At 35.0% G+C, this 72,089-nt stretch overlaps 1 long non-coding RNA gene across 1 annotated transcript; it reads right to left on the minus strand.

The window, feature by feature from the left end:
• Positions 1 to 32,957: 32,957 nt before the first annotated feature.
• Positions 32,958 to 49,927, minus strand: LOC116873328. The gene is made up of 3 exons (XR_004383794.1): positions 49,915 to 49,927; positions 35,722 to 35,726; positions 32,958 to 33,048 (listed from the first exon to the last, which is right to left on the minus strand). It is a non-coding gene; the product is annotated as an uncharacterized LOC116873328 (long non-coding RNA).
• Between the last annotated feature and the right edge of the window lie 22,162 nt (positions 49,928 to 72,089).

The following is a 72,089-nucleotide window of genomic DNA, read 5'->3' on the forward strand; positions in this document are numbered from 1 at the left end:
GTATACATATACCAAATCATCACTATGTATACCTTAAAAATCCTATAATTTTGTCACTTACCTTAACAAAACTGAAAAAAAAAAATCCTTTCTCCATATTGGACTATTTTAGAAAAAATACATGTTTTATCTTGGCTTGTCAACAAAAGCAACATTATAGGTTGAACTGATTTATAAACTTACTTTTAAAATCTCACATTTTCCCTTAAATTAACATTGTTATCTCTCTGGACAATTTCCTTTAGAAAGGAATTCATGTGCTCCTTTTAATTTCTCCAAGATTTTTGCTCCAGTGAACTCAAGGAACATTTTTGCTATTATTATTCATAAGGGAACAATTTATAAAGTAGGAGAAGCCCAAATGACTTTTTCTTAACTTAGACAAGAATGCATTGTTTTGGAAGAAATTGTTGCTGATCTGTCTCCAAAATGATTGCCTCTTTGTCATAGACAACTAAGATACTGTCTTCTCTCATATATTTCTGTTAGAGTTATAAAGAATGTGTCAGTAAGTAGAAACTGTATGTTCTTGAAACACGGATGTCAATATCTGTCAGATTTGAATGATGATGATTACAATCAGATGACACTCTGGAGACTGTCAAAAACTCCACACTTTCATCAAACAAGATGAGTAATGTTTTACCATAAATAGTGTTAATATGATTAATAGCATTTCTCTAGTAGTTAGGCTTTAAGTAGTAAAAATATTTGTTAAACATTAGCAACATTTTTACAACAAGGGTTCTGACTAGGTAAATAGATTATTCTCTTTGCATATATAATTGCATTTATGAATTTATATAACTACATCTAGAGTTTTCTCTACTGTTTAAAATTCTAACTTGAATGTCAACATATTTTTAAACTAAAATGTATATACTTTAATTTTACCAAACTCCTAACAAAGTAACAAAATTTTCATGGAGTGGTACAATGTATAAAATAGTATGGGAATCCAGACAGTAGCTGTACATTAACATTATATGTTGATATAATGCTGTGTGATCATCATACTCAAGGATTTCAGGGTTTAGTCTATTAAGAAAGGTTCTTATTTAAGTTCACAACAAGGGTAGAAATTGAAAGGAATTTTTATCACTTACCAGAAAACAATAATAGACATTTTTATATTCTGGAAATTAAGGTCAATAAAATGTTGGATTAAAATTTACTTCTGGTTTCATGAAATTGTAATATTGACCTCACTTACCCCAAAAAACCATACGAGGTAGCTAATTGCAAAAGTGAAATATGGTGAAGAGCTAGTTTATAGTTCATGCAAAAAGGTCTGGGAAATTTAATAATATTCAAATCAATGACTTAAAATTGTTGGGATCTTTGTAAGATGTCTTTCTCTGGTCACAGAGAATGGATTCTTTGAAACCAATTGAATGGTGAAATCTGTAAATATTAAAAAAAGAAGGCAGAACCTCTCAATAGAATATCAAATTGTAGAATGTTAAAAAGAAAGCCTAGGGGCACCTGGGTGGCTCAGTGGGTTAAAGCCTCTGCCTTCAGCTCAGGACATGATCCCAGCGTCCTGGGATTGAGCCCTGCATCGGGCTATCTGCTCAGGGATCCTGCTTCTTCCTCTCTCTCTGTCTGCCTCTCTGTCTACTTGTGATCTCTGTCTGTCAAATAAATAAATAAAATCTTTAAAATAAATAAATAAATAAATAAATAAATAAATAAATAGAAAAAGAAAGCCTAATAGTTGTGAAGTGTGTATGGTATGATATTTGTATATTAACTGTTCATAGCTTTGACTGGAGGATGGTTGAGGTCAATAGCAATTATTTCAAATCTAGATTTGCCTTAGCAAATATCCCTGAGATGTCAGAAAGTGATTTTGGAACATGAAGCATATAATATATGCCATATTATATATACAGATTTATATATTATATAATATAAAATATATCACTACATATAATTCATAGTACATGGTATGTATACCTATAATACATAGAATATTATATCTTACATATTATGTTACCTATTATACAAATTCTACATAATATATATAACAGATTATATTAATTTATATTAATAAATAACAATATATCATAACTATATAAAATTATAACCAATATAATATATATTATAATTATAATTAACATAATATATTATAATTAATAAATAATAATATATAACAAATATATAAAAATAATAATCAGAAGATGGCAGAGAAGTAGCAGGCTGAGATGACATCAGGTAGCGGGAGATCAATGAGACAGTTTATGAAACCATTCCTAACACCTACAAATCCAACAGGAGATCGAAGAGAAGAAGAGCAGTAATTCTAGAAACAGAAAATCAACCACTTTCTGAAAGGTAGGACCTGCAGAGAAGTGAATCCAAAGTGACGGGAAGATAGACCATGGGGGGAGGGGACAGCTCCCAGCAAGTGGAGGAGCGACGGAGCACAAAATCCAGAACTTTTAAAAGTCTGCTCCAATGGGGGACATCACTCCAGAGGTTAAGCCAGGGTAAAGCCCACATGGGGACAGTGTGGTCTCAGGTCCTGCGGGGTCACAGAAGTATCAGGGGTGCCTGAGTGTTGCATTGCTCACAGGCATTAGAGCAGGAAAGCTGGCTACAGAGACAGAGCTGAGGAGTGAGCTCTCAACTTGGGCTTAACTTAAACTGTGATCTGCGGAACCATCAGACCACTGGTCTCTGAGCAGGGATCCCACAAGATTTGGGAGAGACCCCCTGGAAGAGCACAGGGATCTGCTGGGTTTGGAGACTCCAGGCAGGGCCGTGTGCCAGAGATGCTTGGTCACAGGCTGGGTGAGCTTGGAGAACAGCCCAGAGGCCAGGGAAACGGGAGTGATTGAGCACTTTTCTCTGAGGGTGCACTGAGGAGTGGGGTCCTCAGCTCTCAGGTCCTCTGGGCCAGAGATTGGGAGGCCTCCATTTTCATTCCATCCTCCAGAACTCTACAGTAAGCATTCAGGGAACAAAAGCTCCGGAAAGTGAACCTGAGTGGATTACTTAGCCTGCCCCTGGTAAGGGCTGTGCAATTCCACTTCTGGCAAAACACTTGAGAATCACTACAACAGGCCCCTACCCCAGAAGATCAGCAAGAAATCAAGCCATGACCAAGTTCACTTACTAAGGAGAACAGTGGAATTCCAGAGGAGGAGAAAGCAAAGCATGGAATTCATGATTTCTCCCCATGACTCTTTAGTCTTGCAAAGTTAATTATTTTATTTTTAATTTTATTTTTTCTTAAGCTAAGTTTTTCTTTTTAACTTTTACTCTTTCTCTTTTAACCTTTTTTTAACTAGTTTGTGTTAACAATACCTTTCATTAAAAAATCTATTTTGAGCATTCATTATTATAGTCATATTTATCCTTCATTGTATCCAACTTTATTTTTTGTATACACATAGGGTTTTTTCCTCTAGAAAAATCTGGGATACAATGTCTTCTAATAGATCAAACTATTCTCTAAATCTAGCACAGGTCTTTGTTCTGGTCTCAAGCTTGAGCAAATTCTCTCCAAGGACCTAATCAATATGTACGTTGGTAATATGTCAGATCTTGAATTCAGAATGACGATTCTCAAGGTGCTAGCCGGGCTCAAAAAGGGCATGGACAATATTAGAGAAACCCTACCTAGAGAAATAAAAGCCCTTTCTGGAGAAATAAAACAACTAAAAATCTAACCAAGTTGAAAAAAAAATAAAAAAGATATTAATGAGTTGCAATAAAAAATGGAGGCTCTTACTGCTAGCATAAATAAGGCAGAAGAGAGAATTAGTGATAAAGAAGATCAAATGACAGAGAATAAAGAAGGTGAGCAAAAGAGAAACAAACAACTACTGGACCATGAGGGGAGAATTTGAGAGATAAGTGATAGCATAAGACAAAACAACATTAGAATAATCGGGATTCCAGAAGAATCCCAATATAACAGAAGTTATATTGGAGTGAATTATTGTGGAGAATTTCCCTAATATGGCAAAGGGAACAGCATCAAAATCCAGGAGGCACAGAGAACCCCCCTCAAAGTCAATAGGAATAGGTCCACACCCCATCATCTAATAGTAAAATTTACAAGTCTTAGTGACAAAGAGAAAATCCTGAAAGCAGCCTGAGACAAGAAGTTTATAACATATAATGGTAAAAATATTAGATTGGGTGCAGACTTATCCACAGAGACCTGGCAGGCCAGAAAGAACTGGCATGATATATTCAGAGCACCAAACAAGAAAAAACATGCAGCTAAGAATACTATATCCACTAGGCTATCATTGAAAATAGAAGGAGACAAAAAGCTTCTCCAGGAAATATTGAAAGAGGTCCTCTAAGCAAAGAGAGAGCCTAAAAGTAGTAGATCAGAAAGGAACAGAGACAATATGCAGTAACAGTCACCTTACAGGCAATACAATGGAACTAAATTCATATCTCTCAATAGTTACCTTGCATGTAAATGGGCTAAATGCCCCAATCAAAAGACATAGGGTATCAGAATGGATTAAAACAAAACAAAACAAAACAAAAAAAACAAACAAAAAACATCAATATACTGTCTACAAGAAACTCATTTTAGACCCAAAGACACCTCCAGATTTAAAGTGAGGGGATGGAAAACAATTTACCATGTTAATGGACATCAAAAGAAAGCTGGGGTGGCAATCCTTATATCAGATCAATTAGATTTTAAGCCAAAGACTATATAATAAGAGATGAGGGAGGACACTATATCATACTCAAAGTGTCTGTCCAACAAGAAGATCTAACGATTTTAAATATCTATGCCCCTAACATGGGAGCTGCCAACTATATAAACCAATTAATAACAAAATCAAAGAAACACATTGACAATAACACAATAATAGTAGGGGACTTTAACACTCCCCTCACTGAAATGGACAGATCATCCAAGCAAATGATCAACAAGGAAATAAAGGTCTTAAAGGACCAGATGGACATCACAGATATATTCAGAACATTCCATCCCAAGGCAAGAGAATACACATTCTTCTCTAGTGCACGTGGAACATTCTCCAGAATAGATTACATCCTAGGTAATAAATCAGGTCTCAACCAGTATCAAAAGATTGGGATTTCCCTATATATTTTCAGACCACAATGCTCTGAAGCTAGAACTCAATCACAACTGGAAATTTGGAAAGAACCTAAATGCATGGAGACTAAAGAGAATCCTTCTAAAGAATGAATGGGTCAACCAGGAAATTAAAGAAGAATTAAAAAAAAAATCATGGAAACAAATGATAATGAAAACACAACAGTTCAAAATCTGTGGCACACAGCAAAGGCAATACTGAGAGGAAACCATATAGCAATGCAAGCATTTCTCAAGAAAGAAGAAAGGTCTCAAGTACACAACCTAACCCTACACCTAAAGGAGCTGGAGAAAGAACAACAAAGAAAGCCTAAACCCAACAGGAGAAGAGAAATAATAAAGGTCAGAGCAAAAATCAATGAAATAGAAACCGAAAAAACAATAGAACAAATCAATGAAACTAGCAGCTTGTTCTTTGAAAGAATTAATAAGATTGATAAACCCCTGGTCAGACTTATCAAAAAGAAAAGAGAAAGGACCCAAATCAATAAAATCATGAGTGAAAGAGAAGAGATCACAACCATCATCAAAGAAATACAAACAATCATAAGAATACATTATGAGTAATTATATGCCAGCAAATTTGGCAATTTGGGAGAAATGGAAGCATTCCTAGAGACATAAAAACTACCACAACTGAACCAGGATGAAATAGAAAACCTGAACAGACCCATAACCAGTAAAGAAATTGAAGCAGTCATCAAAAATCTCCCAACAAACAAGAGCCCAGGGCCAGGTGGCTTCCCATGGAATTCTACCAACATTTAAAGAAGAATTAATTCCTATTCTCCTGAAACTGTTCCAGAAAATAGAAGTGGAAGGAAATCTTCCAAACTCATTTTATGAGGCCAGCATCACCTTGATCCCAAAACCAGACAAGGATCCCACCAAAAAAGAGAACTACAGACCAATATCCTTGATGAACACAGATGCGAAAATTCTCACCAAAATACTAGCCAATAGGATCCAACAGTACATTAAAAGGATTATTCACCATGACCAAGTAGGATTTATTCCAAGGCTGCAAGGTTGTTTCAACATCTGCAAATCAATCAATGTGATACAATACATTAATGTTCCATATGATACTCTCAATAGATGCTGAAAAAGCATTTGACAAAGTACATCATCCTTTCTTGATCAAAAGTCTTCAAAGTGTAGGGATAGAAGCTATATACCTCCATATCCTCAAAGCCATCTATGAAAAACCCACAGCAAATATCATTCTCAATGGGGAAAAACTGAGAGCTTTTCTGCTAATGTCAGGAACATGGCAGGGATGTCCACTATCACCACTGCTATTCAACATAGTACTAGAAGTCCTAGCCTCAACAATCAGACAACAAAAAGAAATAAATAGAATCTGAACTGGCAAAGAAGAAGTCAAACTCTCACTCTTTGCAGATTATATGATACTTTATGTGGAAAACCCAAAAGACTCCACTCCAAATCTGCTAGAACTTGTACAGGAATTCAGTATAGTGTCAGGATATAAAATCAATGCACAGAAGTCAGTTGCATTTCTCTACACCAACAAGACAGTAGAATGAGAAATTAAGGAGTCCATCCCATTTACAGTTGCACCCAAAACCATAAGATACCTAGGAATAAACCTAACTAAAGAGGCAAAGAATCTGTACTCAGAAAACTATGGAATACTCATGAAAGTAATTGAGGTAGACACAAAGAAATGAAAAAATGTTCCATGCTCATGGATTGGAAGAACAAATATTATGAAAATGTCTATGCTACCTAAAGCAATCTACACATTTAATGCAATCCCTATCAAAATCCCATCCTTTTTTTTTTTTTTCAAAGAAATGCAACAAATAATCCTAAAATTCATATGGAACCAGAAGAGGCCTCAAATAGCCAGAGGAATATTGAAAAAAAGAAAGTGAAAGTTGGTGGCATCACAATTCCAGACTTCAAGCTCTATTACAAAGCTGTCATCATCAAGACATTATGGTACTGGCACAAAAACAGACACATAGATAAATGGAACAGAAAAAGACCCTCAACTCTATGGTCAACTAATCTTTGACAACGTAGGAAAGAATGTCCAATGGAAAAAAAACAGCCTCTTGGGAAAATTGGACAGCCACATGCAGAAAAATGATATTGGACCATTTCCTTACACCACACATGAAAATAGACTCAAAATGGATGAAGGACCTCAATGTGAGAAAGGAATCCATCAAAATTCTTGAGGAGAACACAGGCAGCAACCTCTTCGACCTCAGCTGCAGTAATTTCTTCCTAGGAAAATTGCTGAAGGCAAGGGAAGCAAGGGTGAAAATGAACTATTGGGACTTCATCAAAATCAAAAGCTTTTACACAGCAAAGGAAACAATTAAGAAAACCAAAAGACAACTGACAGAATGGGAGAAGACATTTGCAAGCAACATATCAGATATAGGACTAATATCCAACATCTATGAAGAACTTTTCAAACTCAGCACCCAAAGAACAAATAATCCAATCAAGAAATGGGCAGAGGACATGAACAGACATTTCTGCAAAGAAGACATCCAGATGGCCAACAGACACATCAAAAAGTGCTCCCCATCACTCAGCATCAGGGAAATACAAATCAAAACCACAATGAGTACTACCTCACACCAGTCAGAATGGCTGAAATTAACAAGTCAGGAAATGACAGATGCTGGCGAGGATGAAGAGAAAGGTGAACCCTCCTACATTGTTGTTGGGAATGCAAGCTGGTGCAACCACTCTGGAAAACAGCATGGAGGTTCTTCAAAATGTTGAAAGTAGAGCTACCCTATGATCCAGCAATTGCACTACTGTGTATTTACCCTAAAGATACAAATGTAGTGATCTGAAGGGGCATGTGCACCCGAATGTTTATAGCAGCAATGTCCACAATAGCCGAACTATTTAAAGAACCTAGATGTCCATCAACAGATGAATGGATAAAGAAGTGGTATATATATATATATATATATAATGGAATACTATGAATACTATGCAGCCATCAAAAGAAATGAAATCTTGGCATTTGTGATGACATGGATGGAACTAGAAGGTATTATGTTTAGCGAAATAAGTCAATCAGAGAAAGACAATTATCATATGATCTCCTTGATTTGAGGAAGTTGAGAGGCAACATGGGGGGTTTGAGGGTAGGAAAAGAATAACTGAAACAAGATGGGATCAGGAGAGAGACAAACCATAAGAGACTCTTAATCTCACAAAACAAACTGAGGGTTGCTGGGGGGAAGGGGATAGGGAGAGTGAGATGGGGTTATGGACATTGGGGAGGGTATGTGAGTGCTTTGAAGTGTGTAAACCTGGCGATTCACAGACCTGTACCCCTGGGGCTAATAATACATTATATGTTAATCTAAAAAAAAAAAAAAGAAAGAAAAGAAAAAAAATTCAGTTCATTTTTACCATGTAGGCCCAGAAAACCATACTCAATAGCTATAAAACAAACTAAGTGAGAGATCCATTCTTATGTTCTATGGGATACAGCAAACCAGACAGGAAACTATGCTTTCCACAGTTCTTACATACCAGTGAAATCTTGAGTTTACCCAGAACTTGTTCTTCCTCCTTTTCTTTAAAATAGTTTTCAGTTCATCAGTTCTAGTACTTATACACCAAATCAATGAAATCAACATAGATCTGTGTGTGTTTGTGTGTGCGTGTGTGTGTTAATAATACTAATTCTCTGCAATAATTAAAACACTAATTTCTAAAGGGTAGAAAGTGACTTCATTTCATTTTTTAATTGTCTGAGACTTCCCACATATACAGTTACCTCTACTGTTAACATCTTACAGTAGTGTAAGAAAAGTATTACAATTAAAGAGGCAATGTTAGTACATTATTATTAACTAAACTCTATAGTTAACTTTAGACCTCAGTCTTTGTGTTACACAATCATTAGATTTTTTATAAATGTACAATGGCTTGTATCTACCATTACAATGCCATACAGAGTAGTTTTACCACCTTAAAAATCTCCTGAGCTCGGGCTACCTGGGTGGCTCAGTGGGTTAAAGCCTCTGCCTTCGGCTCAGATCATGATCCCAGGATCCTGGGATCGAGCCCTACATTGGGCTCTCTCCTCGGTGGGGAGCCTGCTTCCTCCTCTCTCTCTCTCTCTGCCTGCCTCTCTGCCTACTTGTGATCTCTGTCTGTCAAATAGATAAATAAAATCTTAAAAAAAAAAAATCTCCTGAGCTCTACCTATCCTTCTTCCCCCCACTCCCCACCCATCACTGAGCCCCAAGAAAGCACAGGTCCTTTTCCCCTATCTTCACAGATTTTCCTTTTTTAAAATATTGCAGAGTTGGAATTATACAGTATGTTATCTTTTCAGATTGGCTTCTTTCAGTTAGCAACATTAATGTAAATTTCTTTCTCCTTGCTTGATAGTTTCTTTCTTTCTTTCTTTCTTTCTTTCTTTCTTTCTTTCTTTCTTTCATTCTTTCTTCCTTCTTTTTCTTTCTTTCTTTTTCTCTCTCTCTCTTTCCCTTTCCCTCCTTCCTTCCTTTTCTTTTTTTCTTTTTCTTTTCTTTTCTTTTCTTTCTTTTCTTTTCTTTTCTTTTCTTTTCTTTTCTTTCTTTCTTTCTTTTCTTTTCTCTTCTTTCTTTTTCTTCTCCCTTCCTTCATTCCTCCCTCTCTCTCCCTTCTGCCCTCCCTCCCTCCCTTCTTACCTTCCTCTCCCTCTCCTTCTCTCTCTCTCCCTTTCTTTTTTTTTTTTTTTTCCCCCGGACTAGCCTCCAGATATGTACACACCACAATTTAAGCATTCACTTTTTAAGGACATCTTTCGCTTCCAACTTTTAGCAATTATAAATAATGCTTCAATAAACATTTGTGCGCAGATTTTCCTGTTCACACCAGCAATGAATGAGAGTTTCTACTGTTCCACATTCTTGCTAAAATTTAGTGTTGCCAATGTTTGGAATTTCAGCTACTCTAATAGGTACATAGGTATCTCCTTTTTTTAATGTGCAGTTCCTTAATGACCTATGATGTGGAACATCTTTTCATATGCTTATTTGCCATCTTTATATCTTCTTTGGTGAAGTTGGTTTTTGCTCATTATTTAAGTAGGCTGTTTTCTTTTTGTTGAGTTTTAAGAATATTTCATTAACTTTGGATAGTCATAAATCCTATTACTTTATTGAAAGCTTCAATGATCCATTTAACAATTATAATAAAAAAAATAAAATAATACTAGGAGAACTTCAGAAGCAATGTATTCATGTAATTTCTTAAAAAAAAAAATGGCTAACCTGCTGGGCATAAATCTTCCTACCTTTCAAGTTAGAGTACCAAGTTACAGGTTGTAACAAAATTAAAATGTTTCTTTTTTATGCACCCAGAAATCTACCTATTTATTATTTTGTGAATTCAGTTATGAATTAATTGCTTGGGAAATCTTATTCTGACACAACATGTATCTACTTCTGTAACTCAGTAATAGAGCCATATTCTGGGTGGAAGCCTGAGTGTGAGAATCAAGACAGCTATAATCTTTGAACCCATTCAACAAATGATAATTAATTACCTTGTAGGTGTTTGATATTGTATGATATACAAAGGACCCAACATTGAATAAACAATGGAGACTCTCCAAGTAGAAAGATAAAACACATAAGCAACTCAAGAGAGATTTTAAAATAATAAATTGATGAGTTTTTAAGTACTATACTTAAATTTGAACTGTGCCATGTAATCAGCATAGCAGTTAGTTACATCTCTTTAATCACTTGTTTTCAATTGGCCACAGGGATTTAAAAAAGACTGTGTTACTATTGTCTTGTTCTAAAAATCATTTTGAATTATCCAAGAAACCCAGATTCATGTTTACACCAAATATATGGAGGCAAGGAAAGTCTGTCATCTTGAGGAGAGCTATTTCCCAGCAGGGAGGAATCCTCTTCCATAGACTATGCATCTGTTCTGCTCTTACACAGTGTTAGGGGTCCTCAGCAGCCATGCCAAATCCAGTTCTGTGTATTGCTACCCTGAGCAGTATGACACACTCAGGCTCCAAAGTTATTAGACCAGTAGACCCTATCATATTACACTATAAAATGATGTCTGGGTCTTAAGGGCATTCCACAGGTTAGCAGTAAACTCTGATGGTATCAGCCCTTACCAAGAACCTTCATGCCTTACTTACCTGAAGCCATGTCATCACCACACAACTCTCCTCCTCTTAGAGTCATTTTATTTTCTCTTCCTGCCATGATATTTAGGATAGAGCAACATCTAACCATTCCATCCTGTCTCCTTGACTTGAAACTCAGGTAACACTTAGGGTTATCATGTCCCTTTCTTTCCAGAAGAATCTTAGGCTCCTTACACAAAGGTTCTCATTGACTACTGGCTCTGTATCCTTAGGACATAGGAGATTTTGACTGAAGAATTCAAGGAAATCCTAATTCCAGGTCAATATATGCTTCTTTACCCTTGCATAGAAGAAGGAAAGGGGAGGAAGGGATAGGAGAAGGGGAAGAAAGAAAAGGAGAGAGAGGGGAGGGAAGGGAAGAGTGGAGAGAAAGAGAAGGGAAGCAATGCACTGACTCTTCAGAAAAAAAAAAAAAAGAATTCCATACACAGGAGGAGAAGGAGATAGTTTAAATTATGCACTAATACTAACCCCATGATCAATGGCTATCTGTGATGTCTCCCTGGAGAGCTACATTTTTACACTTAGGAGAAGTAAAATGAAATCTTCACAAAAAAAAAAAAATTCTGACTGCAATATTTCAAGAAATATTTAATTTCAAAGAGCCTAAGCCTTAGTCAGGATGTGAGTTTGGGCTCTGGGACTAAAGGTCATACCTCCCACTTAGGGCTTCTTCCCTCATCATCAGTGATGAAGTGGGGGACTTGCAGTATAGCACACTGGCCCCAGAAGTCTCAACTCTTCCAAGAGTCAGAGTCTAATAGCACACTTGACCTAAAAAATGCTTTCTAAACCTTTTAATCTGATTATCAAGGATGAAGAGAACGAATTAAAAAAACCTGCTGCTCCTTGTCATTCCGTACACCCTTACCATCACTACTTACCTTGAATTCATACAACTAATCTCATTAAGTCCTTTATTCCTCCTTTTAAAAAATTTTTATTTATTTATTTATTTTTTAAAATTTCTTTTCAGTGTTCCAGAATTCATTGTTTATGCACCACATGCAGTGCTCCATGCAATACATGCCCTCCACAATACTCACCACCAGAAGGCTGATACTGGTCCACAGAAGAACACTCCAGATCAGTTGCCAAATCCCCACTCTTAGAAACATGTCTCTATAATTCTTCCATTGTAATTCCTCAAAATCTTGCTTGAGACCCTTGAAATTTAAGAGACATTATCAGAACAATCTCTAATATCCTGCTTTTTTCCTCTCAACTTCCACTTCACATTAATGCTGTGGTAAAAATTTGATTTACTTCCACAAAGTCCCACTTCCCATGTAGTCTTCTCAATGAGGGTATTTTTTTTTTTTTCCCATAGTTCTACCACAGAACCTGGAGACAGGATTGCTCCGGTAGCCACTTTCAGACCATTCTCCTTTTCTTATCCCCAACACTCCTGGGTTTGTACCAAATTTCACCTTAGTATAGGACATACTATTCCTCAATGTTATTATCTGACAACTGACTTGTCACACCCTATCATTTCTAGCTGTTTTTAGCTTGTGGCTCTTGGTTACTTTCTCTAGTCTGTCTCAATTTTTCATTATTTCAATTTACACATACAGAATACTTAGAATATTCAAATTACACATACTAATACTTTGGATTCTTGATTATTTATACTTATTTTCTCTTATTTGCTTATCTTCAACTTAGTTCAAGATTTGTGGGGAGCCTGGGTGGCTCAGTCATTAAGCATGTGCCTTCACCTCAGGTCATGATCCCAGGATTCTGAGATTGAGCCCCACATCAGAATCCCTGCTTAAGGGGAAGCCTGCTTCTCCCTCTCCTACTCTTCCTGCTTGTATTCCCTCTCTTGCTGTCTCTCTCTCTCTCTGTCAAGTAAATAAATAAAATATTTAAAACAAAACACACATTCTAAAAGTTATACCCTAGACATTACAGTGATAAATATATGAATATATGTGAAATATCAATAAACCAACTCTGAGGGATAAAAAGATTTGGTTTGTACGAGCTTTTATATTTCCATATAAATTATCCAACCATGGCTGATTTTAAGGACTGGTAATTTTATATTCAGCCTACAGAATCCCTGAAAATTTAAGAATTGGCTATTACCAGCAAGTCTTATATTACATAAGACACACCTGTAGCCACCTTTAATGTTAAATTCATCTATCCTATTTCCTAATCACTCCTCCTAACTCTCTAACTTTTGCTTCTCCAAACCCAACAATTTCTTAGGGTCTTCAATATATTTGGGTCACCATTATTTCACTGCTGTCTACCTCATAACATATATCTATTTAATGTGTCAATTATTGATCCTTATGTCATTTACCTAGTCAGCATTTGACATTGTCATTTGATTATTCCCACTCTTGCTTTATGAACTCCCTTCTATAGGCTTCCAAGACAATACAATCTTATGATATTTCTTTTTCTTTTCTATTATTCTGGTTCTTCTTCTCCTTAGCTAACTTTATGTGTATATCCTCTTCTGAATTTTGGAATGCCGCAGGGATTAGTCCTTGGTTCTCTTCTCTATAGTTTCACTTCCTTGTTGATATCAACTATTTTTAATGATTTAAATATGCTGTATAGATCAAACTTTCATAAGTTTCTCTGTATAGACTACTTACTTCTTCCCAAATCTAACCTTTTAGATTAGAGTTCACTGCCTACTCAAAATAGTGTACAGGATATGAAAATATATCTCAACTTAACATTTCAAAAACTAAATTTCTGACTTCAGTTGAAGACTATCTTTGTTGTGTAGCTCAAAACCCTTGCATCCATGACTCCATTCATTTTTATCCCGTATCCAATGCATCAGGAAAGCATATCTGTTCTATCTTCAATACATATTTATACTCATTCTTCTTTTCAGCACTGACATGACTTCCTCCCAGGTCTGAGGTACCATCATCACTTACTTGCCTATGGATATATACATCTTTTTATCTTCATGCTTTGTACCATCATCACTTACTTGGCTATGGAAGTATACATCTTTTTTATCTTCATGTTTTGTACAGTGCCTAATATAAATAGTACATATTCACTGAATGAATAAACAATGAATAGAAATGTGAGTATATAGTTATTTCTGCCCACTTGACTAAAACAACTCCTAACATTTTATTGTTTGACAGAAAGATCCTCTGACAATTTGTAAACCTAACATATTCAACTTTCTCCAGAAAACTGACAACTATTTTCTTGTCATCATTTTCTTCTTGCCTTTTTTTTTCTTCCCCCTCAAATAAACCAAAGGGAAGCATTTGCATCCTTCTAGTGAAAAGGAAAATAAATTCTGGACTTCCCATAAACTTTTCAAAACCTTAGACCACTTACCTGAGAATTTTTTAAATTCCTAATTCATTTTAAAACTCAAATTACTTTACATGATATGTCTTATTTTTCCTGGTCCTGTCCCCTCCTTATTAAGTTTTTCATTATTTTGTCTCTCTCTCTTTCTCTCTCTCTCTCCCCTTTTTTCCAGTTAATACCTCTGAATGTTCTATTCTCTACTGCCCATGTAAAATTTCACCATGCAATCCTGCCATGTATTATTTAACTCTATTTTCTATATTTACTTTCCTCCCTTTTGAATTGTCATTTTCCTCACCCCAGAATTGATATAAACTTTAAAATTTTAATAGTTAATGATACTTTATGGTATTTTGGCAGTTGTTCAGAACATGAAATTATAAAACGTCAAATACCAATGTATGAGAGAAGGACAATGCAGAACCCAAGAAAAGGGCAATGGAGAAAAAGCAGGAATAGAGAGCAGAAACAAAAATTATCTTGACCTGACATTGAAAACAACAAAAGCACTTGTATAAAACCCACTACCACCATATAATTCTCATCTCTAAGGACTAAGAAGTGACAAGAAGTAGTTTAACAACTCTGTTAAGCATAATAATTTATATCAGTTAAATAGTACTTTATATCAGCAAAGATTAATAGTTAAATAGTACTTTATATCAGCAAAGATTTATGAAGACCATGAGTTTTCAGCAGGACCAAATGGTTTGAATGACAGTCTCAGGGATCAGATACCTACAGACTGAACATAAGTCATTTTCATAGAATTTTTCCTCTATAATATAATCACATCTTCTTCTCTATTTCCCTCTATACTTTAATGGGTATTTGTCAGAATAAGACAAACTCTTCCACAGAAAATACAAGCCTTACTTATAACAAAAATGTGGAACAGTGCAAACAAAACTCATTTCCAACCTAGAAAGAAAAATGATTCAGTCATTCTTCGAATTATTCACCAAGAACTCAGTTGTCCTATTTTTGCCCTCAGCATTATTCCTCTGTGTCAGTGTTCTAGTGCAAAATACACTACAGAGTATGCACTAGAGAGTCTATTAAATGCTACTGTAGCACCCAGAGGTGTGTGGAAAATGAATTATTGACAGAGTCCTACTGGAGAGATATCTTATCTATCATTTGTTTTGGAATATTTTTTGAAGATTGTGTGACAGGTGTTTGTCTTCTTTATTCATTGACATAGAAGAAGAAGAAGATTTAGATTAATATTAATTTCCACAATATGAACCATATTTCAGGAGAAGAACAAATATAACCATTTAAAATCTCATAGACACTGTAACATTAGTACAAACACTAACATTCATCAATGTTGTAAGAATGTGTTAAACTATTTTATAGTGACTTGTACTTGGTATTTTTTTGAGTGCCTTCTAATACAACTTTGGTATCTGTTTCCCTGACACTCTATTTTTCTCTTGCCATAATGTGTCCTTTGTGTTCTTCTTTGCCTCATTATCTTTAATCCTTTTAAAACTTTGTCTCTTCATTCATATATAGCACCTTAAGTGCTTATTAACTGACTTATGAAAATCTTTTTAAAATGACACCATCATTGTTCATGTCTCATTTTCCCTAGATTTTCTTTCAAACACATAGTTAGAAACCACCTATTGTCTTATTTTCTCATATCTTTTCACAAAATTATGCCTCCATTTTAAAGGCTCCTTTATATATTCTGTTACATTTGACTATAATTTTCCCTATTAGTGATATTATGTACAATTTTATTTTTAATACCTCACTAAAATGTTTATATTAACAATGAAAACTCTGATTGGCATTTGACAATTATTCAGTAAATCTTTATTGGATGTCTAATATATTGGACAAGCAATTTGCAGATTCTTGTGATACAGAGTGAACAATATAGAGTAAATTCTTGCCTTTAGATTCTAAGGTTGGGCATCAGTGGTGGATATGATAAACAAGCACAAAATCAAATGCATAGGTTAAATATTTCCAGTTACTTTAGGAAGAAAACAGAGGACTGCAACAGCATAGAGACTGACTGTGGAGGAAATTATGAAGAAGAAGAAGAAGAAGAAGAAGGGGCGCCTGGGTGGCTCAGTGGGTTAAAGCCTCTGCCTTCTGCTCAGGTCATGATCTCAGGGTCCTGGGATCGAGCCCCGCATCGGGCTCTCTGCTCTGTGGGGAGTCTGCTTCCCTCTCTCTCTGCCTGCCTCTCTGCCTACTTGTGATCTCTCTCTGTCAAATAAATAAATAAAATCTTAAAAGAAGAAGAAGAAGAAGAAGAAGAAGAAGCAATGTTATAAAAAGTTATTCAAATTTTGAGGTGAATTGGTAAAAAAAAAAAAAAAAAAATCCCCAGGTAAGTGTCATGAGAGTATGGTAAGTTTATAGAAAATGCAAACATTTTAATCCTTCTGCCTGAATGAAGTGAGGTCTTGAACCTGATGGAAGTTAGAGCCACTGGAACTAGCAAGCATGAACTTCGAAAAAACTACAGTGTGCTTGGCATTTAAAGGCTAGTAAGGAAGCCAACTATTTGGACAACAGTGAACAAGTGGATAGTGGTAACATATGAGGTGGAAGACATTATTAGAAACCATATCATACAGTTCTTCAGGCCTTAGGAAGAAGTTTAGGTGTTTATTTAAGTGTGATCAAAAGACACTGGAGTGTTTAGAATATGGGGACCTTATAATATAATTTGTGGTTTTGTTTTTGGTTTTGTTTTTGTTTTTAACTTGTTGATAGCTATGGCAAATGGGCAATGGGTAATTGAGAGAAAGGATGGGATATGTTAGTTGCCTGGACAGAGTTTTGGTAGTAAAGGTGAAAGTCAGATATAGAATGTATGTGAAGAGTACAATGATTAAGATTTACAGGTAAACCTGTTGCTGAATGTGAAGGAAAATATCATCTTTAATGACTCCAACAGTAAGTTTGGACAATTATGCTAACATTGGTGGCATTTACAGAAAAAGGAAATATTTAAAATTAATAGATTCAGGAGGATATATCAAATATTATGTTTTGTTTATGACAAGTTTAGTTATGAAATGCCTATTAAATACAAAAGGTCAAATAGGAAATTGAATGTAAGAGTCTTGAGCTCTGAGATATGCCAACAATTAGAACTTTAAATTTAGGAGGACTTATCACATAGTTTTAAAGTTACAGAACCAGTAAAATCTGATAAGACAGAAATAATATTAAAAAAGTTATCATGGAAATGTCTCGAAATTTATAGATCTGTGAGAAAGGGTCACAAAAAGTCAACTGGATAGGAAGAAACAAGGGTAACGTGGTTGAAACCAGGAACATAAAATAGTTCAAGAAGAAGGCTGTGCTATACACATAGTGTAAAATAAAATTAATTGTATGTCATTGGTGATTTTGATCAAAGCTACTATGTATAAGTTTTAAGTAGTTTTAAATAAATATCATTTTGAATGTATTATAGGAAAACTAGAAGATGAAAAGAAAACAAGGAGAATGGATGGATTCTGCCACTGTGTTTAAAATGAAGATGATTATGGCAAGGTAATGATTCAACAGATCATATTTGGAAAACTGTGGTTCATGGGCCAAATTAAGACCACTACAAGCATTTTGCAAATAAAACGTATTAGAGCATAGTCATGTCCTTTAATTTATGTATTATATATAGCTGCTTTTCTGCTGCAGTAGCAAAATTGAATAGTCACAACAGAGACCACAGGGACTGCAAAGTCCAAAATATTTATTATTCAGTCTTTTAGAGGAAAACAACAACAACAAAATTTTACTCATCTTTTCAGTATAGGACAAAATTTACAATATAAAAGAGAGAGAAGATAGTTACAGGATGTGGGTTAAAAAGAATTGGATTAAATGAAAGGGTTGACATCATATGTTTTCTCTTCATATATATTTGACTCCACTGCATGTAAAGAAACAAAGTGTGTAGGTAGATTAAGAAAGTATGTTGTATTTGGTGGTAGAAAGATGTAAGAGGACAATCTGGAGACTTTTATTTCTGGCCAAGATGCAATGGCAAGAATTAGATTGACTCCTCAGCCTGAAACAACCAAAAACCATGCAAAGAGAAGAAAAATGTTTTCAAGATAGTGAGCTAGAGGGCACCTGGGTGGCTCAGTTGGTTAAAGAACTGCCTTCCACTCAGGTCATGATCTTGGAGTACTCTGATGGAGTCCAGCATCAGGCTTCCAGCTCCAAGGCGGAGTCTGCTTCTCCCTCTGACCTTCTCTCCTCTCATGCTCTCTCTCACTCTCTCAAATAAATAAATAAATAAATAAATAACATTCAAGACAGTGAGCTAGAAGATATCAGACAACAAAGGACTGTGACTCTTGTGAGATGAAAAACAAATCAAGTGAGCTTTGAGATTGCTACAACTCTCTTCTTTGAGAAAATTTCCAGTGCATGACTTAAGAAGGGGAAATCCTGGTAGAGCAAAGAGGATATGAACCCAAGAGTCTGGGAAGACCAGGAGTTCACAGGACAGAGTACTGCAAAGAAAAGAGATACACAAAGAGTAAACTCAGGAGACCTTTATTTTTAATTTTTTTAAAGATTTTATTTATTTATTTGACAGAGATCACAAGTAGACAGAGAGGCAGGCAGAGAGAGATGGGGAAGCAGGCTCCCCACTGAGCAGAGAGCCCAATGTGGGGCTTGATTCCAGGACCCTGAGATCATGACCTGAGCTGAAGGCAGAGGCTTAACCCACTGAGCCACCCAGGTGCCCTTGGGAAACTTTTAATAACTATCTTTCAAGTATTCAGGTGAACAATGACCAATCTGTACATGTTAACAAACCACTCAAGACAGACAAAAGTCATCAAAAGGGATACTGGTACCCTGAGTACTGAGTACCCTCAGTACTCACACAGAAGTGGTAATTGTAGCTGTTCCTACCAGCCAGACTGGAAAACCTCCTGATTCATAAAGCAGTGTGTAGAAAGTTCATGAAGATCCTGCATCAGTAGTGGGGCAAGACTAGACCAAAAAAACTAGACTAAAATTTGTTATGTATGACATATCTTAAAATCAAGACCTGAAAGGGTGAAACTGTTGCTAAGTAACTTAACTATATTCTAAAACAAAGTTCAAAACTATTTATAAGAATATAAAAGTATCCATCACTCAACAAAGTAAAATTTACAATGACTAGCATTCAATAACAAATTATCAAACCAGAAAAGCAGTAAGATAATAGCATACATAATGAAGAAATAAATCAATCAAAATCAACTGAGAATGGATATAGATGTTAGAATTAGCACACAGGGATACAGAAACAAACAGAAACACTTATAACTGTATTCCATAGAGAAAGACAAAAATTTATTCAAATTAGTTTTTTAGAGATGAAAATTACAATGTCTGAGATTAAAGAAAGAGAACAAGAAAAATCCACTAGATAGGATTAACTGATGAACATGAAGTTACCATCCAAAACAAAATCACTGGAGAAGACACAGACAAAAGACAATTGTAAAAAATACAGAGCATTTGTGTACCAAGGAGCAACTTCAAGGAGCCTAACCTGTATACTTAGAGTACTCAAAGGGTAGAAGAAAGAGAGGAAAAACAAACAAGCAAACAAACAAAACAAAACAAAACAAAGAAACAGTGAAGAAACAGTGATGAAATACTTTCCCAGCTGTCTTAACATTTGAAAATAATTCAATATTATTATACTAACAGAATAAACAGGAAAAAAATGTGAGATAATCCCAGTAGGTAGAGAAAAAAAAATGATAAAATCAATATCCATTACTGATTAAAAAATAAAAAGTATCAGCCTGGATTCAAAGAAAACATCCTAGACATAATACAATGCTTCTGTGAAAAATCTAGTTATCATCATAGTCCATTTTGAAAGAATAATTGTTTAACTTATATTAGAAAGAAACAAATCTGTTTATTCTTTCTACTTCTATTTAACATCATTCTAGATGTCTAAGTCTACAAACACTACAGTGTTTGCAAAATGATGAAATAATGTTTTACGAAATTGGAGGGAAAGAAGTAAATATGTCATTATTTAAAGACAACAAGAATTTCTACTTAGACAATTTGATCCAATCTATCTTAAAAGTTACTAGAACTATACTCTGAAAACTATAAAACATTGGTGAAATAAATTGAAGATGACACACACAGAAAAAATGGAAAGACATTCCATGCTCATGAAATGGAAAAAGAATTATTGTTAAAATGTCTATACTACCCAAAACAATCTATACATTCAAAGCAATCCCTATTAAAATGCCACTAGAAATTTTCAGAGGTAAAACAATCCTATAACTTGTATGAAACCACAAAAGACCCCAAATAGCCTTAGCAATCTTGAAAAAGTAAAGCAAAGCTGGAGGTACCATAATTCCAAGTTATAGCATAGCAGGTTATATTACAATATACAAATTATATTACAAAGCTATAGTGATCAAGACAGTATGGTACTAGCACAGAAACAGACACATAGATCAATGGAACAGAATAGAAACCTGAGAAATAAACTCACAACAATATGGTCAACTAATCTTCGACAAAGCAGGCTAGAATATTCAATGGAAAAAAAAAAAAAAAGACAGTCTCTTCAATGACTGGTACTGGAAGGGGAACCTGGATGGCTCAGTCAGTTAAGGCTCCGCCTTTGGCTCAGGTCATGTCCCAGTGTCCTGGGATCAAGCCCTGCCTTGGGCTCCTTGCTCAGTGGGGAACCTGCTTCTTTTTCTCCCCACTCATGCTCTCTCTTGCTATCTCTCTGTGTTTCTCTCTCACCCAAGCAAATAAATAAAATCCTTAAAATAGATAAATAAATGGTACTTGGAAAACTGGATGGCAACATGCAGAATGAAACATGACCACTTTCTCACATCATGCACAAAAATGAATTCAAAATGGATGAAAAACCTAAGTGTGAGATAGGAAATCATTAAAATCCTAGAGAAGAACACAGACAATAACCTCTTTGATATCAGCCATAGCAACTTTTTACTAGATATGTCTCCTGAGGCAAGGGAAACAAAAGCAAAAAGATACTACTGGGGTTAGATCAAAATAAAAAGCTTCTGCACAGTAAAGGAAATTATCAATGAAACTAAAAGGAACCTATGGATTGGGAGAAGACAACTGCAAATGACATCTGATAAAGAGTTAGTATCCAAAATATATACAGAACTTATAAAACTCAACACTTAAAAAAAATCCAGTTAAAAAATGGACAGAAGACATGAGCAGACTTTTCTCCAAAGAAGCTATACAAATGGCTAACAGACACATGAAAAGATACTCAACATCACTCATCATCAGGAAAATACAAATCAAAACTACAATGAGGTATCACCTCACACCTGTCACAATGACTAAAATTAACGATACAGGAAACAACAGGAATTGCCTAAGATGCAGAGAAAAGGGAACCCTCTTGCCTTGTTGGAATGTGAAGTGGTGAAGCCACTGTGGAAAAACTTTATGGAAGTGCTTCAAAAAGTTAAAAATAGTACTATCTTATGATCCAACAATGGCACTACAAGGTTTTTTAGCAATGGATACAAAAATACTAATTCTAAGGGACACATGCACCCCTTTTTATATCAGCATTATCAACAGAAGCCAAATTATGGAAAGAGCCCAAATGTTCATTGACTGAGGAATGGATAAAGAAATGGTATCTATCGATCGATCGATCTATAGATTGACTGGTCGATAGATAGATAGATATAGATATTACTCAGTCATCGAAAAGAATGAAATTTTGACATTTGCAATTATATGGATGAGCTAAAGAGTGTTATGTTAAGCAAAATAAGTCAGTCAGAGAAAGACAATTACCATATGATTTCATTCATATGTGGAATTTATGAAACAAAGCAAATGATCATGGGTTGGGGGAGAAAGAAAGTGAAATCAAGAAACAAGCTCTTAACTACACAGAACAAATGGATGGTTACCAGAGGAGATGTGGGTATGGGGATGGGTTAAATAGGTGTTGGAGATTAAGGAGTGCACTTGTGATGAGCACTGGGTGCTGTATGGATGTGTTGAAACAGTAAATTCTACACCTGAAACTAATATTATGCTATATGTTAACTAAATAGAATTTAAATAAAAACTTGGAAAAAAATAAAAATAAAAAATAAAAAAGTTACTAGAACTAAAAATAAGATAACAAAGCAGTAGAATGTAAAGAATGCAAAATCAATATACTAAAATCAATTGCATTTCTATATATTAACAATAAACAACAGAAATTAATATAGCAATGCCACCTAAAATATCATCAAACATATTAATGCTTAGAGATAAAACTGATAAAATATGTGAAAGAACCATACACTGAAAACTAAAAAGTAGTGCTAAGAAAAATTAAAGACCAAAATCAGGAGAGACATATACTGCATGGATGGGTGCTGCTGAATAAGGTAAGAACTCAATTTATAGAAGATCAAAATCAGAGAGTGGAAGCATTACTTATAAACTGGGAGCTAGAACATGCATTGGTGATAACAGATTATCAATTATAAGTCTATAAGTGGATTGAGTGGAGAGGAAGAAATCGTCTCCAAATGTGGCATGGTCAAGGATGTAACAAGACAGCGTTTAAGGGATCATCTACTATATCCTGACTTTGACAAGAATGATAATAAGAAGAGTGAAGATGACAGTGATCCAATTCTCTAAATGATCAAAGAATGAAGGAGCACAATTGGAACTTTAGATGACATTAACAGGAAGGTAAAAGAGTATGAAACCTGACTAAATATAGTTCAAAATGCTGGAGATTTTAAGAGAGAGGAAAGAAGACATTTGATGGAAAGGGCAGTAAGGAACCAAAAAGATCACTTAATTCATTTACACATGCTAGAGATATATGAGGTGTGGAAAAGAGAATGGCCTCCATTTGCTAAAGCTGCCTAAGACCCTGGTTGTATTTAGAGCAAGAAGATGCGGAGATTGATAGAAAAGTAAATAACACCCAGTGAGGTTTATGATTTGGATTCTCTTTATATTTTATGTGTATAAATTTCAATTTAACATTGTTCACTGAATGAAATGAAAATATATAAAAAGGCAAGTACTGTTTAAGACAAAGTAAGTGCTTACTAAATTTCCTTCTCTACTCCCAACTTTGTGTTTTATTATTCATTTAGTAATTTTAATAATTATGTATCAATTATCAATTATTTATTTATTTAATAATTATTTGTCTAATAATTATTTAATAATTTCTTTTCTTCCCAGTTAATTTTGTCTGGAAAAAATGATATTAATGTCTTGTGAGATATTAATTATCTCTCTTCCCAAAATTATAGTCATGATTATTTAGTCAAATAGTTACTATCCTATAACAATCTTGATACTATGTTCATTATAAATGGCATAACAAAGTGATCTCTTTTATTTTCCTTTATAATTTTATAAAATAGAGAATTATAATAAAACAAAACCACCTTTAAATTTAAAGTCTAATGCAAATTCCAGCCAAATTACACTGAATAAATTGCTTTTTAAAATATTAATATGGGGGTACCTGGGTGGCTCAGTTACTTAAGCATCTGCTTTCAACTCAGCTCATGATCCCAGAGTCCTGGGATTGAGCCCCATACTGCATTGTGTTCCTTGCTCAGCAGAGAGCCTTCTTCTCCCTCTCCCTCTACCTGTGGCCCTGCCCCCCATTTGTGGGCTCTCTGCTCTCTGTCTAATAAAGAAATAAATCTTTAAAAATAAATAAATATGAAAAAATAACTCTACTTTGTAGAATTGTTTAGAAATTTAAATGACATGAAATATGTCAGTCTAATGTATAATTAGGCATTCGATACTTTTAATATATATATTTTTTAACTTTTAAAACAAAGAATTTCTATAAATCTGGGTCTGTGACCTATGTGAGATGTAGTGGTAATACTGAAATATCTTATGCTCCAATCTTGTTGAAAGAAGTAAGATATACATATACAAAAACTGTTCACAAATGATGTTAATGTCTCTTTTTGTATGGACTAAAGTTTCTGAAACAATGCTTTATAAACTATATTGAATGTAAGCAGAATAGAGAAAATCCTTCAATAGGGAATGAAGTAGTATGATACCATTAACTCTAATATTGTCGGTGGAATTACCATGGAAAACATCTTAGCATCTTTATGAATTTCTGTGGACAGTTTTAAATCTACTAAGTAGTGTACAGCTGGCAGGGAGAGTCATAAGCATCTATAAGTATAATTAGTAAAGATTACTTCTGCTGTCAATCAACAAAACTGATCATCTCATCCTTTGAATTGTATTATATGTGCAGAATTTTCACTGGTAGTTAAACAGAAAATAATTTTAAGAGTCTCATGCTCTACCGACTGAGCTAGCCGGGCGCTGTCGCAGAAAATAATTTTAATAGTAAACTACATCTAATGGAAAAACTACTGGTCAATCATAAAAAAAAAAATTCTGGGTTGGGTAACTTGAATGATTATGGTGATAATACTTGTTATAGAGAATATCAGAGAAAAACCTACTTTATGAAGAGAGATGATGAATTCTGACATGTTGATTCTGAAATCCCATATAGGCATCAGAATAGATGTCTAGAAGAAGTTTATTGAGAACTTTGCTGTGTAATGTACACGTTTAAATATTAACTCTTCCCCCAAAATAAGTAATGGAATCTTTAGGAATTAATCAATTTATTATTTTTTTCAGGAAATACAATTTTTATTTAATATAAGCCTCATTTTTTCTTTTTTTCTTTTTATTTTTTTAGCCTCATTTTTTCTTAAATAAAATATATTTCTGGTTTTGCAATCCCAGTCTATTGAACCATTTATCTTTTTCTAATTATCACATTGCTTATATTCTTTTAACTCTAAAATATTATTTAAAATTTGTAATATGAGTTAGGGCTCTTTTCCTCTAAATACATTCTTGAACTTCCTTTTATACTCTGTTTCTTTCTTGAAAGATATTTTTTAAAGTTTTGACAAGTTAAAGAACAGATCCTTTAGAATATTGATTTTGTATGTATTAGAGCTATAAATTTAATTACAGGGAACATTTAGTTTTCTTTTCCAGAAACATATCTTTCCTATTTATCCAAACTTAAAGTTCACTCTCATTGGAAATACATTTTTTATGTGGCAGATACCATTAATTTTATTGCTGCACACATACACACACACACACACACACAATATTTTTCCTAGGGGAGGACTTGAAAAATTATATATTTTATTAAGATGTGATAAAGAATTATTAATAATTTTAAATATATATATTTTTCTTTTTAGGTGCTTCATAAAAAGGTGCCATTGTATGGGGAAGAAGAGCATGATATGATAATTAATTCAACAATAGATAATGAGGCAAGGTGCAAAGGGAAGCAGACAGGATCAGGCAGAGGGAGAGGTTATAGCCTTTCAGAAAGAATGAGAAAAGGAACAGAAGGAAAAAAAAAAAGAAGCCAATGTTTAAACAGATAAATTCATGGGTGTTGTTGAAGAAATACGAAAAAAGTTTTTGACTGGTAGCTGCTTTTTTTCTTCATGCAAGAGAAGATGTAGCTGTTATTTTTCTTACTAAATCAACATTTCTGTACTCTCTTAGAATAGTGATTTTTGTAAGGCTGGATTTATATTAGACTCTAACTTTATATAACTATACAATACAATATTGTGTTTTCAGACTTTTTTTAAACAGGATTTAAAAGTCTTATAGAAGTACTAGCATTAAAATGATTTGAGCAGTTTGATTTTTTAAGTACTTAAACATCAATGAAATTGGAAAGTTTGTCAGTCCCATTTATATTTCATCGATTCCTGGACAATTTGTCAATGTCAGAATTTGTGCACTGTATTCACAGTTGTCTCTGTGCCATTATGCTTTTAAAGATTACATTATGTCACAGTGTATTCAATTCCCTGAAGCAAGAAATAGAATGGCTTCCTATAGGTAAAAATATTTATTTTTACATTCAAACTGATCATTTCTGTCTTCTATCCTTGCCTTTTACTGGTTTTCAATTGTGTATGTGTTGTTAAGGAATGAATCACAATTTGAAGGCTCTATATAAAATAGAATGTGGGTGCAAATAGAGTTTGCTGAAACTTCATTGTTAATTGAGTGTTGATATTTGATAGAATTTTACTGCTTTTACACTGATTGCCAATGGCCATGAGAGTGAGTGGCTTATCCTCAAAAAAGATAGTAGAGCATTTCTCGGAGCAGGGTGAGGAGGACCGAGGATAAGAAAATAATCATTCTTTTGGGTACATCTGGATAATATGGGTACCATAAAGCAGGGAATGAGACAAATACAAGGATATTTATAATAGGAAACAGAATCTGAGACAGAAAAAACTGATTCATGGAGCCAGTCTCACATAATCTCTTGTCTTTTGCACTGCTATACTGTCTGGTAAGTGTTTAGCTAGGAAGAGGTAATTCAGGAATGGAATTGTTCTGTGTGAATAATATTCTGGAGTTCAGAAACCTTGATTTTGAGAGAGAAAAAAAAAAAAAGTAATGGCTTCCTATCCACTAATTCATTCATCTATTTCCCTCTCAATGAGTAACCAAAATGGAATCCTTTAAAGTCTTTCAGACTTCTTAGACAATGGGCTCCTTAGACAATGATGAGTACATTAGATGTGTACATTTAAAAAGTATGTTTAAAATTATAATCAATATCCCTGACATACCTACTTCTGGATTCTTATCCCAAGAGCATTGGGCTATAAAATAAAAACTGTGAAAAATGCATCAAATTAAGTTCTGTGAATAAATTTTATGTAAGGGCCTATTTAGCCAGAGTGATTCCATCTCGGTTAAACAGTGATTTTGTTGTTTATGCAGTAAAACTTAAACTGACCCCCTCCCCCGCTCCAGGGAACTTACTTAAAAGCAAGTCTGGGAAACCAGTAAAATATGGCCGACCCTCCCTGATAATAGAGCCCAAATACAAGGATGGGTCAGGTCGGGTGGAGATAACAAAGCCCAGAGTACAAGGACGAGTTAGGCCAGGTGGAGACATCCAATCAGTAAAGTGCACATACTATCTCCCTAACTACCAAAGGATGTGGGCCCCGCCCTTGGGGCGCCTTTTGGGTGCCAATTCTGACCAAGGTGATAGGCTAGTTCAAATAGCTACTATAGGGTGAATTATAATTCAATTGGCCACCCGTGTGTGACCTAGCATGACTATGCAACCTTCTCTGTGTGTTACAATCTCATTGGCCACCTCTGTGTGGCCAGGCTTAACCACATGACCTTTGCCCTATAAAAGTTAGTCTGTGAGGCTGGGAGGGGTCGCTCTCTCTGTAAGAGGCATCCCCGACCGGTCGGTTTGATTCTCCATGCTTTGCGTGAAATAAAGACTTGTTTGACCTTCGCTTTGTATCAGTCTCGCTCCTTTGATCACGGACCCTAACAGTTAAAATAGACCTACCAAAGCAGAAGTTAAATAAATAAATTAACATAAAAATTGTTCAGAAATGACCTAAAGGATTCCAGGGATTTGATGGAAAACTCTGGTGAGACAAATTCGTAATCATAGTTTCTTTATCTCTCCTTTAGGCACAGGAAAGCACTAAAGGTTAAAAAAAAAGAAAAGAAGAAAGAAAAAAAAAAGAAACTTTCATGTTGCCTTTGTGGACATTCTGTGTAACAGACCTATCCACTTAGGTTATCAAGTAGAGGTAAGCAATATTCTTTCTATTTTACATTCTTTCTTATTTTGTTGTCCAGAAAAATAGCTATTGATTAGAACTTCCCAGTACCAGAGCCCTATCGGGAGGGCCATTCCTAGCTCTTTTGTTCTCTCACAATCTATGGTTCCCCTGTGTTCTTCACATGCTCCTTTTTTTATTCCCCAAATATGGGGTGGACATTTTCATCTCCATATCCTGGGGTGCCTTCTTGTCTTCTCTCCTCTCCTCATAGCTCCAATGGTTTGTAGCATTCAGACCCTATGTGGTCCATTTCATCTCCATGCTCTCTTCTTCCCTTCTCTTTATTCAGGAAACTATTCTCTCCTCTCCTTTTTCTGTTCTGTCTTCTTTAATTTCTCTTTTCTTCATTACCTTCTTTCTCCTCTCTTCTCTATTTCCTTACTTATTAGGCACAAGACCTAGCAAAGAAAGACCTAGACCCCTCAACTGAATGCCCATATAAGAGACCATGGTCTCTGTGGCCCCAAGGGCAGTTTAAAAAATAATAATAATAATAATTTAACTGTCACAACATTTCTGTCTGACCATGTCATAAAATGATTATCAAACCACTGAGTTAAATAACAATCTATGGCCCATTATTCAATGGCCTGGGCATGGAGCACCATTATGAATATACAATGATGATATAAGCAAGGAGTGCAGGAGCCTATTTAGATAAGGCTAAAGTTGAGGCCGACAACCATGCAGGTATACATAGGGCTATTGGTACATGTTTGCATTAGCCATGTAAAATGTATTATTGGCAATATATATCTTAAATATATTTTCAGAATTTCCCCTTTGTCTTTAATTCTATAAATCTTGAATTAAACTAATTCAAGCATGTCAGTTTGTCAAATCAATTTATTTATTGCTTTGATCCAAAACTGGTATAGTATCACCACTACATATATTTCCCTTGAGAGTTCCACATTTGTTATTATGCATGAGAAATATTTCCCTTTTCTGAAATCAGAAAAAAATATTTAACTACATTTTCTACTAATTTTGTCAGTTTGTCTCTTTCACTTAAATTATTAATCAATCTATAATGTATTTTTGAATATACCATGTAATTAGCTACTTTTTTACATATCAGAAAGTACATAGAAATTCTAATGCCATTTTTTCAATAAATGTTCTTTCTGATCTAGCTAATAATGTACATTGCTTATAAATAAAATCTGGATATATAAAATTTTGCCTATTTCTGAGATATCTAATAATAGCCATCAATCCATCAATTGAGTCTTGTGCAATAGAAAAATTATTGAACATTTATGGTATGTTTAATACCCATTTGGGCAAGTTCCTTCTTATATTAGTTTTCTATTCCTATGTCCCAGTTACTACAAACATAGCAGCTTAATTTATATCTCAGGATTCTGTGGGACATGAGTCTGGGCATGGCTAACCTTGGTCCTCTGCTGAGGGTTCCACAATGCTGAAATTAAGTTTTTGCCTAGGTTTCATCCCCATCTGGAAGCTGGACTAGGGAAAAATTAACTTCCAACCATGTTTATATTATTGGCAAGAATTCAGTTCCATGTGCTTATGGAACCAACATCCCTATTTTTTGGGTGGCTGTAGTTCAGGTGGCTCACAGGTCTTAGAGGGTACCCTCAGGCAGGTCCTAACCACATAGCCCACATGGCCCACTTTACAATGTGACAATTTATTTATTTATTTATTTTTTACAAGTTAGCAGGAGAATCTCTGGCTTCAGAATTTCTTCGAGGAAGGGCCCAGAAGTCCCTTTTTTAAGGACACACCTAATTAGTTCAGGACCATCCAAGATAATCTCCCTTCAATAACTTAGAGTTAGTTTTCAGTTGACTTAATCATAAGAGTGAAATCATATCATATTCACCATCCACATATACTCAAGAAGGAATTTTAGAGGGTGTGTATAGCAGGAGCTAGAAGTCCTGGGTGTCATCTTGGAATTCTGCCTATCCCATTTCTCACTTTATTACTCACTCGAAAAGGCATATTTATAGATATTATGTGGAAGATATTGTGGTACAACACAATCCCTAACCTTACAGGAATTTTATAGTATAATCTTATCTAAGATATTTTGAGTTTCTTTTTCCATTTTGCCTCCCAAATTAATCTTAATGTCCTTTTTAAGTTCTTTACAAAATTTTGATTTTCATTTCAATCATACCTAGTCATTTAGATAAAGTTTATGGTTTGCAGTCTTGTCACACAGAAATACAGTTGTTTTACTATTGTAAAGCTGTTCCCATTTTTTTTTTTTCTATACCTGTTTAAGCATAACTTTGAAGAGGGACAAATCCGAAGTCTAAATATATGGAGTATTTTCTTCTGTACTGTTTTTACAAATAACCACAAATTTGTTGATAAAGAATAGAAATTTATTCTCTCCACAGTTCCTGAGACCAGAAGTCTAAAATCAGTTTCACCAGGCTAAAATCAAGGGTGGCTTGGTCAATTAAGCATCAGCAATTGGCTCAGTTCATGATTCCAGGGGTCGAGCCACACATTGGCCTCCCTGCTTAGCAGGTATTTGGTTTCTCTCTTTCCCTCTGCTCCTCTCCATGCTCAGTGCTCACTCTCTCACTCTCTATCTCACTCTTTCTCTCTCTTTCAGATAAATGATCTTTAAAAATAGAAAAGAAATAAAGAAATAAATAAAATCGAGGTGTTGGGAGATTCCATTCTTTGCCTTTTGTGGCCTAGTAGCTGCTGGCATTCCTTGGTCACATCACTACAATTCCTGCTCTGTGTGTATATCTTCTCCTTTTTTGTCTATATAAAACCTCCCTTTGCCTCTCTTATGTTACTATGTTACATTTAGGAAATACCTAATTATCCAAGATAATCTTTCTCATTTCAAGACACTTAATTACATCTGGAAAAATAATTTTTTCCTATAAGGTAATACATACTAGTTCCATGGATAAGGACCTAATATCTTGGAGTGGCCATTATTTAGCTTATTACACGAAATCTACTCATGGTAACACAAAAGGAAAGACTCAGTATAATTTGATTGATGGTAATATAAAATTTTTCTAAGTACTGCCTCAGTGCCAATTAATTATGGTTAATCAAACACATCAATTTACTTTGATGTCCACCAGAAATCCAACCACAATTGTACTAAAGTCATCCTTTATGAACACAGAAAATAGTAAAGGACACTTGCAACTATTTAAGAAGATGGAAAACAAGTAAATTTAAACTGGCTTAGTAGACCACAGAAAACTAAGACAAAAAATAAAAACCAAGCTGGCGATAAGAGGAAACTGTTTGCAACTGACACTGAAAAATATAATAAAGCTAAAAAGCTGATGACAATAAGGGTGGATACATGTGTGGCTAAAAACAAGAATTAAGATTGAAAACCTAAGTGAGGAAATTTCACACTCCCTCATCTACCCAGATCTATGACTCAGGTTTTATTCCCTAGAAAGTTTCAATTATAATTTCAACTAAAATCTGGACTGGGGTTTTCAAGCACAGCTGAGGTCAGAGACCGTAGAGAAAACACAAAATTAAGTACAAGTTGAAAACAATAACTTCCGTAAAGACAGCAGGAAGGCTTATGACCTTAGACATCAGATTAGAAGATTTATTTATGGAGAAAGTACCTACAGGAGTAAAAACAAAATTTAATACAAAGATTCACAAGTATACACAGGTCACCAGAAAAAGCCACTAACATACAAGATGAAGATCAATACAAAGAGAAAAGAAGGACTTAAATGAAACAGTGTAAAGAGAGAGTGACAAAAGACCCCAAACAACAGCCCTAATTAATGTACGTAAGACCTAGAAAAAGATACTACAATCATGACATAAGAGAAAAATACTATAAAAACATTCATACAACTTACAACTCTTAATAAATTAATAACTCAAAAGAAGAAATGGAAGTTAAAGTTGAGGTAGCCATCTAAAGGCAAACATTAAAAATAACAGATAGAGGGGGACGCCTGGGTGGCTCCATCAGTTAACCATCTGCCTTAGGCTCAGGTCATGATCCCAGGGTCCTGGTATCTAGCCCCACATCAGGTTTCTTGCTCAGGAGGGAGCCTGTTTCTCCCTCTCCTTCTGGTTGCCGCTCCCCCTGCTTGTGTGCTCACTCTCTCTGTCTCTCTGACAAATAAAATCTTAAAAAATTTAAAAATTAAACACAAAACAAAAATGACAGGAAATAACAGAAGAAACTATTGTCAAAGTCCAGACACTGCAACATCGAAGAGGAATTCTAAAAGTTGGCGACAACACAAATGCCAGGATGTATATTAAAGACACACCCAGACACAAATTTTCAAGAACTGATGGGCAGTGTATGTACCACAATGTAAGGGAGAAAATCCGTTAAGTCATGTTATTTAGGGAAATCATAAGATTCAAGACTAATATGAGTGATAAGTATCCATGGATTTTTTTTTTAAGTCATATTCTGTACAGAATGGCACTAGAGTGTCAAATGTTAAAACTGAAACCTAGAGGAAAATTTAACAAAGTTTTCAAAATTCTGAGAAAAAGTCCAATCAAGAATACTATAGAAAATCAAAATGAAGATAAATGGATTACTTTCACACATGCAAAACAATTTATTTTCTACGTAGTGTTCTTCAAGAAACTACTGGAATAGTTTTTCCATCAAAATGAGTCTGTAAAGCCATGAAGGGAGTAGGAGCTGGGGAGCCTTTCTGCGCCACAGAAAATGTCTAAAGACTTGGTGAAGATAAGAAAACTATCAGAAAGGCAGTGGCACCATTATCCTATAGTCACTTTTGGTCACATTGTCCAGTTCTCAACATGTATCATCCTTATCTGAAACTAGACACCCGCTGCAGCCAGAAGAACAAGAAGTGGGCATCGATCCCTTGTCGAATTACTCAAACAAGACTGGATCTGTATCCCAGAGGAGAAGGCAATGCAGAGGGCATTTCCTAGAATCTAGGAAAAAGAAAGAAACAAAGGGAATCACCGGACAAAACAGAAGAGAGAGTCAAGATGATATTTCATAAAGTCTGAAGCTACCTTTTCAGAGATAAGCAGGAAATAGAAGAGAGGTTCCCGTTGTCTTTAAGAACAGAATATTAATGGTCTAGTTAGTCTAATAGACTATACTGAGATTTTAACTCTTAGCAAAAAGTTTGAATGTAAGATGTTAATAGACTTATAGAAATTAAATAGATGGCACTACAGAGAAAACAAGTATTTATATTAAAAAAAGGGTAATTATAGTACTCTACATGCTTCAACTCTGAATAATAATATTTATATAATTTTGGTAACATAAAGAGTAAGTATTGAAACATCTAACATTTAAAATATAATTAAATGTTGATAGTTGGGAGAAGAGCATATATCTAAGTGTATATATGAGTGTATGTGAGAGAAGGAAAAAGAAAAGAGCTATAGCTATAAGAGATCAAAATATTAATCATTTATTTTGACAAGTCGTGTGATAATACCTACAATTTTAAAAAATAACAGGATTAGCTATTTATAAACATGGAGGTGATTACAAAAATAAATTATTTCATAATTTGAAAGTAGTTAACAATGAGAAATAAAAAGCAGGATGTTAGGGAGAAAAGGTAGATGTGCAATATCACTAGTTTTTAAGATATTTTAATGGAAATATTGACTTCTTAAAAACTATATATATACATGCATAATTTTAAAATGATGCTTTATTGCACCCATTCATTTTATCTTCCAGTGGCTCCATCATGGATGTTTTTCCCTTAACCCTACAGTACACTGGAACTGTGGTTTCTGTGGTTTTGCTCATCAGTTCCCTTCTACATATAATTACTTTCTGTTTTCTCTGCATTAACCTAAACTACATGTTTGTCAAAATTAAACTCATATCCCATCATGAATGTTTTACCAAGTGTGTGTATGCGAGTGTATGTATATGTGCAGCCCCTCATTCACACATTCATTCACTCATTTATTCATTAAAACAGATATTTACTAATTGCCTATTGTGAATTGTATATTGTGCCAAATAGTCTAGCCTTGAAAGCCAGTAATGCAATTACATTAACTTACATTGCTTTGTTTTGTTTGTTTGTTTCCCCTCTTTGAATTTCTGAAATGCTTTTAGTATGTTCACCTTAACATAGTACTGGATGTTCTAATGTTTTCCTTTATTTTTTTTTAAAGGCATGCATTTCAATTACTCAACATTCTCAGTTTCTCCAGAGATTTAGACATTATTTCTCAAGTAAATTCAAGGTACTTTATATAGCATATGATAGGTTAATTGAAAATGCCTGTTAATTTATTATGAAAACAAAGCATGTTAAGCTTACATTAAAAAAAAAACACACTATAATTATGACAATGATTATCAAAAGCCTGTGTTCTGGGTGCCTAGGTGGTTCAGTTGGTTGAGCAACTGCCTTCAGCTCAAGTCATGATCCTGGAGTTCTGGAATTCAGTCCAGTATCAGGCTATCTGCTCAGCAAGCAATGTGATTCTCCCTCTGACCTACCCCCTCTCAATCTTACTCTCTCTCATTCTCTCTCTCTCTCTCAAATAAATAAATAAAATATTTGAAATTAAAAAAATATATAAGCCTGTGTTGTTTAATAATAATCCCAGCGATAGCAAGTAGTAAAATCTGAGGGTGAGATATGGATATTTGGATATAGGACTTCCAAAGACTTAATACCTATTTGCTATTTTTTCCATATATGTGTTCACATATGTGATGTTTACATATTATCATTTCTAAACAAACACAAGTCATATATTTGACCTACTGAATCCAAAACCCAAATTAGCACAGTTAGAATAAAAACAGAAATATATAAGTTTGGATAACTATATCTACATATTCAAATTGCATTCTAGGTCAATCCTATACAAAGGCACAGAAAATGCCAGCCTGAGTTTGATTTCAGGAACAAATTTAAGAATTTTAACTTATAATTTTGAGAATCTCCATTGAGAAGTATATTATCTGTGTCTGATAATCCCTATATGTGTTTTCCATAGATTATAGTTCTGATAATGTCTACAATCAAATAACTATAACAGAGACAAAATTTTAGGCTGTAGCATTTATTTATATCTTATTATAAATGAACTTATTAGGTACATTTCTTCATAAATTGATGGGGTAAAACATAGTTGGTAATGAGAAGGGAAGAAATCTAACACCTTTCTACTAGGAATTTTATACAATAAAAAAATATTTCTGTGAACTCTGTTTTATTCCCATTTTTACAGTTGATTAAGACTTAGTGATTTGTTCAAAGTCATAATAAAGTGTTGAGGAAAAAGATTTTTTTTTAAAGATTTTTTTTTTAAATTTATTTGACAGAGATCACAAGCAGGCAGGGAGGCAGGCAGAGAGAGAGAGAAGGAAGCAGGCTCCCCATGGAGCAGAGAGCCTGATGCGGGGCTCAGTCTCAGGACCCTGGGATCATGACCTGAGCTGAAGGCAGAGGCTTAACTCACTGGGCCACCCAGGCGCCCCAAGGAACAAGATTTAAGGCCTGAAATGCCAAAACCCATACTTTTCTATAGTTGATCCATAGATATGAATTAAAATGAGCACAAAGTCTATATAGAATAGAATCTTCATTTTCTTCTTTTCATATTAATTCACAGAGTATTTGTGAATAATGGAGTGACAACACAAAGACCAAAACAGGCACTGTGGATATCAGACAGAAAAGCCCAGTATGGTACAACCATTTATAACTACAAATATATTTATAGATACACATATACAACACCAGACAATTACAGACATTATTTTTTTTCAATAATTTTTATAGCAATATAGAGAACATTTATTAATGAAGCAGGTCTCAAAGAAAAGGAAGAGGGCCTTGGATTCTTTACAGGCAGGTAAACAAGGAAATCATTGGCAATTCTTAAGGGAGTTAAGAGGAGTAATGGAGAGGAATAATGATGAGAGCAGGGTTGTCCTTTCCTGTTAGCTTTTTCCTTGAAAAACAATGGGGATATATTGAGGAACAAAAAACTTCTTCCTAGAACATAGGATGCTTAGCTAAATTCAACACTTCATACAGAAACACAGACACACAGAGGTCTAATACATAATCTCTTTAACATTTAACATATTTAACAAAGAAAGATAATCTAGTTTTTCCCTATTCTTCAGAATCTTACTCTTTTGTTGTTTTAACATGATAACTTTTATGAAATACTTCTTTTATGAGAGCTCTAGAGAAAACTGAAGAGGTAGAAATGTGGCAGAGTGGCAGCTGTATTGATAATATGGTACAAGTTGTGTCAATGGCAGTACATTTTCAAGAGATCTATTTGCATAAAATACAAGTGTTTTCAGGAGGCCCTTGGTGCTGAAATTTCTGGGGTTTTTTGTTTTGTTGTCAAGTACTCTGTGCTTCTTATCTCAACTGTTTTTCTAATATTCTGATGAGCTTTTCATTTGACTAAGGAAATGATTTCTCATCTTTGTTTTCATTGCCTATTCCATCCCTAACTACTATAATCTATGATAGGTAATATGTACTCTGCTTCATATGGTAATCTTGCACAAAGTTTGAATGGCAAGAGTACTTAAAAGTTAAAAAATATATATATATAAAGTTAGAGAATGACTTGATTTTTCTTTTCTTTTCTTTTCTTTTCTTTTCTTTTCTTTCTTTTTTCTTTTACATTAGAATGTTAGTTTTCTGAACCAAAAGCAGTTTCTCTCATACTCAGTCTGGACATTGAAAACTGAAACCACACCTTTCTTTCTACATTAACATGAATTGACTATTCCTCTGCCATCAATATTATGACTTCATTTTTCTGGGTTTTGATGTCTAGAAAAATTATTCAATTTCTCATTGCAGGAACTACCCAAAAGATCCATCAATTTTTTAATAGAAATGTCAATAGTCTGTGTCCTAAGATTCTTTAAATCCCTCAACTCAAAATCTTTGCCTTGTTGTTTCCACAAATCCTAATGTATTGTAATTCTTACCCAATCCTACTCAAGTTCTTGCACTGAAAAGCTTGCCATAAACCAAACCTCCAATTCCCAATGAATTCTGACCTTAATTTCTTCCCCTTAAGACACTGCTAAAGCTGTGCTTATCAGAAAGATGAGCAAGTAGAGTTGATAAACCACCAAAATAATAAAAAACTGAGCAGGGGATGAAAGAAGATACATTTCAAATTGTAGAGGTATGAAATCAGAAGAAATACTTATGGTATGTTAAACATTAAATTTAAAATAAAGCAAGATCATAACATTCATACAGATATAAAATGAACAGAAGTTAAAGATTTTTTTAACTCATTAGTAAGGAAACCGTAAGATGTTATATCCAGTTCAAAGGAGAATCTAAATATCACAAGTTTATAGATCAAGAATATTTAAATGTGTGTGCAAATAGAAGCAAAACTGGCTTTTCCCACAGCACTAAGGGAAATCAACTGAACTTCTATCAGACAGAATTATTTGTATGTCTATAAACTCTAGAAATTTGCATTTCTATATTTTATCTGCCATATAAGGGTTGTAAAACTGCTCAGGATTAATGAAAGACTAGAATCAAAGAAGCATGAATGGAGTGTTCTAGATAATGCATAGCTTTATTGAAACACAAACTGTTCCTATAGATCCTCCTCCTTAGTTCAAAAATAATCTCAAAGTAAGATTATGGAACACAAAACTGGTCTATAAAATCTCATTAGATTTGCCCTTCTTATTTATGTAAGTGCAACAACAGTCTTAATTTATCACTTAGATCTTCTTAAATCTGCTTGTTGGATGTTTTCAGAGGAATCTCAGATTAGATTTTTAAAAGTCTCAATTATTTGCTATCCTGAGCCCAGAAAGCAAATTCTAAAAACTTTCTTCATGAGATTCGACCTACAGGACCTATAACTTTGAATGATTTTCTCTCTCTAAGTTTCCCCAAATATTCTAGGGTGCTTGACCTGACACAGATAACCTCCCTTACTATGACCCATGTACCAGGTCAATTTTCCTGGGTAGAATTTTAAAGTATTGACTCCATAAAATCACACTTAGTTTCTTTAAAGTAGCTGATCAGAAAGATTAAACGTGCATTATTTTCAAATACCACATTCAGGGTAAGGCCTGGTTACAAAACAAATGTTCCCAGCTATTCCATGGTAAACAGAAGGACAGATTCTAAATGGACTTATGCAAATAACTTAACAGCCATATAAAGGAAGAAAACTCAATACAGTTCTCTGACTTCTTGGGAGAAAATAGGGGATGTCAGGGGATCAGATGTTATTTGCAAATGTTTCACTGGTTTACAAAGTAGAGTCTACTAAACTGTTATGGGTATAGGGAAAGAAAATAATTTTCCCTCTACCTTTCTGAGTTCTTAGCTGAGACTTCTTTAAAAAAAAAAAAAAAAAGATCAACAAAAGAAAAACAAACAGAAGTTTGTTAACATGTATCTCTCATGTATACATGGGTGATAACAGGGAAAAATGATTAACTCCCCAAGGCTGCTTAAAATTCAGACTTAAATACCATCTTATACAGAAAGTGGAGAGCAGAAATGTGGGCCACTTGGAGAAGAATAAATGATTTTGGGAAAGATGAATGAGGCTTAAACAAATAGATGAGAGTTATGATAGTAAAGTAATTAAACAAGGAGACAATTAGACCCTGGTGGCTTGACTGCCTTGGCAGGCTACATAAGCAAACCAAAACTTAAGATAGAGTATATTACCATAAATGTTTCAAGGTTAAAAAATTGAAATCTAAGAATGACCAATCACAAATAGCCAACTAGGCTTTTCCAAATAAGGCAACTGCTTAAGCTCTAGTTCAACACATATTTTCCTTGCTTTGCTCTAAATCTGATTTATAAATATCTTTCCTATAGTTCTTCTTGGTGGAGTATTCTTAACCACTTTCAGTTTGTGGGTGCCTGATTCAAACTGATATTTGCTCACATAAACTCTTAAAAATTTTAATGTGGGGACACCTGGGTGGCAGAGTCAGTTAAGCTACTAACTCTTCATTTTAGCTCATGTCACAATCTCAGGATTATAAGATAGAGCCCCACATCAGGCTCCTTGCTCAGCAGAGTCTGCTAAAGACTCTCTCTCTCCTCTTCCTCTGTCCCGTCCCCCATGCCACTCATGTGTTCTCTGTCTCTCTCTCTATATTTCTCTAAATAAATCTTTAAAAAAAATTTTTGTGCCTTAGTTTATCTTTTAACAGTAATTTGTGACAAGACTTCTCTGCATGTGGTGTCACTTCTAGTCTCTTCTCCAGGAATGAGCATCAATCATCCCTGGTGATGAAAGTCCAAGGGATTTATGATAACTGAGCTCCTTTTAAAGGATCTGTCTTTAGGCAGATACGAGGTATTCAAAGAAAGCCTCTCTATGCATTTGTTTTTCAAGTGCATAATACAGATCAAAAATAATATACCAAAGAAGCATATTTTGGGATGGTGTGGGGAAACAAAACACTTGACTCCAAAATATGCCAACTAGGTATGTGGATTATTTTAAGCTAACGGTAATTAAGACCCAACAGACTCAAGAAACTCTTACCTCTTCCTGAACTACTTAAAAGAATTCAGATAAGGAGGCTGGCAAAAAAAAAAAAAAAAAAAAAAAAAAAAAAAGGGTATTACCAGAAATAAATTTTTATCTGAAAGACCTATCTGTATGGCAGGGCAAATATCTATACCAAACATCTGCTCTTCCTATTCTCCTGTGAATTGTTTTCTTCCTCTCTGAAGCTCTAGGTCCTATCCCATCCCATAGCTCAGGATGGCATATAAGCCTCAACTGAAAATTTGTCCTTGGGTCTCATATTTTTTAAAGGGGTTTCTGAGCAGAAGTAATTTTTTCCCCCAATTATCCATCTTAGATCAATTTTATTAATATACCAGCCAAAAGAACCTAAAAGAGTAGAGTAAAATTTATTCTCCCCTACAGTGGCATATTCTGCTGTCTCTTATGAACAACAGTTAAATTAAGAAGAAAGGTTTCCTGGAGAGCCTGGGTGGCTCAGTGGGTCAAAGCCTCTGCCTTCAGCTGAGGTCATGATCCCAGGGTCCTGGGATCTAGCCCTGCATCAGGCTCTCTGCTCAGTGGGGAGCCTGCTTGCCTTCCCCTCTCTCTGCCTGCCTCTCTGCCTACTTGTGATCTCTGTCTGTCAAATAAATAAATAAATAAATAAATCTTTGGCAGGGGGGTGGTGAAGAAGAAAGGTTTCCTAATACACAGAAAGTATAATATTAAAACATCAATGATATTTCAAACAAGTAACATTTGCATTGTCAGTTCATTCAGTCCTATATATTTCATTATTTTCTTAAGTCTTTAATTATTTATTTTTTAGTTAACATCCATCCCCTTATATAGTTATAAAATGTTTTTCCTCGTGATGAAACCTCTTAGCATTTACTCTCTTAGCAACTTAGAAATGTACTATATAACAGTTTAAATATAGTAATCATTTTTGCATTACATCCCCAGTATATATAATTCATTCTTAAGCTGCTAGATCATGGGTTAATAGTCTAATAAAACTATCTGGAAATGGCCAGGGAAAAACAAACAAACAAACAAACAAACAATGAAAGAACAACTGTAGGAATCCTAACTCAGTCTACTGTTCTACTGGTAGCAAAATGTCATCAAAAGCCTAAAACTAAGGGTAAATCCTAGCTTAGTCTATTGGTATCAAAATCCCATCAAAAGCCTAAAGCTAAGAGTCTATTCTTTTAAGTATAAATATTTTTAATTACCTGGTACACTCCTTTTCCTTGGGGCTCTGAGACAATACTTCTTTGTGCATTACACAATTTCTGGTAGGTAGCTGATATGAGAACCATCAGGCAGAAATGAGAATAAACTACCCGTAAATGACAAAGACTTAAAATGACTGGTGAATTTACTAACAGTAATTTTCAAATTTGAAAAATCTGACAAAAGATTATACAGGGAAAAATTATTTTGCTACTACTCTCCTATGATTCTGACTGGTGTCCTCAACTAGTATGATGAAAAACAGAAAAACAAAGAAAAAACAAAAACAAAACAAGTTTATTGACATAAGTATCATGCTTACGTACTAGAGTACCAGAGATTAATAACTCAGACCTGGGTTTATGTAACATTTGAGGCTAAAACAAAGGAAAAGGAATTTGAAGTTTCTGGGCAGGAGGAGGCAAGTTTTAAGATGATGACCAGGAAAAATATTGTAAAGATCATTTAGTTAAGTTTGTTAGTTAGGTTTATAAAGCAGACTTAAGTTAGTGACTTCTCCACTGATGTGAGTAGAGTCCTCTTCTCCCTGGTGTGGAATCTGGAAATATCTCTTACAAATGGAAATTTCCTTAACAAACAGACAATTTATGCCTTGTTTTCAGAGCTTTTCCTCTGTCAGCTGGTTCAATGGCCTTTAGCTAAAAATAATCCACATTCCAAAGTGACTTATTTTGGGGTGGAATATTCTGGTACTCTTCAAAATCATAACAAGAATGATGTAAGATCACTAGCAAAAATAGTTGGTAGTTTCTGTGTCATGCTAACAAGATGGTAAGATCAATGTAAAAAAAAAAAACAAGTTTTAGACAAAATGAGTATAAGCATAAGATTAAGACTATTGCCAAATAAAACAGTGAGTGCTACATCGGATTTTTAAACTGGTAAAACATAATTTTTAGATAAAACAATAATGGAATTAGATATAAAGTGTACTATACCATGAATATAGCAATCATGCATTTTTAAAATATATCAAGAATATTGTCTAACAAAATTAACCTATCTTTATTGTATAAAACCCTTTAGGCAAGTATGAGTTGAAAACCACTTGACAAGAAGATACTGGTTTCAATTTGTAAGTAAAGTTGCAGCCAACTTTAACATCTTTAACATCTTTAACATTTAACATAACATTTATTAACATATTGAAGAGATTCAAGACATGCAACCTCAAATTATGGCACTTTGGCCTACTAAATATCTTGAACTGCAGGAGTTTGAGAAAAACTGAAGAATAAGGATGCTCACTCTAACCTCCCCACAACATGAACTTCTTTCCTGAAAGCAGGAGATAAATCTCCCTTATAAAATGTACCCACCCTGTACCAGGAGAAAGGAAGACATTACTGTTACAGAAATCAGAAATCTGGGGCTGAAAAACCTGCATAAATAAACCTTGTTAATCTGACCTGAATCTTTCTAGTTACTTCTTCACCATTTACCACTGCTAGCCCAAATTCTTCTATCTTGTCAATTCTTGACAAATTTATAGTTTCTTTGTCTAAAAAGTATAAAAGCTTCCTGACCTGGTCACTTCCTTCAGTCTTCATTCTCTTGTGAAGTCTCCCATGTACAGGTAAAACTACAAAATTTGTATGCTTTTCTCCTGTTAATCTGTCTTCATCAGTTTAATTTTCAGACCAGCCAGGGATCCTAAGAGGGTTGAGGAAAACTTTTTCAATTCCTATAATATCCATGATGGATAACACTAGACTGTTGTCCAAAATCATCAGACCAAACATCACCAGGAATCTGATAAATATAGAAAAACTCTATAAAACACTATTTCAGCATTTTTCATGAGTTTAATACATATTATAAAAACCGAGGGAATTGACAAATCACTACAAACTTCACAAAACCATATAATTTCTGAAATATTTATTTTAATTTTATATTATCTGTATAAATTTAACCTAAATTAATTAATTAATTAATTAAACCTAAAAATGGGCTAGCATTTCCTTTGTGTTGTCAACTCTTTTCATGGAACTCATCGGTATAAACATATCAAATAAGCCTAATTTTATTTAGCACCTTTCTTTCTTAAAATTAAAGAATAAGGGGCACCTGGGTGGCTCAATGGGTTAAAGCCTCTGCCTTCAGCTCAGGTCATGATCCCAGGGTCCTGGGATTGAGCCCCACATCAGGCTCTCTGCTCCGTGGGGAGCCTGCTTTCTCTTCTCTCTCTCTGCCTGCCTTTTTGCCTACTTGTGATCTCTGTCTCTCAAATAAATAAATAAAATCTTAAAAAATAAAAATATTAAGGAATAAATCTTTGCAAATTTGCAGAGGTCATCTGAAATATCTCAAAGAGAGTATTGAGTGCAAAAGACATCCTTAAATTTTAATGGATTTCTTGTATGATAAATAATTAGAATTCAAGTTGGAGAAGCAGAAACCAACAAGTTGTCAGCAGAGTGGAATATTTATTAATACAGCCTGAGAAATAATTCTGGGTTACATTTCAATGTAATGTCTACAGAATATTTAAAAATAAACACTGAAGTAAACTTGATTATAAAGACATTAATTCTTTTGTAAGGAATCTTTGCTTTTTTAAATAATTAAGACCATAATTTTAAAGTCATAAAGATACCAAATCTTTTCTATTTAGACAGATTACACAGAAAAAGCTTCTTAGTGTTTATATTGTAGGAAAAGTAAATAAACAGTAAAACAAAGAAACCTGTCACTTTTTGCTGTATCAGTTAGTAACTGGCCAACCTACACATTTCAGAATATCATTTCTGGTCTTAGAACTTGCGAGGTTGCAAATGAGTATGGCCAAGGGAATCATGAAGTATACTCAGTCTTGACATTAAAAAGAAAATATATGAGCAGCCTATCTTCAACATTCTTTCAAGAGACATTTAATGACCTAAAATCTAAAGGCTTGGACTTCTGGAAGAGAAATTATAGAAAGCCAGCCATTGAATCCCAATAGAAATAAACTTATAAGGTACTGTAAGGAACTATCTCAGCAGTAAAATTCTAAGAGGTGGATCCTAAGATTCATTTTTCTAAATTACAGAGACACAAATCAAATAAAAATGATTAGAAGAGTATCTGAACTAAATACCTCCAGCTGAAGGTACTAAATACATACATTTGGAATCAGAACACTGTCAGAAACCAAGACCTTTGTATAAAGCCGAGCAGAGCACAAATTAAACAGCTTCCACTTTAGATCTTTGCAGCAAGACTATCTATATGCCAAGAGCTACAGATTAACATATTCTCTTTCTTCTGGCACTTTAACTTTTAACCTATTTCTTTCCATTTAGCTGAAAATGGAATTACAGTATTACATTGCTGATTTAGATTAGAATAGATTTTATGGTATTAGATTTCTGATAACTTAATTCTCATTCCTTAAACTTATTGAGGAGAGATCCTTTAAATATTCTAATATTATTCTTTATTCTTCCCAAAATGTACACCAAGAGATTATCACACATTTTAGCTATAGCTTTATATCTTGTGACTGTTATTTTTAATATCTAGTACTTGGCTTCTCTGGATAAAAATCTAATCTCCATTCCTCTAAACACTTTAGAGAATCATTTACCTTCTACTGGACACTTCTGGTAAATGAAACAGACCCACATTATTAATGCCAACATTCAGTCATTTTTAAAATTGGACAAGAAATAGCAAAATGTATCTACAAGAAATAATTAGAGAGATATTCACAGGTGCTGAAGAGAGAGCAGTGTTGGGAATACATATTGGGTTCTCCTTTTTGTATTAGTGTATTTATTTTTCTTAGACAGTCTCCATCTCTACTCAGGAAATTTTTCTTTCCCAAAGAATAAATTGATGGAATGAATACTCCTGTCACATTAAATTACTTCTATATTTAACAGTTTTATCCCATTAGACTATTATGTCTTATGCACACATCAAGACTACACTTATTTACCACACACGAACCTGACTTGTGCCTAGAGAGTAAATTAAGTTTCTCAGACAATAAAGAATCCTTGCCAGCAACCTTCTCCCCCCAACCCTCCCAATTGGATGTTGTTAGACTGCGCCCTAGGACCACACACACATACACACACTGGCTCTGGCTAATTACTCAGAACACTAAATGATTAACTCTAAATTCTTAAATCACTTAACAAGGTAATTTTTACAGTCAGAATTATTCAATTTTGTAAAAAGGGGTCACAAATTTATCAGTAACTAAGCTGGTACAATAAATTATTACATATCCTAAAGTTCAAAGCTGATCAACCCTACACAACCACAGCCTTGGGGCCAGATTTGGTTATCCCACCTGGCCATGCCCTCTAGGCAAGGAGCTGACTTACTGTAACTCTGAGCAGATGAGGGTGGGGGTACAGGAGGAGTGGACAGTGATTCTGACATGTCTGATAGGTGCCAAAAGCCACACTACTTACAGACAAGTGTGAAGCTAGCAGCCTCCAACACCTGGGGCATCCTGGTGTTCATCGCAACAACTTCTGGGGCACACTGGCCAAGGGAGGTAAAACTCAGGAGATCCCCCAAGATCAAGCTTTCCTCTGGGAAAAGTGGTTCTAGCTTCAGCACCTGACGTTTGATTCAAGTAGTCCCTTGAGCTGCTTCTGATGTTCTGAGTGAGTGTCCCAATCCATTCTCGACTTCTTCTTTTTTTTTTTTTTAACTTATTTATTTCTATTTTAAGTAGGCTCCATGCCCAAAGTCGAGTTCCAAGATTAAGAGTCCTATAGCTCTGCCGACAGAGCCAGCCAGCTTATCCCATTCATTTCCCCTTTTTATGAACTGTGCACCTATTTCTCCACACACCTTAGCTCACATAGTGCGTGCTGGGAGCTCTCTTACTTCACATTCACCTTTCTGGGAAACTGACTTTCAACCCAACAGGGGCAGTCTGGGCATTTCCTGTGATCACAAAAAGAAAAAACAAAACAAAACAAGACACAAATTGGTCGTATAGTTTTGACACTATTTGCTAGCCAGAATGTTATCTTTGCGATCACTAACATTTTGTATTGTACTCAGTTAACTCACTGAGCAAGTAGAAAAATCCATCTCTAAATTGGCTTTCCAAGGGAGAGCATATGGACTCTGGAAAATGTTTACTTTGTCTGGCTTCACCAATTTAGTATCATAGCTTTGTAGTGTTCAAGCAAATCCAATCATCGTTCTGGTTTGCGTGAATTGCCTCCACTAAGTGTGTATTCATTGTCCCAAGAAAATTAGATTTCACACTGAAAATTTTCCAGCAATCCTTAGGATATCAACCAATCCTGAAACTGTCCATCCTTCTGATACTCCATGCTAAGAACTTCTGACACTAGATTTCTGACATTAAGCATAGCAATAAGCCCTGTGAACTTACTTTCACTAACATAATCTTTTTTCAGAATTGCCTCTGTTGTCATCTTCATTCCTTGACAAAGTAAATTAAATTCAGTTTACTTATATCATAACAGATTTCTTTATTTGAGATATGGGCTTTCCAGTGATTTCAGTGACCAACGTGAATAAATTGAGCAAGTTCATCGTATATCAAAATAGCATCTTCCATAAAAATATTTTTTTTCTATTTTTGTGAAAAATTTGGAATTTTCATAAGGATTACACTAACAGTAGATCAATTGGGTAGTATGGACATTGTTACAATATTGATTTTTCCAATCCAAGAATATGGGAGATCTTTCCTATTATTTGTGCCTTCAATTTTTTCATCAATGTCTTATACTTTGTTCAATTTTTGGTTAAATTTATTCCTATGTATTTTATTCTTTTTTAATGCTATTGTCAGTGAGATTGTTGCTACAGTATTTTTGTATGTTAATTTTTGTATCTTGGAGCTTCACTGAATTTGGATTTGGATAAATAAATTCCAAGGATCTAAGGCACAGTGTGGTAACTATAATAATAATGTATTAAAATATTTGAAATCATCTGAGAATAGAGTTTAAGAATTCTCATTATACACACAAAAGACGTTAACTATGTGAGGAAAAAAAAAGTATTAATTACCTCGATTATGGTAATCATTTCACAATGTATACATATATCTGATCATCATGTTGTATATTTTAAATATACACAGTTTTATTTTCAGTTATTCCCCAAAGACACTGGAGGGGTGCCTGGGTGGCTCAGTTGGCTGAGTTTTGTAGGTTTTCTAGGTTTTGGCTCAGTTCATGACCCCATGGGTTGTGGGATAGAGGCGGTGTTAGGTTCCAGGATCAATGTGGAGTCTGCTTGAGATTCTCTCTCTCTCTCTCTCTCCCCCTCTGCCCCTGCCCCTTCCCTTCATGTGTTCTCACTCATGCATGCTCCCTCTCTCTCAAATAAAATAGTAAATCTTTTTTTAAGGCTAGAGGAAAAAAAAAGCATCTTCTCCTTAACCTATGAAGTTTCATTCACATTATAAGAAAAGGGTAATTTAAAATTTCCAATTTACTGTTCTTTTACAGATGTTTTCCAGTATATATAAATTAGAATATTCCTGTAATAATAGCTTTAGAATCAGATTTGTTAAAGATTTCTAGGAATTGATACTATCTGTTCAAGTTCACAAAAATGTATCACTTTAAATTATCTTGTTTTAGTTATCAAATTTAATAGCACAGAGTAAAATGCACAAATCTCAGATTCTGACTTCCTACTAAAAGAAAAGCTTTAAAAAAAATCACTTGAAAAACAGAGTTTCTTTACTAGTTAAAAACCAGATATATATTGCCATTTATTAAATTTGCATGGTAGGTGATTATTCTTCTTTGCTTTAGTGTTTGAGCTGTTTACAGACAATAATAGAGGTAAACTATTAGTAATTGCTATTATAATCAGCTACTTACTTTAATGAGAAAGTGATGAAATAATAGGAGTTGAGGAACTATTTTGAGGACTTCTCATGTTGGACAAGTAGGAGTAAAAAAAAAAAAATGTACTCATGAAACTGTGTGTTTAGATGACCAAATCTAGCGCCAAATGAAGACATATTCACGAAATTGTATTGACCCTGCTTTAGGAAAATTTTGCTGTTCTAATTAATTGAAGATTGTCTGGATGCGAGCTTTAATAAAAGTTTCTTTTTTTGTCAAACAAAACTTTACCTCACTTAATGATCATTTTATGAAAAAAATACTTTATTTTAGATGAAAATTTAATAGACTCCTTAGTAGCAATTGAAATATACATTTCAATAAATGGCTCTTACATTAAAAATCCCTAAACAGCCTGATTGGATATACCCTTATAAATGTTTCCTGTTTTTCTTCTTTTCTGAATAGAATATCACCTGCTAATTTCTAATTTCTTCTCTTCAAGGAATTTTTAATTAAAAAAATAAAATAAAATAATGTTGCCTAATAAAAGACACAGTTGATTTTAAATGAGTAACTGGAAGGAGTTCCCAGATTTTAAAGCATGGCATAGCACATGGATTTCAGGATTTATATTCTCTCTCTCTTTTTTTAAGATTTTATTTATTTATCAGAAAGAGAGAGAGAGCAGGCACACACAAGCTGGGGGAGTGTCAGGCAGAGGGAGAAGCAGGCTCCCTGCCAAGCAAGGAGCCCAATGTCAGACTCAATCCCTGGACCCTGGATCATGACCTGAGCCAAAGGCAGGTCACTTAACAGGGACTGGCCACCCAGGCATCCTGGGACTTATATTTTCACTTTTCTGTGCCATTTTAAGTATTTATGCATTTATGAGCTTAGCTCTCTTCCTAAGAACTGAAAAGAACACCTTAATGTAAATTAGTATGATTGCTCTTTTATGATTTTACAAGATAATATGAATCTACCACGTCTCCCAAATTGCTCCACCTCCTTGTGTTCACTCTTGTGTGATCACCTCTCCTTGAGTGTGAGCTGGGACTAGTGACTCACTCCTAATGAACAGATCAGGGTAAGGTGTGTCATTTGCAAGGTTATATTACAATAAATAATATAGCTTCTGCCTTCTCTCACTCATTCTCCTCTTCCTTTTCCTCCTTTCTTCCAGCCAAATGCTGTGAGCTGCCCTGTGGAGAGGTCCACATGGCCAACAAATGAAGGGGGTCTCTCATCTCATCCACAGCCCTTGAGGACTTGAGGCCTTCAGTCATGTAGCCCACAAGAAACCGAATCCTGCCAACAACCACTGGAGTGAAATTGCAAGCTGATTCTCCTTCAGTGGAGCATTCAGGTATGACCACAGCCCCACCTGATACCTTGATTGCAACCTTGGGAGCTTGAGGTTAAACTATGGTTGTATTCCTGAACCACACAAGCAGTGACATAATAAATCCTTATTGTTTTCAGGTGATAAATAATAGCTGTCACAGTTATTTTATAGTTGATTACCTAATCATAGGTCCTTTGTGACTTGAGGTTCATGTTTTCCTACTTCACCTGTTTTACAATTGTTGATTGCATGCCAGATATTTAGTATTAAAAAATGATAAGACACTGAAGTAAATACTATTTATTATCAGCAAAGACATACCCTTTCCTTTGTCAGTCCTCTCAAGTGGGATCTAAATGTGTTGTTGAGCTGGGTTTAAGATTGTTGAAGCTTAGGCAAATTAAGATCACCACTGTCTTCCTAAATTGTGAGTGTAGACTCTCTTCAGGAGAGCTTGAAATCTGAGCACAGCTAAGACTCCAAATCAGTCTCATTTTTTTCTCTCTCTTTATCCCTTCTCTCTCTCTCTCACTCTCTCTCTCTCTGCTTTCTAGCCCAGTTGCCAGCTCCAAATACCACTAAAGATGTCTCTGTAGTTTCCAACCCCACCCCCAATTTTCCGTATTGAAGAGATCTCATTCTACTGTCCTGGGTTCACCCTTCTTCATATTCTGGCATAGCCTCAAAAAAGACCCATGTGACTCAGGGGAATCTTTCTCATGTACAGCTCTACCCCCAGTTTCTGGTGCAATACCGTTGGCAAATTCCTGTGGGAAAGAACGGTGGGTAGATATGTTTCTACCTTGCATCTGGGCACTTTAGGATTCTAATCCCTCTCACCAATCCATGTGGGTATGTGAAAGGATGCTAAAATTTTAACTGGATACGGCTTCTGTCTAGGCAGGCTTATTTCTTTTCCCACTGTGCACTCAGGGAGGAAAGTGGCTGTGAGCTACTTTTTTCCTAGTCAGAGATTGTTCCTTTCTAGAATTTAGTTTATTTGATCTATTTGCATTCCACATCTCAAATGTATTTTCTAAAAATGCATTATTTTCTAGCTTGTTTCCAGGCCTAATTTTCTCTGTGTTACAGTGGTGCCATGGTCTCTTATTACTTTCTACAGTTCAACTGGAATCTCAGTTTTCATGGATTTTAAGTTTAAATGTTTATCTCTAGCTTGAACAGAGTTCATCTCTTCTCCAATTGTCCATTGCTTCTTAGACATCTTTGCATGGATGCTTAATAGACATCTCAAAATTAAAATGTCCAACACTAAGTTCATGTTCATAGTCCCAAAACCTGCCTCCCATACAGTGTCCCAAAGTTACTTAATGGCAAATCTATTATTTTAGCTGCTCAGAAGAAATCTTGGACCAACGTTTTTTCACATCAAATATATTCTCTCGTGAAAACCTCCATTTTTTCTTCAGAATGTTTTCTGCCTCAGACATCTTCTTACCAACTACACTGTTGTCACCTTGGCCCATCACCTTTTTAGATTACAACTCTAGTGTTCTTCCTTCTACACATGACTGACTAACCCTCCTAGAGTCTATGACCTAGTGAGCAAATGGAATGATTCTTTTACAGCATAAATCAGATCAAGACACCATTCTATTCAAAACCCTACAACAGTCCTGCACTCAATCAAACCAAAGTCCTTAAAATGTCTTATAAGGCACTAGGTAATATGCCCCCACATGCACCCCTGCCTGAATTGCCATGTTCACGTCTTCTTTCCCTTCACGTCACTCATTCTATTATAGCCACACTGGCCTTCTTTCCCCCAAAATGCAAATGTACTCCCATCTCTGGACTTCTACACTATATCCTCTGCCTTGAATGTTAGTTTTTCCTCAGACATCTTAATATCATGTGCTTTTAAATCCTTCAATTCTTCTAAATATCACATTCTCAGTGAAACTCATGTAAAAATGCACCTTATTTCCAACTTCCCTTACTTTGCTATTTATTTTCCCCAAGGAATTTATCACATTCCAGCAATTTATAAATGCATCTATCTACCTACATATGTGTGAACTTGTAGTCCTTGATGTTATGTGTCGACTTGGTTGGGCCATAGGGTACTCAGATATTTGGTCAAACATAACATCATTCTGCATGTTTCTGTGAGGGTGATTCTGGATGACATTAACATTTGAATTGTTTCCATGAATAAAACATATTGCTCTTTCTAGTGACAGTGGGCCTCATTCAATCCACTGAAAGCTTGAATACATCAGAAAGGCCAACCATTCTCCAAATAAGGGGAAATTCCTCTTGCCTAACTGCCTTTAATCTGAGAGGTTTGTTTTTTCCTGCCTTTAGACTCAAACTAACATATTGGCTTTTTTCAGGTCTTGAAATTGCCAGGCTTGGCATTGAAACTACACTATTTTCTTGTTTCTCAGGCTTTCAGATTCAGACTGGAACTATATCGTTGGTTCTCCTTCATCTCCAACTTGCTGACTCACTCTGTAGATCTTAGGATTTGTCAGTCTCCATAATTGTGAGCCAATTCTTTATAGTCTCTCTATCCCTCTCTCTCTCTCTCTGTTATACTGGTTATGTTTCACTGGAGATTCCTTATGAATATCTATCATCTATATATTTTTTGTATTTATATTTATATTTTATGTCTCCCTCTATTGGAATGCAAGAGTCTCAAGAGTAAGAATTTTTATGTCTTGTTTATTGCTGCATTCAATTTTTAACAGAATTGAAAAAAAAATACTTGAGACATTTTTGGCTTTCAAAATATAATTCATGTGCATTTCTCTTGAAGCTTATTCTAATCTATCTTTTGCTTGCTACTGTGAGTGATCCAATTTATGCCATTTTTTAAAAATTTATTACTCTTAGCATATAAAATGTACAAGTGTTTAGAAGCATATTGAATCACATAGAAAGCTAATAAGACCAGCAAGTGCATATTACCAACATGATGCCCAAATACTCTTCTGAATGTTTGACATATATGACCTTATATAATTCTCACAACATACCCATTTTACAGATGAGGAAACTGAAGTAAATTTCCAGATTATACAATGACTAAGAGATAGAGCAAAGACTGGAAGCTGGACTATCTGGTTCTGAAATCCATGGTTTTACACCAGTTTACATCAGGCTATCACCAAATGCCTTCTATCTACCTTCTCCATGAAGTTGAATTCCATTAGCAAGTAAAGCACAACTCCAAGTTCTGTTTTTGTCTATTATTACCCAAAAGTTATAGAAATTAAGTTTTGTAATTATTTTATTCATGTCTGAAGAATTGCTTGCTTTGCCCACAGATGGCAGAGAAATCTTCTATTTTAGTTTGACGCTTACAAGAAAATACTATACTTATGTTTTATAATGTAAACCAACTTTCCAGGACACAATGGTTAATATAAAATTTGAGAAATTGACCTCAGGTCTTTGGATGTCAGTGCCAATCCAACAGTATAGCTTATCACAGAAAGGGTATGCAAAATTCAACCTATAGCTCCTCTGGAAAATTCTTCCTATCTTAGCAAAATAATTTTAAGATATGTCCATATTACACTTTCTTTTTTATGTGTGTTTATTTTGTATTTCTCTGAAGGACAAAAATATCTCTTTCCTTGAATTCAAAGTTTTTTGGATTTTCTTTGGTTTTAGTTTTTTATCTTTATTTTTTGTTTTTTGGTTTTCTTTTTTACTTCCTATGTGTTTGATATGCTGTCATATGTAAATTATGCTTTGCTTGTGTACCAAGTCAATGTGCAAACATTTGCAGGCACTTGGTTAAAGTAATGGTCAGTCATAATCATATTCAACTCTTTAAATTATAAGACCATTTCGCAAATAAAAGAAAGCTTGGCCAAACTTTAGAAAAAGGAATTGCAGGAACAAATAAATTTAATTAATTAGCTACAGCTTTGTTATGGAAGACAAAAGAATGAGTTTATTCCTCCCTTGAAATATTCTAGAAATATACTACACTTTTTATATGCCAAAAAAAAAAAAAAAAAAAAGAATACCAAGAGAAAATGTATACCTCTTACTGGCTTAGATATATACAATGACAATATCATATATAAAGTACTGGGGTTGAATTAAATAATGAAATTAAATAATGAAATTTCATTCCTGAGTAGAATGGAATTTAAATTACATCAGTTTTGGCTTACTAAAGTTCCTATTTTCCTAAAATTGATTCCTGTCAATTCTTGGAACTTCATAGTTTGTTAGACATACGGATTTATATTTTTTCCTCTCCTGCCAGACTATAGATTTCTTAAAGGCCAAGATCCTGTCTTACTAATATTTGTATACATTGCATTTCTACATACCTGTCACCTGGGAGGATTTGAATGAGTTTGAAGAAAAAAATGAATCAATGTAAACTAGATCTAGTTGAAACTTAATAATTGATGATAGGAATGTCAATACAAAATGGTGAGATTATTGATTATTTTACGTTTGTAGGGATTTTTTTTTTCTGCTTTTTATCCCATTAGATACATAGACTAAAGTCATTATCCTGTATTTCCCAAATTATTCATCTTAGAAAATTAGAGTTTATTATAAAAACAGCATATCACTTCTATAGTCTTAGGAAGTATGTCTCTTTTGATAGCCTTCATTTGATATCTTTCATGTTAATGCAGAAGATTGATTTGTATAATCACAAAATTTTGCAATTTGGCCTTCTAATTTAAGATCACACTCTATATGATGCTAAGGAAGAGGCAGTGTGCTGTAATTCAATATGGACAGCCTTCAAAATCACAATGTCATAAAAGCTAAGTTTCTGACACAAAATGAGCAAATTACACTGTTATTGTTTTATTTATTTTGTATTTTTAAATTTTTTGCATTTGTTGTAACTCCTTAGAAAAGTATTGAGATAGAGTAGGCAGACGAGAATTTGTTTCAATATTTACTCAACAAGTGTTGATTTCTTTATACGTGCAGAACTGGGCTAGCATGCATACTAAAATGCAATCTTAGAATTTCATTAGATGACTTTGATGACCTATTTTAGGATAGAAAAATATTGACATACAGTATTAGTTTAAAAAGACGTTATTGTGGGGTGCTTGGGTGGCTCAGTGGGTTAAGCCTCTGCCCAAGGCTCAGGTCATGATCCCATGTCTTGGGATCAAAGCCCACATCAGGCTCTCTGCTCAGCAGAGAGCCTACTTCTCTACCCACCAACCCCCACCCCCGCCTGCCTCTTTGCCTACTTGTGATCTCTCTCTCTGTGTCAAATAAATAAATAAAATCTTAAAAAAAAAAAACACATTATTACTTAGAAATTAATTTACCGAAGAACAGTGGCAATTGGATCACACAACCTAATGAGAAGAGAAGGGAAAAAATTGCATTAGTTGTTATTACTGTCAGGAAGACTAACTAGTATCTGAGAATGCAGCCAAATGACTTCACAGTGAAGACAAAAAATAGGCAAGGAAGTAAAGAAGCTAAGACAACAGAGAAAAAGGGTAGGAAGGCATGGAAAGAGAAAGAGAGAAAAGCTCTTTTTTTATGTGAGGAAAGGGGATTTAAGATCACCACTCTGATTTTGGAAATTCTTAAGGGCACCAGGTCAGAAATTAACTTCCCTTCTACTTCTATAACCACTACTATCACTGCCATGGCTATGAGTAATACAACTCTTTAAATCTCTGACTATAAATCAGGATAGATTTTACTGTCACGATGAAATTTCAGGTTTGTTTTGCTTTTGTTTTTGGGGTGTGTGTGTGTGTGTGTGTGTGTGTTGTTTTCATGAGAAATTCTAGAAGCCAGCAAATGTCAACCCCCCTAAAGTCCTAAAGACTATCTCTAAGTGATCATGACTCTTTCCTACTGAGTGCATATGGCCTATCTAACCATTGCATAAAACTTAGATAACCACAGCCAACACATAATAGATGATCTTTGGGATTGGGCTTATTTTCCATCCCTGTAGTTAACGATCTCATGGAATTATTTATACTTCTTATTCATGAAATATATTAATCAAGTCAGTCATTGCCTGATTCTGAAAGTACTTACATTCTAGTGAGGGAAAGAGAAAATAAAGAAGAGTAAATAAATGTAATGTCAGTTTATGTAGAAGAAAATTAAGCTAAAGAAAGACTACAAGGAGTTCTGAAAGTGGAAGAAAAGGCTGTTTAAATTTGTTGAAAGATTTATTGATTGGTGTCAAATTAAGAAATAATGGGGAAAATATATCAGGTAGAGGGATTGGCAAATGAAAATATCTGAGGAGAGAGCACACTTGGCACATGTTAAAGGAACAATAAAAAGGCTAGTATACCAGGGACAAGGTCAGTGAAATATGAGGGCCAGGCATTGTCCGTTTTATTGAAATTTTACTGTCTTTTGATTGAGATAGGAAGTTATTGGAAGTTTTTGACCAGTGAGTGATTATAAAAATCCAAGGAGGGGTGCCAGGGTGGCTCAGCTGGTTAAGCAGCCAGCTCTTGATTTTGGCTCAAGTCATGAATGCAGGGTCCTGGGATCAAGTCCCATTCCGTGGTTAGTGCAGAACCTGCCTGAGGATTGCTCTCTCTCTCTCTCTACTTCTGCTGCTCCCTGCCCTGCCTGTCTAAAATAAATAAGTAAATCTTTTTAAAATTTATTTATGGCTATGACACATGTCCAGAGAAAATTTTCATAAAAGGCTGTTTGTCACAGCCCCTCAGGGGACCAGGCTGACTAAGGCTCCATGTTGTTATGTAATTTAACAATCACTATGACACAGGTTAGCAAACATATTGACTCATGCACTAAATCTTAAAATTTCTTTCCAGAAATTAAATTCAACTTACACTTAATGTTTTATTTACCAAAAGAGGTCATATATCCACATTTATATTCAAAGAGGAGGTAGAGAAAAATTTTACCATGTGCCTGAAAGGTGTAGGCTGGGCGTGTTTGGTCAATAGCACTTAGTATTCTCCAGAAGACATTTAGTTTAAACATGTTAAATTGATCATTCTGATTAGACATCCAAATAGTGATGCCCAAAACAGAGTTGCCTATAGGGTTATAAAACTCAGGAGAGTAATCTGGTTTAGAATTAAATGTTTGAAGCCATAATATTAGCTATATATGAATGTCTATGTACAAAAGTATACAAAGAGAAAAATCACAAGGACAACATACACCATGGAAGACAAAAATTGGGTGGTCAGGAAAGTGAGGGAAAACAAATAGAGAAAGTGTACCCACTGAGCAAGATAGGAGGAAAACTGAAGGAAAATGGTGTCCCAAAAGCCAAAGGAATAAAATAATTTGGGAATGACTGAGCAATCATATATACTTAATGCTAATAATGATGACATTGAACTCAACCACTGGACTAGTAATGTGGAGATTATTGATAACTGAAATGACAATTTTTCTATAAAATGATAATAAAAAATCCTGACCACAGCACATTAAAAGAGAAGAAATGGAGTTGTGAAAATGATTTTAAGAGTTTTGATATAAATGAGAAAATACCTGGAGAGAGGATGGGGTCAAATAAGGTTTTTTTCTCTCCTTTTTTAAGATGAGTTCTATTAAAATATGTTTTTATGCTGATGAAAATGATATAGTGGAGAGGGAAAAATGATGATGGCAGAAAAGTATTTCAAGTTTCTTTAAGAGTAAGGTGGAAACTGTGTGCTTTTGACTGAATAAATTTTGAAGTTTTAATACCTTCGGCATTATCACACTATTTTCTCTTGATTTCTTTTTGTGTCGTGTAGAAAGAAGAGAGTAAGTATCATTAGGTCAAGAGGAATCTGAAATCTGTTGGATACTGTTGCAACAGCAGATTGAAAAGTAGACTCTCAGAAAATTCCTTAAAATAAAATAGCTATTATAAGATATATTTGAACAAGTAAAAGGACTTGGCATACCAATCAACAAGATATCTTTGTCATGTTCCAGAGCCAGAAGTAAGTGGACTGACTATAAAATAGAATTAAGGTGACTTAGAAAAGAAAATTCTAATCAAATCCTAGAAATAGACTAAACTGTAATATCCATCTAGGTGGGATTTTTGGAAAGGGATGATACTCTGCTAATGTCATTTATTTTTTCTACCTGACATGTGGGCAGAACTCTATGTGGATGGATCAACTGGACACTCTTGCCAGTGTGGCTAAGAGAAAGTTCCAACAAGATATAACTGGACAGAACAAAGAGATCCCCACTCCCTGTTTTGGATACCTTCTTAACTCTTTTTTTTTTTTTTTTTTTTTTTTTACTCTTATTATTCCACAGTTCCAGTTCTCACTTAGTTCCCGTTACACTAGTTCCCTGCCCTCTCTCCTCCCCCATTCATTTCTTCCTACTACTATTAATTTCTGGGAACTCAGTGTCTTTTTCTGGTTTCCTTAGACTTGTCACACTCCCTAAATAGTTTCTTTATTGAAGTTTTTACATTTGAATTATCTGGGTGTGAGTCAGTGTTAATTCGGGTACAATATCTTTAAATATTTTATAGAACACATCATATGTGTGACATATATACGATAGTTCATCACTGTCTTTACTGATTTTGATACTTATGTGGGTCCAATTTGACCAATGAGAGCCCATTCAAGTTGGCTCCTGTATCCTTTTGGTGTCCTCTCTCTGGTTTTTGAGCTTTGCTTTCTCTCTGGCACTATAATAATTACTCTTTTTAACTGGCCATTTCACCAAGGATCCTAGTCCCATATAGTGAGAGATGACATTTTAAAATGAATCAGAGCGCTAATTGTGCTCCTTGTTTTAGAGGTATCATGGATTTCTGAAGCCTTTCTCAGCTCTTAGACCTTAGAAAATAAATACTTTTATTGAATCATAAATCAACACCAACATTTCTAAATCTAATTCAACACAACATGGTTCTTTTTGCTTATCTCCTTTCATATTTAGATATTCTCTAAAATAACTTATTTTAATAAAATTGATTATATGTCTGCTGAGTTTACCTGGCCAGCTAGCATAAGCTACTTTTGTTTTAAAATGACTAGAATCTAGGTGATTTCTCATATCGTAGGTAACCTCTCTTATTTGTAGAAATATACCTCATGTTAAAGAGCCATGCATGCTTAGAATACTTCATGAAATGATCACATACTACATTTTATGATAAATTATCTGACCAAATGTATATTTCTCGGGAGGGTAATGAGTCAGTCTTTATGAGAACCAATTCAAAGTTTAATGTAGTAATCTCAGCAAGGGATAACTAAGACATGGTACTTGGATCAAGGTAAAAAGCAGTAAATGGGGAGGAGTAGATACATGTTGAAGATAGAAACAAAGAAGATTAGTTATGGATTCAATGACGAATATTTGATGATGAAAGAAAGCAAAGGATCTAGGATGATGTTTGTATTTAACACCTAAAAATATAGAATACAGCACCTGGGTGTCTTAGTCATTTAAGCAACTGCCTTTGGCTCAGGTCATGATCTCAGAGTTCAGAATTGAGTTCCATATCAGGTTCTCTGCTCAGTGTGGAGTCTGCTTCTCCTCTAGCCCTCCCCACAGATGATGATCTTTCTCTCTCTTTCTCAAAAAATAAAATCTTTTAAAAAATATAAAAATAGAAGAATAAAGTTGCAATGAACTACAATGAAGAAGACTAGGAAAAGAGTATTTAGTCAGTCACACCAAAGTTAGGTTGTGGCAATAAACAACTTCAAAACTTCAAGGGCTAAAAGGAATACAGGTTTGTACTTAATGTTGGCTCTCCATCTGACTCTAGAACACTTGCTAGACAGCATCTTAAAATCCCCTTTAACAAGCAAGGCATTTGTTCATCTCACTATTAAATCTAGCCCACCCACTCTGAGAAGTAAAAGTAAACTCACCCATTGCTTGACATACTCTCCTTGTACTTCTTAAAACTAGCATAATTAAGAGTTAGTGACCTCAGACTGCGTTGCTTTGTTAGTCTTTTTTTTTTTTTGAGATTTAAAAAAAAAAAAAAAGTATTCATGAGTGAGAGAGCACGAATGACAGCACAATAGGAGGGAGGGTGAGCAGGGTGCCTGATGAGGGGGCTTGATCTGAGGACCCTGGGTTCAAGACCTGAGCTAAAGACAGACACTTAACTGACTGAGCCACCCAGGTGCCCCTGTTTTGCCACTCTTTAGACTGTTTTGCAGTTTTGTTTTGTTTTTTCTCCCCTACCAGATTTTTGTTCTTGGGGTGCCTGGGTGGCTCAGTGGGTTAAAGCCACTGCCTTCGGCTCAGGTCATAATCCCAGGGTCCTGGGTTGGAGTCCTGCATCAGGCTCTTTGCTCAGCAAGGAGCCTGCTTCCCCCCGACCCTGTTTGTCTCTCTGCCTACTTGTGATCTCTCTCTGTCAAATAAATAAATAAAATCTTTAAAAAAAAAAAAAAAAGATTTTTGTTCTTCTTTTTACTGGACCCTCCTTTATAATCTCCTTTTGATTCTTATAAATTAAAAAATATGAGATAAACATGTATATTAAAATAGACAATAAATATAGAAGTCTCTTCACTCTGGATGGATCCTCCTCTTATAAGTTAAATTACCTATGTAATAGCTGTTTGACTTATACACCTTAATGGATACATTTCTCTTTTAAAATAATTAAATTTCCAGATAACAAGGATGTAGACATCATTAGTTGTAGGAGGAGAATGAGGCAAATTAATATTCAGAATAACACAAGCAAAATCAAGATGTATTAACACAAATTTTATTACTCTATAATAATTTACCACAAATTTAACAGCTTACAACACTACCCATTTATTAATTCTTAGTTCTGTAGGTCAGAAATCCTACATAACATTATTGGAAACTCTGCTTATGGTATCAAAGGCTGATCAAGTTGAGTTCTTGTCTGGAGTCTCTGTATCCAAGCTCATTCTTGTCAGCAGAATTTAGTTCCTTGAAGTTAGAGGACTATATGGTCCTCATTTCTTTGCCAGTCTTCACCCAGGGGCCACTCTTAACTCATGGAGGCCACCTGCATTCCTTGCCATGTGGCACCTTCAATCTTCAAGCCAGTAATCAAATCCATCAAATCCTTCTTTTCCTTCAGATCCCTGGACTTCTCCATTTCTGACCTCTAGACCTAGATTTAAAGGGCTCAGGTGATTAGGTCAGGCTTATTCAGATAATCTCCCTACTTTAAGGTCAATTATATTGGGACATTAACTACATTTGAAAAATCCCTTTTGCCATAGACAGTAATAATCACAGAAATTATATCATATTCATAGATTCCATCTACACTGGGGGAAATGATTATACAAAGGTGAGTGTCATTGGGATTACCTTGGAATTCTGCCTCCAGCATAGGTGTTCTTTTTTCTTTTTTTAAAGTTTTATTTATTTATTTATTTATTTGACAGAGAGAGAGAGGGAGAGCACAAACAGCAGAGAACAGGCAGAGAGAGTGGGGGGGGGGAGGAGACAGGCTCCCTGCTGAGCAGAGAGCCTGATGCGGGGCTTGATCCCAGGACCATGGGATCATGGGATCATGATCTGAGCCCAAGGCAGAGGCTTAAACCACTGAGCCCCCCAGCTGCCCCCAACATAGGTGTTCTTAAAAATATTAACCAATCCTTATATTCTACACAAAATAAAAATAGAATGTAAATAAAATGATTATTTAGATTTGGTTGAGTAACTTTTAGATAAGACTTTTTTTTAAAAGATTTTATTTGTTTATTTGTCAGAGAAAGAGAGCACAAGCAGAGAGAGCAACAGGAAGAGCAGGCAGAGGGAGAAGCAGGCTTCCTGCTGAGCAAGAAGCCCAATTCAGACTCTAGATCCCAGGACCTGGGGATCATGACCTGAGCCGAAGGCAGACGCTTAACCAGTTGAGCCACCTAGCCCCCACAAGAAATCTTATTCCTGAGAATAAAATACCATGTAAATAGCCCTAAGGTCTAAAGAAAAAAACGAGGCATTAAGAAAAGAAGAAGGCAGGGCACTGGGGTGGCTCAGGTCATAATCTTAGGGTCCTGGGGTCAAGCCCTGCACTGAGCTCCACATGGTGGAGAGTCAGCTTGAGATTCTCTTGCTTTCTCACCCTCTGCCCCTCCTCTCACTAATGCTCTCTCTCTCTCTAAAATAAATAACAAAAGGTTTACAAAAAGAAAAAAGGAAAAGAAAAATGCATAAAATGAAAGACTACTTTGAAATGAAGAGAAACCACTGAGATTGGCATGTTTATGAGAAAAACCACTTAAAGTTGGAAGTCCATACATTGATTGTCAAAATTAATTAAAAAATTATTTGAGTCCATTAGCTTATTAATCAAGATCCATTATGTCTTAGAAGGTTAAGATTGAGCTTGTCCTAATAAGAATTTTAAGAGTCCTGTCCTATGACAAGACATGAAGACAAGCCTCATAGGAAAGGAAAATGTACGGAATTCTGATTAGATCCAGAGGGGGCCTCCCAAAATAGTCTCAGGGTAAATTGAATGCTCCAACCTGCACTTCTCTCCTTGTGACCATTTGGTACTTGAAAATGATAAGGTTAGCCTAGGAAAAAACAAAAGGAAATTAAAGATATCAGTGTCACAGACTTGTGGTTTCAAGAGGCCAATCTAAGCCCTTATAAATCATCAGTGTTAGATTAAGCCGTTGTTCTGGGAAATATCTTAGGTCAAAACTGCATAGCACAACTCCTATAAATACCCTCAGAATATTTATTTCTCTATTGCTTGTATACTCATTTCTTACCCTCTAAAGGGGAAATAGCATACTCTTACATCGGATGCCTTCCTAAGTGGCCGGAAGCTTCAGCTCTGTGCACAGTGCCCACAAGAAGCAAGTATCCCCATTAACCACTCAATCTGATTATTAACCTCTAAAAATAAAACGCATGTGGAAAGCTTGTTTCCCTCAAAGAAAGGGAAAAAGAAATCAATAATGACTTAGATTCTATTTGTGAACTAAAATGCTCAAGCTGCTTAATAAAATGTGTCATGATATGACAGTGTTAAAAAAGAAAAACTTATTGAAAAGTCTTACAAAAAAAAACAAGAATTGTTTTTTATGGACATTGACTGTCTTGAGATGGCAATAAATATCAACTAAGAACCTGAAACAAAGAATAACAGAGATAGGATGAAACTGTTGGCTGAGCATTTATGGAGTATAGCCATAAACTCTCTTAAATGGCTTTCACATACTCACTCATATGATAGAAACCAGAATTCTAATTCTTAATGGTTGGAATGTGGTGCTGGTACTGATTTTCTACTCTTCATGTGACAATTTGGGCAAGCAAAATGTTTTCTGTATACATCCCCTATTTTATCTGGAAAATGAAAATAAGAATTTTATAGTATTACTGTGCTAGTGAATGAGATGATACATGTAAAAAAGACTTTACATAACATTCAATTTATAAGTATAAATTTATTATTTTTATTATCTCAATTTAGCCTCAAAAGCTCGTGGTATCCAGCTTCCTGTCCAGGATGTAGAGCTAAAGCATCAATGCCCTGCTTAAAACAATGAACACCAAATTTATGACTAGTACTAAACCCAAAAGAGAGTTGATGTTGCAGAGCAAATAATTGTCTCAGCCATCATTTCCTACAGGGACAGAGAAAGCATGAGCATGCTCGCTCTTTTGACCAATACAACTAGACACCAATAAAAAGAGTGCAACTAGGAGAACAGACAACCTGATGCATGCCAAGTACAGGCAGATGAGAGCATCTGAAACTCCGAGGACTAAAGAAATTGGGAGGAACTACACATTCTTTCAGTCTTTCACCACAAACTCCACCAAATATTCATAGAAAATAATTGAAAAAAAGACCTGAGAAAATTTTATTGTTGTGCAGACCTGAGGGAGGGGAACAGAAGTGGCCATGTGAGAGAGGCAAGAAACTCCATCTAGATCCATTTGTTCCCACTGATTAAATAATAATAATAATGTGTGAGGTGGGAGAGCAACCATCACTGATGTCCTCAGTTCAAAATGTAATGCAGCTAGGGAAGGGAATTGGCAGAGAAAAACCCTACTTCTGTGAGAGGGGCCGGATTATGCACTGAGCTCACAACCATAAATGGAGCAGCAGAACTGGGAGGCCACATTCTTTAACACAAATGCATGACATATACCCAAGAACAAGGCCTCATAAGAACAAATCTTCAGCCCAGTACCAGGAATCTATGAAGTTTTGGATAAGAAGTAACCTCAGAATAGGGGTGCCTGGGTGGCTGAGTGGGTTAAGCCTCTGCCTTCAGCTCAAGTCATGATATCAGGGTCCTGGGATCAAGCCCTGCATCTGGCTCTCTGCTCAGCAGGGAGCCTGCTTCCCCCTCTCTCTCTGCTTGCCTCTCTGCCTACTTGTGATCTCTCTCTGTCAAATAAATAAATAAAATCTTAAAAAAAAAAAAAAAAAAAGTAACCTCAGAATATTGCTGAGAGAGGGACAGGAGCAGAACACCAGCACACAAAGATGCACTCTGTGAAGCCCATAACAAAGGAAGTATCTGAAAAAATTAAACCTCATAATAAACCTACTTAAACACATTTATTAAAAAGAAAAGAAAGAAAGAAAAAGAAAGGCATATAATTTCTGAGTATAGAAATTATTTACTTCCTTCTCTACTCTCATACACAATATATTTGATTTTCAGTAATAATTGTGGGACATTTTTAAAGGAAAGTAAAGACATGGTCCAAATAGGCAAACAATCTTCAGATCTAGACTTGGATATGGCACATATGTTGTAATTATCAGAGAGAAATTTAAAATAACCATAATTAATATGGTAAAGGCTCTAATGGAAAGAGTAGACTATATGCAAGACCAGATACCCAGATACATAATTCCAGAATGATGGGGATTATAAGAAAGGAGCAGATGAAAATATTAGGGGAAAAAAATCACATTAATAGAAACAAGAATGCTCAACACTACATTTGATACAGGAAAGAATCGGTGAGCTTATAGATAGGTCAATAGAAATTACTCATCCTGATATACAAGAAGGAAAAAAAAAGGAACAGAAAGAACTGAATATCTTATTGAGGTGGAACTAGTTCAAATATTCTAACATATGTATAACTGAAATCTCCAAAACAGGAGAGAAAGAGAACAATACAGAAGTATTTGGGCACATAATGAGAAAGACTTCCAAAATTAATGAGAGATAATGGGATGCTCAGAGGTCATCCAGTAGAATTAGTACTCTCCTAAAATTATAAATACAAACAAAACCTAGATATATTTAAACTGCTGTAAACAAAACAAAAAATAATGAAGGCAGACAGTGAATGGGGAAAATATTACATAATAGAAAAACAAAGATAGAAACTATAGCTTCAAAAATCATGCTATACAAAATACAATGGAATAAGATCTTCAAAGTGCTGAAAGCAGGGGAAAAGAAACATAAGGGAAAAAAATAAACAAAAAACAAACATCCTCAAATAATCTAATCAGGAAAAATGTCTTCAAAAATGAGGCTTTTTCAATAAAAACAAAAATTAAGAAAATTAAAATTTTTAGAGAATGTTCTTCAGAGAGAAAGAATAGGCTAAAACATGGGATACAAGGAAATAAATAGCACTGGGAAGGATCTAAAGGAAGATAAAGCTCAATTCTGTGGATTAAAAGAATTATAAGATACTAAAAGATAACTAACACAGAGATTTTACAATACACTGTGTGTTTTAGCATGTTTAAGAGTAAATTAGCACAAGAACGTTATGGAATTGAAACATACTATGGCAAGGTTCTTAAGTACATAGAAAGTGATATATGTTACTTGAAGGTAGACTCTAAGCTAAAATATACATGGTAAACCTTAGTATAATAATTTTTTAAAAAGATACATAAATATGTTGATGAGAATGTATAGCAGCATTATTCTCAGTAGCCAAGTATTAGAAACAAAGCTGATGTCTTTCAACCAGTGAAAGGATAAACTAAATGTAGAAGAACATCCATATAAGGAAATGATACATGAAATGCTACTTAGCAATGAAAAGGAATGTCTATTTGTTGTAGAAATTAAACTTTGAGAAATATTTTAAGCACGAAATTCACTCCATTTGAAAAGGCTTTAAATTTCATATATCTACTAAAAACAAGAAACTACTCCTAATCCATCTTTTACTATATTTCTCTCTGAAAAAAAGCAAATCTTTGGGTTTTCTTCTATGAACATATTTTTATAGAATTTGATATGTAATTTTGTACTGAGTATGATAGTGTTTGTAAATGTTAGCATATCTAAGTTAGCATACACATATGATTCATAACTTGAATGTAATTTCTTTAAAAAAGAACTTATGTTATGTATAATTCATATTATTAGCATGGCTAAATATACAAAGGAGATAGAGACTGTAGAATCACAAATTTAATAGCAGAGAGTAACCTTAAACAATCAAGATTAAAAATTGCCAAGATTAAAAATTTCTTTAAGAATATAAGTATCTAGAAACCTTTTAGAATTTTTAAAGTTATCAAATATAGTCACTTTATTTACAGATGGAGAAACTGAGGTTATTCACATAGTATGAGAATAACCTCTGAAACTGTGACCTTCTGAGCTCTAAATTAATACAATATTGTTTTAAGTACATCTTGCTTGCTCTCATAAGGTGAATAAATTACACCCGAACCGGTCAACCTTGATGAAAGGCTCTAAACACAAAATGCTGAATTTACTGAAGAGGTGGTAGAAAATTCTCTTTGAATGGTGCGTTTTTTTTCCCCCTATTTTTTTTAAGGACAATTTTTGAATCACATATATAGATTCCCTGTCTTCATGAGAGTGGAAATGAAATGGCTTTCCAAAGACTATGTAGTTCCCTTCCTCCCACAGTTAAATGCTCACATTTCGTTAAAAAAAAAAAGGTCCAGTTTAGTGATTATGTATCAACTTGTGACCTTGATAATAGGTAGGCATTTATGGAGAGCTATAGTCTATAGAGTCAACTCTCCTCTACTTAAAAGCTGCTTGAAGCTAGTTTTCAATAGATACATTTGCTTCTGAAGACACTTGAAAGACTTCACATATGTTAATTATAGCAATCAAGACTCATATAGTCTGGAATTTTACAGCTTTTCAGAGAGCCTCTGGGAATAGAATATCTTCCAATTCACTGGGCAAGTTAAATCTAATTATGCTTCCTTCCTTCTTTTGGCAGCCTCCCCTTTGTACTCTTACAGTCTGCAAAATTAGAAAAATGCAAAAGAAAAAAAAGAAAAAATTCTAAGAAAGCTGTATTATTATCAGGAGAAACACAGTTCAATATTTTGGAGGCTACGGCATGGTTGGAGTCGAGGATCAAACCAGGCCCTGACTTGTGTCTCCTTCAAAGTCTGGACACCTTGACAAGGTTAAGGACGGGAAAGTTGAGTAACACTGAGAAAGGGTCTGTGCTATGTGTCGTGTGCTCGCTTACGTGACTTCCCACACACTCACCCTACAGAAGGGAACAATGTAGTCAGGGTCATGAATTCCTGGTTGGTCCTTGTTGTCCTGTACCTCCCATAACCCACTCCCTGGTTGATTGTCTTGCTAATGGCTTTAGCCAAAACTACCTGGCATCACGAGGTTTGCTTGTAGTTAATGTAAACTTGTTATAGGAACTTGCGGTCATCTGACTAGGTACTGATATATTACTCCTCCTATTCTGGTCTGCCTTATAAATGCTTGTAAGATGTGGAATAAAATCGGCACTGTTGGACATCCTCCTCAGTGTCCCTCCTGCCCCCATCTCTTTGTCTCTTAATTTCTTTTCACCATCCTCTTACCCTCATGTTTTCCTGGACGATTTGTCACGCCGGCCGCAACATCAATATTATTCTCCTATTATACACTCTATCATTGGCAAAAAGCTCTTTGTGTTTGTGAAAAGATTGTACTTTCCAGGTTGCAAAGAGTAAAGTGGTCAACATTACTAAGAGACATTATAGATACAGCTACGCAATCACATACACACAAAACAAAATAAAACAAAAAACTACTTTTGAGTTTCAAGTATCAGCATTTGACACCATTATATTTTTTTCTTATTTTTAATTGGAGAGAAACTAATCGGAGAAAAAGAAAAACAACTGAGATAAGAGCTGAGACATTAAATATAGAAAAAGACAATGTTAGGACAACGTAAAGAGAACTCTGACCTTGAACATATAGCAACCTTCCCGGGAAGCTAACCCTCTTATATGCAATAAACAACACAGGAAATAAACCTGCTGCAAGTTAGACTTGTGGGAAATCAGAATGCTATCTTTCATAACAATCCAGGAAGCTAAAGAATAGCTTCCATGAATTCTATCAGCAAATGAGGCCCCAAATGACCAGGACCTAGTTAATGACTGACAGCTTCTTTAATCTTTGCTCCCACTTCCAACTTAGTACTAATCAGAGAAGACCAAATGTGCACCCCAACCAATCACATAGAATGCCCCATCTAGTTAGTGTACCTACCGCTTCCCCAGGCCTACCACTTCCAATCAGGGCATCTCTGAAGCCCTCCCTTTTCCCCACTAGGAAACTTTCCCACTCTTCTGCCTACCTTTGAATCTCTGCCAAAACACAAGTGACAGTGGCTGATTTCCTCACTAAAGCAAGTTCTAAATAAATAGCCTTTTCTTTTCTCATTTGGTTGGTCTTTATTTGTTTTCACAGAGCAAAAAGTCAAAACAACCAAAGTTCTGTTTCAGAATCTTTAAAACGTTTTAGTTTTCTTCATGGTTTGAACTGTCCACTTCTTTTGGTTAAACATACTCCATCTTTTTAACTGTTTTCTAATATATCTTAGTGGAAATTATCTCATTTGGGTGCACTTGTTTAAGTTAAGTAATAAATTGAATATCTATACACGTTCAGATTCTGCATGAATTTTTATACATAGAATCCAAAATTTTAAATGTCTTTCATTGAAATTGTAAGGTAGGGGTGCCTGGGTGGCTCAGTGGGTTAAGCCTCTGCCTTCAGGTCAGGTCATGATCTCAGGGTCCTGGGATCGAGCCCCACATTGGGCTCTCTGCTCGACAAGAGGGCCTGCTTCTCCCTTCTCTCTGCCTGCCTCTCTGCCTACTTGTGATCTCTCTCTCTGTCAAATAAATAATAATAATAATAATAATAAAAAGAAATTGCAAGGTAAAATTATCACTGTTATATATATGTGTGTGTGTGTGTATGCATATACATATATAGATATATGTATATGACATAGTGGTGTATTGAAATAAATATAATTTAATAGAATGCAATATGTATTTATTACTAAACACTGGAATTTCATCTTCTTTAAGTTTATTATTTAAGTAATCATATAACCAATAGCTGGTAACATATGCTTTCTAAAAGTGTATTTAACTCACTTTTCTTTATAAATCATTAAGAATTTACAATTGACTATGTGTTTTTTCAATTATTAGAATATTAGTCAACAAATTTTTAGTCCTGGCTTTCATTTTTTTCATGTATTTTAAAGAGATTAAAAAAGGTCAAATTTGGGGCACCTGGCTGGCTCAGTGGGTTAAGCCTCTGCTTTTGGGTCAGGTCATGATCTCAGGGTCCTGGTATCAAGCCCCGCATCAGGCTCTCTGCTCCCTCTGTCTTCCTCTCTGCCTACTTGTGATCCCTCTCTGTCTGTCAAATAAATAAATAAAATCTTAAAAAAAAAAAAATCAAGTTTCCCATACATTACTGTTTGATGAAAGCTATTTCTTGTAGAAAAAGTCTAAATAGATTTGTTTTTGTTTTGTTTTTTAATGCCTGACTACTATAGAGAATGTCAATAAACTTATCCTAGAATAATCAAATGGCATTAGTTAAACAAAAAAACGTGAAATCAGGAGCAGGTAAAGACAATATAGAGCTATCCAAACTCAAATTTGTAGATTGCTATTCTATGTGTCAGTAAGTTGTACAGGTTACTTCTCCCCACCCCTCCCCAGCTCTTTTTTGCCTTTTTGTATCTCATTCTACTCCACCTCATGTTTATCTTTTTTTTTTTTTTTTTTTTTTTTTTTTACTTTTTATTAACATATAATGTATTATTTGTTCAGGGGTACAGGTCTGTGATTCATCAATCTTACACAATTCACAGCACTCACCACAGCACATACCCTCCCCAATGTCCATCACCCAGCCCCCTATCTCTCCCACCCTCCTCCCCTCCAGCAACCCTGAGTTTGTTTCCTGAACTTAAGAGTCTCTTATGGTTTGCCTCCCTCCCCGGTCCCATCTTGTTTCATTTTTCCCTGCCTTTCCCCCATGACCCCCCCACCCTGCCTCTCAAACTCCTTTTATCAGAGAAATCATATGATAATTGTCTTTGTCTGATTGACTTATTTCGCTTAGCCTAAGACACTCTAATTCAACTCATCCACGTCATTGCAAATGGCAAGATTCCAGGTGGTTTTTTTTATGGCTGCATAGTATTCCATTGTATATATATATATATACACCACATCTGTTTTATCCATTCATCTATTGATGACATCTAGGCTCTTTCTGTCGTTTGGCTATTGTGGACACTGCTGCTATAAACATTCAGGTGCATGTGCCCCTTCAGATCACTACATTTGTATCTCTACAGTAAATATCCAATAGTGCAATTGCTGGATCATAGGGTAGCTCTATTTTCAACTTTTTGAGGAACCTCCATACTGTTTTCCAGAATGGCTGTAGCAGCTTGCATTCCCACCAAAAATGTAGGAGGGTTCCCCTTTCTTTGCATCATCATCAACACCTGTCATTTCTTGACTAATTAATTTTAGCCATTCTGACTGGTGTGAGGTGGTACCTCAGTGTAGTTTTGATTTGTATTTCCCTGATGCCCAGTGATGTTGAACACTTTTACATGTGTCTCTTGGCCATTTGGATGTCTTCTCTGCAGAAATGTCTGTCCCTGTCTTCTGCCCATTTTTTGACTGGATTATTTGTTCTTCGGGTGTTGAGTTTGATAAGCTCTTTATAGATTTGGAATACTAGCCCTTTATCTGATATGTCATTTGCAAAAATCTTCTCCCATTCTGTGGGTTGTCTTTTGGTTTTGTTGACTATTTCCTTTGTTGTGCAAAAGCTTTTGATCTTGGTGAAGTCCCAATAGTTCATTTTTGCCCCTGCTTCCCTTGCTTTTGGCAATGTTTCTAGGAAGAAGTTGCTGTGGCTAATGTTGAAAAGGTTGCTGCCTGTGTTCTCCTCAAGTATTTTGATGGATTCCTGTCTCACATTGAGATCTTTCATCCATCTTGAGTCTATTTTCATGTGTGGTGTAAGGAAAATTTCCCAACACCATTCGTTGAAGAGACTGTCTTTCTTCCATTGGACATTCTTTCCTGCTTTGTCAAAGATTAGTTGACCATAGAGGCGAGGGTCCATTTCTGGGCTCTCTTTTCTCTTATATTGATCTATGTGTCTGTTTTTGTGCCAGTACCATACTGTCTTGATGATTACAGCTTTGTAATAGAGCTTGAAGTTAGGAATCATGTTTATGTTTTAGTTCAACTATTTGTAACATTCCTTGCATATCAGGAATCTTGTCTTATTGGTTTTTGTGTGTACCCACCTATGATCTTGCAAAGTATACTACATAACAGTGCAGATAATAATTTCAAACTGTATAAGATTTCAACCTTATCACTATAACTTATAATGATTCATGTGAAACTAGACAAGAAGTCTAGACTTCTGTTTTCTCATCTATAAACGAGGGACCATCATAAGATAGATCAGAGATTTTTTTTTTTTAAAGATTTTATTTATTTGGCTGAGAGAAAGAGATATAGGGAGAAAGCACATAAGCAGGGGATTGTCAGAAGGAGAGGGAGAAGCAGGCAGCGAGCCAGATATGGGGCTGTATCCCAGAGTCTTAGGATCATGACCTGAACAGAAGGCAGACACTTAACCAACTGAGCCACCCAGGCTTCCCTATATTAGAGATTTAAAGGGAACAGTCTTATAACATGCTTAAATTAGCATGTGGCATAGAGCAGCTGCATGATAAACAATAACAAATATCTAACAACAATTTGTTAAATGAATGACTTTTCACAATCATTGAATAAAGAGAATGGACTTGGAAAGAGTTAAGAGGCTTACCTTCTGTCTCTCTTATGCTTTTTTTACTAGATGAGTTTCATAGGGACCTAGCATGTTTTCTTTCCTGAAGAGAACACTAGAGGCCACTGAACAGTATGTCCCTAGTGGAATCTAGCAAACTTCAGCTGGAATTCTTATCTAAGAGGTAAAATCATTTATCCCTATTCTTTATAAACATGTTTAACTGGCATTACTGAGTTCTTCAACATACTAACCTTATGATTCTGTAGACTCAAAGTCTAAAGATCAGATCTTTATACATGTCATTTCTTCTTTCTGAACATGTACTTCTCCCTATTGATGTGACTTTTTTTTTTCAACCTTCACATTTCAGATTAAATGAATTTCTCCTCTGTGATTGCTTTGTCTAAAGTATTATCCACTTGCATGCCAATCCTTTTCTGTTACTTCTATGGCACCACGCAGTTTTCTTTACTGGACCCAGTATCACATGTTGGCTTGATTTTGCTGTTTCATTACTCTTCTTTTCCATTGTTTTGCTGTTGTTGTTTTGTTTTGATTGGCTGATTCCTTCAATAGGCTGTATGATTTATGAAGGATGAGATTTTATCTGTGCTCTTTCCATATCTGATAATGCTTAGGGCATAGTAAGTACTCAAATTGTCAAAAAAACCAACCTCTCTTCTGGAGCTGAGATATTTAACACAAAGACAGAGTTTGGGTTTAAGGAGGAACAATAGCTTTACTGCTTTGCAGGAAAAAGGAGGCTATAGCAGGCTATGGCTTTTAAAATGGCAAGCCCACCTGGAAGGTGTGGCTGGTGAAGTTTTATAAGGAAATACAGGATCCAGCTGGTTTTGACAGGAATTACGTAGGTGCTCTCAGCC

This window comes from Lontra canadensis, unplaced genomic scaffold (genome assembly GCF_010015895.1).
Source record: "Lontra canadensis isolate GAN:19392208 unplaced genomic scaffold, GSC_riverotter_1.0 scaffold1, whole genome shotgun sequence".
Classification (NCBI taxonomy): Eukaryota; Metazoa; Chordata; class Mammalia; order Carnivora; family Mustelidae; genus Lontra; species Lontra canadensis.